This window comes from Rutidosis leptorrhynchoides, chromosome 4, assembly GCF_046630445.1.
Source record: "Rutidosis leptorrhynchoides isolate AG116_Rl617_1_P2 chromosome 4, CSIRO_AGI_Rlap_v1, whole genome shotgun sequence".
In the NCBI taxonomy this organism is placed as follows: domain Eukaryota; kingdom Viridiplantae; phylum Streptophyta; class Magnoliopsida; order Asterales; family Asteraceae; genus Rutidosis; species Rutidosis leptorrhynchoides.
This window is the reverse complement of record NC_092336.1, coordinates 583901938-583974026: the sequence shown is the minus strand read 5'-3', so window position 1 is coordinate 583974026 and position 72089 is coordinate 583901938. Positions and strand designations below refer to the sequence as shown.

At 35.3% G+C, this 72089-nt stretch overlaps 4 protein-coding genes across 4 annotated transcripts; all 4 read left to right on the top strand.

The window, feature by feature from the left end:
* Positions 1–33300: 33300 nt before the first annotated feature.
* On the top strand, positions 33301–41185 carry LOC139845523 (gibberellin 2-beta-dioxygenase 1-like). The gene is made up of 3 exons (XM_071835775.1): positions 33301–33704; positions 33824–34175; positions 40848–41185. Exons 1-3 carry the CDS (start codon positions 33301–33303, stop codon positions 41100–41102), a joined length of 1011 nt encoding a protein of 336 aa, XP_071691876.1. The 3' UTR covers positions 41103–41185.
* Positions 41186–45028: 3843 nt separating this feature from the next.
* Positions 45029–46224, top strand: LOC139842860 (uncharacterized). The gene is made up of 2 exons (XM_071832961.1): positions 45029–45845; positions 45893–46224. Exons 1-2 carry the CDS (start codon positions 45029–45031, stop codon positions 46222–46224), a joined length of 1149 nt encoding a protein of 382 aa, XP_071689062.1.
* A 9103-nt stretch (positions 46225–55327) lies between these two features.
* LOC139842859 (uncharacterized) lies at positions 55328–58584 on the top strand. The gene is made up of 2 exons (XM_071832960.1): positions 55328–55674; positions 58071–58584. The coding sequence occupies exons 1-2, from the start codon at positions 55328–55330 to the stop codon at positions 58582–58584; spliced, it is 861 nt and encodes a 286-aa protein (XP_071689061.1).
* Positions 58585–58801: 217 nt separating this feature from the next.
* On the top strand, positions 58802–65392 carry LOC139842858 (tyrosine--tRNA ligase 1, cytoplasmic-like). The gene is made up of 12 exons (XM_071832959.1): positions 58802–59238; positions 59347–59400; positions 62396–62549; positions 62673–62956; positions 63013–63054; positions 63130–63184; positions 63273–63378; positions 63507–63598; positions 64334–64479; positions 64597–64702; positions 64874–64933; positions 65261–65392. Exons 1-12 carry the CDS (start codon positions 58802–58804, stop codon positions 65390–65392), a joined length of 1668 nt encoding a protein of 555 aa, XP_071689060.1.
* The last annotated feature ends 6697 nt before the right edge of the window (positions 65393–72089 follow it).

Below are 72089 nucleotides of genomic sequence, written 5' to 3'. Positions count from 1 at the left end.
CACGATCCATTATCTCGACGGGTTCTTCAACGAATTGTAGTTTTTCGTTGATTTTAATTTCGTCTAAAGGAATAGTGAGATCTTCTTTAGCTAAGCACTTCTTCAGATTCGAGATGTGAAAGGTATTATGTACATTGGCGAGTTGTTGAGGTAATTCAAGTCGGTAAGCTACTGGTCCGACACGATCTAAAATCTTGAATGGTCCGATGTATCTTGGATTTAGTTTCCCCCGTTTACCAAATCGAACAACGCCTTTCCAAGGCGAAACCTTAAGCATGACCATCTCTCCAATTTCAAATTCTATATCTTTCCTTTTAAGGTCCGCATAGCTCTTTTGTCGACTCTGAGTGGTTTTTAACCATTGTTGAATTTGGATGATTTTCTCGGTAGTTTCTTGGATTATCTCTGGACTCGTAATCTGTCTATCCCCCAATTCATTCCAACAAATTGGAGATCTGCACTTTCTACCATAAAGTGCTTCGAACGGCGCCATTTCGATATTTGAGTGGTAACTGTTGTTGTAGGAAAATTCTGCTAATGGTAGATGTCGATCCCAACTATTTTCAAAATCAATAACACATGCTCAAAGCATGTCTTCAAGCATTTGTATCATCCTTTCACTCTGCCCATTAGTCTGTGGATGATAGGTAGTACTCATGTCTAGACGAGTTCCTAATGCTTGCTGTAATGTCTGCCAAAACCTTGAAACAAATCTGCCATCCCTATCAGAGATAATAGAGATTGGTATTTCATGTCTGGAGACAACTTCTTTCAAGTATAATCACGCCAATTTCTCCATTTTGTCATCTTCTCTCATTGGCAGAAAATGTGCTGATTTGGTGAGACGATCGACTATTACCCAAATAGTATCATAACCACTTGCAGTCCTTGGAAATTTAGTAATGAAATCCATGGTAATGTTTTCTCATTTCCATTCCGGGATTTCAAGTTGTTGAAGTAGACCTGATGGTTTCTGATGTTCAGCTTTGACCTTAGAACACGTCAAACATTCTCCTACATATCTCGCAATATCGGCTTTCATACCCGGCCACCAAATATGTTTCTTGAGGTCCTTGTACATCTTTCCCGCTCGGGATGTATTGAGTATCTGGTTTTATGTGCTTCCCCAAGTACCATTTCTCTCACATCTCCAAACTTTGGTACCCAAATTCTTTCAGCTCTATACCGGGTTCCGTCTTCTCGAATATTAAGGTGTTTCTCTGATCCTTTAGGTATTTCATTCTTCAAATTCCCTTCTTTTACAACTCCCTGTTGGGCCTCCTTTATTTGAGTAGTAAGGTTAGTACGAATAATTATATTCATAGCTTTTACTCGTATAGGTTCTCTGTCCTTTCTACTCAAGGCATCGGCTACCACATTCGTCTTTCCCAGGTGGTAACGAATCTCGAAATCGTAATCATTCAATAACTCAATCCACCTACGCTGCCTCATGTTCAGTTATTTCTGATTAAATATGCATTGGAGACTTTTGTGGTCGGTATATATAATACTTTTGACCCCATATAAGTAGTGCCTCCAAGTATTTAATGCAAAAACAACCGCGCCTAATTCCAAATCATGCGTCGTATAATTCTGCTCGTGAATCTTCAATTGTCTAGAGCATAAGCAATTACCTTCGTTCGTTGTATTAATACACAACAGCTTTGAGGCGTCACAATATATCACAAAATCATCATTCCCTTCAGGCAATGACAATATAGGTGTTGTAGTTAACTTTTTCTTCAACAATTGAAACGCTTTTTCTTGTTCATCCTTCCATTCAAATTTCCTCACTTTATGCGTTAATGCAGTCAAGGGTTTTGCTATTTTGGAAAAATCTTGGATGAATCTTCTGTAGTAACCAGCTAATCCTAAAAATTGGCGTATGTGTTTCGGAGTTTTTGGGGTTTCCCATTTTTCAACGGTTTCAATCTTTGTCGGATCCACCTGAATACCTTCTTTGTTCACTATGTGATCGAGGAATTGAACTTCTTCCAACTAAAATGCACACTTTGAAAACTTAGCGTACAGTTTTTCTTTCCTCAACAACTCTAGCACTTTTCTCAAATGTTCTTCGTGCTCTTGATCATTCTTTGAGTAGATAAGTATTTCATCGATGAAAACAATGACAAACTTGTCAACATATGATCCACACACTCGGTTCATAAGGTCCATGAACACAACTGGTGCGTTAGTCAAACCAAATGGCATAACTATAAACTCGTAATGACCGTAACTCGTCCTAAAAGCTGTTTTCGGAATATCATCCTCCTTCACCCGCATTTGATGATATCCAGAACGTAAATCGATCTTCGAATAAACTGACGAGCCTTGTAGTTGATCAAATAAGTCGTTAATTCTCGGTAGTGGATAACGGTTCTTGATGGTAAGTTTGTTCAACTCTCGGTAGTCGATACACAACCTGAATGTACCATCCTTCTTTTTGACAAACAAAACAGGAGCTCCCCATAGTGATGTGCTTGGTCGAATGAAACCACGCTCTAAAAGTTCTTGTAGTTGGCTTTGGAGTTCCTTCATTTCGCTGGGTGCGAGTCTGTATGGAGTACGAGCTATTGGTACAGCTCCTGGTACAAGATCTATTTGAAATTCAACGGATCGGTGTGGAGGTAGTCCGGGTAATTCTTTCGGAAATACATCGAGAAATTCTTTTACGACGGGAACATCATTGATGTTCTTTTCTTCAGTTTGTACTTTCTCGACATGTGCTAAAAAAGCATAGCAACCTTTTCTTATTAGCTTTTGCACCTTCAAATTATTAATAAGATTTAGCTTCGCGTTGCTCTTTTCTCCGCACACCATTAAGGGTTTTCCTTTTTTCCGTACAATGCGAATCGCATTTTTGTAACATACGATCTCTGCTCTCTCCTTTTTCAACCAGTCCATGCCAATTATCACATCAAAACTTCCTAACTCTACTGGTATCAAATCAATCTTAAATGTTTCATTAACCAGCTTAATTTCTCGATTCCGACATATATTATCTGCTGTAATTAATTTACCGTTTGCTAATTCGAGTAAAAATTTATTATCCAAAGGCGTCAGTGGATAACTTAATTTAGCACAAAAATCTCTACTCATATAGCTTCTATCCGCACCCGAATCAAATAAAACATAAGCAGATGTATTGTCAATAAGAAACGTACCCGTAACAAGCTTTGGGTCTTCCTGCGCTTCTGCCGCATTAATATTGAAAACTCTTCCGTGGCCTTGCCCATTAGTATTCCCTTGGTTTGGGCAATTTCTAATAATGTGGCCCGGTTTTTCACATTTATAACAAACTACGTCGGCATTATTTGTTCTGACATTATTTGTTTCTTTATTTTTGTTGTTCTTTGGTCCGTAAACCTCACATTTTACTGCGCCATGACCACTTCTCTTACACTTGGTGCAAAATGTTGTGCAGAACACATTCGGATGGTACTCTGCACACCTGAAGCATGGTTGTTTATGTTGTTTGTTGTTAGTGAAATGGTTGTTGTTGCGATTGCTATTATTGTTGGGACGGTGGTTGTAATGGTTATTGTTGTTGAGATGGTTGTTGTTGCGGTTGTTGTTGCAAAATTTGGTGCGATTGAAGTTGTGATTGCTGTGTTGATTGTTAAAATTATGACCCTTGTCACTGGTTTCTTCCCACTTTCTCTTGATTTGTTTCGTGTTGGTTTCTTCGGCCACCTGCTTTTTAATTCTTTCCATAATTTGATTTATGAGTTCATGAGCCATTCGAATCGCCTTTTGTATGGAGGCGGGCTCGTGTGAACTTATATCTTCTTGGATCCTTTCTGGTAACCCTTTTACAAATGCGTCAAATTTCTCCTCTTCATCTTCGAACGTTCTGGTGCACAATAAACATAACTCCGTGAATCGTCGTTCGTATGTGGTAATATTGAATCCTTGTGTTCGTAATCCCTTAAGCTCTACTTTGAGCTTATTGACCTCGTTTCTGGGATGATACTGCTCAGTCATCAGATGTTTGAATGCTGACCACGGTAGTGCGTACGCAGCATCTTGTCCCACTTGTTCTAGATAGGTATTCCACCATGTTAACAAGTACCTGTGAAGGTATGCGTAGCGTACTTTACTTTGTCTTCTTCAGTACACTTACTTATGGCAAACACCGATTCAACCTTTTCTGTCCACCGTTTCAATCCGATTGGACCCTCAGTTCCATCGAATTCCAGAGGTTTACAGGCAATGAATTCTTTGTAGGAACATCCTACACGATTTCTTGTGGCGTTATTTACATTGCTAGATTCAGAGTTATTGTTGTTGTTTTGCATTGCAGCCTGCACTGCCGCTATGTTTGCTTCAAGGAAGATACGGAAGTCTTTCTCGCTCATGTTCAAATTCTGACGAGTCTTCGGTGCCATTTCCTTCAAAAATAGCCCAAAAGAATTAAGTTAATTATATATAATATTAAGAGTAGTCAATAGTATTTCGTAGCATAGTATGAACTCATTTATAAAAGCTTTTTTTCATATTAGCGTTTTATAGTTTTAATTCGGGTAGTACCTACCTGTTAACCTGTTACGTTCATACTTAGTAGCTAATATACAATTCAACTACTACAATTCTATATGAAAAACTGATTATAATAATATTTCGCGTTCAAACTATTATACAATATTTTACAAACTTACAATACCGCTATTATACATATAGCATGAAATATAGCACACAATAACTTTGATACAAAACAGTTGTGACAACAATCCTAATTAATACGCAAGTCGTTCAGCAAAGGCAATAAAAATACGTAATTCATAAGTCCAAAAACAAGTCATGCATTCTGGTTTTACTAAGACTACTTCCCATCCTTGGTCTTGTGGAACATAACCGTTGTGGCCGCTGACAAGACAGCATGTTGTAACGTCGTCAAAGGGACGAGGGTTTCGTAATGTCCAACAGCACTGTAATAATCTAAAAACCTTGTTTCTCACCCCAACTACTGAATCCGTCACTTGTGGGAAGGTTTTATTTAAAAGTGGTAATCCGATGTTCTTTTTCTCACTTTGGTGAGAAGCGAACATCATTAACCCGTAAGCATAACATGCTTCTTTATGTTGCATGTTAGAAGCTCTTTCTAACTCACGAAGTCCTATGTTGGGATATGTTGAGTCAAAATAGGTTCTTAACCGTAGCGTAAAATTACATTTGGGTTCCCCGCATTTAACGCTTTAAAGAAAACACGGCGTAACTTACGGTGTCCCCAATGTGATATACCCCATCTTTCAAATGAAAGCCTTTTATAAACTAGCCTTTTATAAACTAAGGCATGCCTACAACGTTCATCAAATGGTCTACACACTAATTTCGCCGTAAATAATTGTGCCGATGAATTCTGACCGACTTTAGACAAGATTTCATCAATCATGTCCCCGGGTAGGTCTTCTAAAATTTTTGGTTGTCTATCCTTAACATCCATATTTGTTTTAATACTGTAAAAATAGACAAGGGTTAGATTCGTAAAAGATAATTATCAAATAATACAAGAAATTTTCACATACAACAAGAAAAGTACAAGCACACTTATTTTACATATTTTACACCTCATGATTACAACTCTTTATTCCGACTCACTAGTTTCTTCCTCTTCGGTCCTGTTTCGTTTTGCTAATTTTCTAGGGATATATGATGTTCCTCTAATACAAGCCGTTGTTTTCACAAATGGTTTAGAAAAACCTGGTGGCTTAGAGGTTCCCGGGTTATTGTTACAACTTAAGAAATACGGGTGTTGACGATACATATAAAGTTCATCGGGGTTGGAATCAGGTTTCTCTATTTTGATGCCCTTTCCCTTATTATTTTCTTTTGCCTTTTCAAATTGGGTCGAGGTAATTTCTATAACATCATCGGAATCCTCATCGGGATCTGATTCATTGGAAAATTGGTAATCTTCCCAATATTTTTCTTCCTCGGCGAAAACACCATTGACCATTTTTAACTTTGGTCCATTGTTTGAGGATTTTCTTTTATTTATCTAGTTTTCTATGGTTCCTAATATTTCCTCCTCCGGAACCTTTTCTTCCGGTTCCTCTTCTTCCGGTTCCTTCTCTTCCGGTTCCTCCTCTTCTGGTTCCTCTTCGGGAATTTGTCAATCTTCCCAAACTATATTCGACTCTTCATTATTATTAGGTGAGTCGATGGGATTTGTACTAGAGGTAGACATCTAAACACAATATCAAACACGTTAAGAGATTAACATATCACATAATATTTACATGTTAACAATATATAGTTTCCAACAAAAATGTTAAGCAATCGTTTTTCAAGTAAACACGGTCGAAGTCCAGACTCACTAATGCATTCTAACGAACTCGATAAGACACACTAATGCAAATTTCTGGTTCTCTAAGACCAACGCTCAAATACCAACTGAAATGTCCCGTTCATATTGATTATAAACGTTTCATATTAATTGATTTCGTTGTGAGGTTTTGACCTCTATATGAGACGTTTTTCAAAGACTGCATTCGATTTTAAAACAAACCATAACTTTTAAAATATTACGACGATTATCAAATAATGATAATCTAAAATATAGCGTTTTCACACGACCATTACATAATGGTTTACAATAATATTACACATCAATATATGCCTTCGAATGCAGTTTTTAAACAATATTATACAAGCATGGACTCCAAATCTTGTCCTTAATTTAGTATACAACAGCGGAAGCTCTTAACAATCACCTGAGAATAAACATGTTTAAAATGTCAACAAAAAATGTTGGTGAGTTATAGGTTTAACCTATATATTTATCAAATTGTAATAATAGACCACAAGATTTCATTTCTCATAAATACACATCTCGTATCAGGCATTTCGCAAACTGCATAAAGATAAAAATCATTCATATGGTGAACACCTGGTAACCGACCTTAACAAGATGCATATAGAATATCCCCTATCATTCCGGGACTCCCTTCGGACATGATAAATTCAAAGTACTAAAGCATCCGGTACTTTGGATGGGGCTTGTTGGGCCCAATAGAACTATCTTTAGGATTCGCGTCAATTAGGGTGTCTGTTCCCTAATTCTTAGATTACCAGACTAAAAAGGGGCATATTCGGTTTAATAATTTAACCATAGAATGTAGTTTCACGTACTTGTGTCTATTTTGTAAAATATTTATAAAACTGCATGTATTCTCATCCCAAAAATATTAGATTTAAAAAAAAAATGGGACTATAACTCACTTTCACAGATTTTTACTTCGTCGGGAAGTAAGACTTGGCCACTGGTCGATTCACGAACCTATAACAAATATGTACATATATATCAATTTATGATCGGAATATATTCACAACATTTTTTATTACGTTTTTATGATTTAAGTTTGTTAAGTTAGCAGTCCTCGTTAGTAACCTACAACTAGTTGTCCACAGTTAGATGTACAAATATAAATCAATATATATATATATATATATATATATATATATATATATATATATATATATATATATATATATATATATATATCTTGAATCAATCCATGACCCAGTGTATACACGTTTCAGGCTAGATCACAACTCAAAGTATATATATTTTTGGAATCAACCTCAACCCTGTATAGCTAACTCAAACATTACTGCATATAGAGTGTCTATGGTTGTTTCAAATAATATATATAGATGGGTCGATATGATATGTCAAAACATTGTATACGTGTCTACGGTATTCCAAGATTACATAATATGTATAATACAATATAAATTAGTTAGGATATGTTTAGTCTAGATTTGTTACAAAATTTTCGTAGCTAAAACTAGCAAGTTTATCAATTTTGTTTTACCCGTCATTTCTTCGTTTCAAATCCGTTTTGAGTGATTCAAGTTGCTACGGTTTCATAATGAACTGAAATTTATGAAACTAAATAGAAAAAGTATAATTTTATAGTCAGAAATACAGGTTACAAGTCATTTTTTAAAGAGGTAGTCATTTCCGTCGAAAAAAAGGACATCTTGATGACCATTTTAAAAAACATACTTCCACTTTGTGTTTAACCATGATTTTTGGATATAGTATCATGTTCATATGTAATATAATTTTTCCAGGAAAAAAACTTTCAATTCAAAGATTAAGATACTTTTTATTTTTTTTAACCCAAAACAGCCCCCGATTTCACTACGACGGCGTATGTCCGGTTTTACGGTGTTCTTCGTGTTTCCAGGTTTTAAATTATTAAATTAGCATATTATATAGATATAGAACATGTGTTTAGTTGATTTTAAAAGTCAAGTTAGAAGGATTAACTTTGTTTGCGAACAAGTTTAGAATTAACTAAACTATGTTCTAGTGATTACATGTTCAAATCTTTGAATAAGATAGTTTTATATATATGAAGCGAATGATGTTATGAACATCATTACTACCTCAAGTTTAGTAGGTAAACCTACTAGAAGTGATAAAAATTGATCTAGCTTCAAAGGATTCTTGGATGGCTTGAAAGTTCTTGAAGTAGAATCATGACACGAAAACAAGTTCAAGTAAGATTTCCACTCGAAATAAGATAGTTATAGTTATAGAAATTGAATCAAAGTTTGAATATGAGTATTACCTTATATTAGAAAGATATCTTACTGTAAATAAGAAAGATTTCTTGAGCTTAGATGATTACTTGGATTGGATTAGAAAGCTTGGAAGTAATCTTGCAAACTTGATAGTATTCTTGATTTTATGAAACTAGAACTTATAGAATTTATGAAGAACACTTAGAACTTGAAGATAGAACTTGAGAGAGATCAATTAGATGAAGAAAATTGAAGAATGAAAGTGTTTGTAGGTGTTTTTGGTCGTTGGTATATGGATTAGATATAAAGGATGTGTAAGTTTGTTTTCATGTAAATAATTCATGAATGATTTATAATATTTTTTGTAATTTTGTGAGATATTTCATGATAGTTGCCAAATGATCGTTCCCACATATTTAATGACTCACATGGGCTGCTAAGGAGCTGATGATTGAGTATATATGCTGATATCGGCTAAAAAGTCACGTTTTTACCCCGATATTGAGTCCCAAAAGCATAAAGTTCAAAGCTTTGTCGGCAAAATAATCACTTTTTCAGTTAAACTTGTAGGTAAAGTAATTACAAAGACGATGCAAAAAGAATCAAGAGAAACGGAGCTAAAACGAATATTCTAGAGCGAAAACGGTGAAAGACAAGAAATCGAGTTATGATCCAGGGAATCAAGGCTGACCAGCACACCATACTGCCTGCCATACAGCCGGCCATACGGCCTGCCACTATAGATACCGCTTGCCATATACGTGCCAACAAACGGTCCACCATCCGGCCTGCTAGCCATACGGCCTGCCAAATACGCCTTGCCATACGCCCTGCCATGCGGCCTGCCAGGCGTATGCTGGCAATTTCCAAGTCTATTTAATGGGTCTTTGTCATTCATTCTAACACACACCTCTCTTCACTCTCTCACTACAATACACTTTCTCCCACTAGAGCTTTCAAGGCCTTCTCACCTCCGAGCGGGAAATTAAGTACCCGAAGGCGAACGCCGAAGATTGTAATAGGAGCGGGCTAGAGGTTGTCAGCACTTGTAATGGTCCAGATCTCGTCTGTAAACGGTGAACGCTTTCCTTAATTTAATAAAGTTATTATCTTGAGTTGCTTTCATCTTGCATGATTATCTATCTGTTACAATTGTTTATCATGTGTTGAATATTTTATCTGAAACTTGTCATATTGTTATGTTGACACCTTGACGGTTTAGAAGTTTAATTTACGGATCACCCTTTCCGCTTATTCACGTAGCTATAACCTATTATTAGGACCTGATCAACCATAGGATACAAGGTAAGTAGTTATGTGTGCTTAACGTCACCATAGGGATATAGTACCTACGTATGAATAACCATTTATGCATCATAGAAGTGCTGCCCATTTAGATTGTGATTAGAGTAAGCAATAGAGAGTTCAGTGAACACTAGCTTACTCAGAAGCATGATTCGCATCAGAAGCAATGTTCTTGAGATATTGTAAGATGATCCGGGGTTGAATAAGTGATCGCAAAGGAGAGACTTCAATCCCAATTAGCAGTACCTTAGAATATCTAAGATTGCACATCTGTTAATGTTAAGGCATAGCATAGTGATTTAGTGGTAGGATATTGCTTTAGTTAGACAACTAGGATTAAGAAAAGCTGAGACTTTCCTTTATTGGGTAAACCACTTTGTTCATGTACCTAGGATTTCATCCATAAGGTCGTTCAAACCTTTCAGGTTAAACGTTGGGAGTAGGGATACCTGTCTTAGCCAGAATCTTCAAAGCCTAAGCTCTTAGCGACAAATCAGTTAGGTTCACAGCCCAGTTGATTGAGGATTAGTGTTTATCCTAGGAAGTTAAACTCTTGCGATAATTCCCCTTCAGAATTCTATTCTTCACTCCTATCTTTACTTTTATTGTCTAATTACTATTTCATCTAGTTAACCTTAATCTATCACCTCATGTCACTAGGGTTAACTATATAGGCACTTTTGTCCCACATTACTGAGCAAACATACAAAAATACGTACCTGAGTTATATTTACCACTTACTCGTTAAAAGGAAGACAAGTAGGTGAGCTATAGCCTGGAACCCCAGCTAAATATAAATAATAAAACAACCACTAATCGCCCTCGTGGTAGTTGATTCTGACGTGCCGCGGCCTAACGACACCGCGAAAATTAAACCGTCCGTTTTGGCCATATCACGAGAGTAAGTAGAGTTTTTGGCACCACTGCCGGGGACTATTTTCTGTCTGTTAAGGTAATCATTGATTCTATCAAGATATCTGAGATTCTTGAGTGGTGTCTAAGAAAGACAATTATACACGGACTTGGTTATTGGATTTTCCGAACAGTCTCCAATTATATTGGAACCAAAAGGATCCTGCCTCTCCGTTGTCTGCCTGGCCACTTGTTTCGAAGATAAATTGACAAGAATCACACATGCTTAACAAGCAGGGAGTTTGTCGGTATAGGATTTAAAGTCGCCATTATAGTAAACTCTTTTCAAAATTATAAAAACAAAATATTAATTATGGTTTTAATTTCTGTAGTTTTCAGTTCAAACTTAACCGACTACGAAGAAATTGCGAATGGCAGTTGCTCTCCCACAACTTCAGAACCGGCGAAGTTTTTCTTTATAAACCTAAAACAAATCTAAACCCTGATGAATCTCATCAAGACTTAATTATTGATTCTTGTAGTCCAAGAAGCCGGATAATTTCATCTGACTTAGAGATTTCATTGCTTTTGGATAAGTTTTACTCAAATGAACCAGGATTCGACCCTCTTCACGATCCAAAAGGGAGGCTCAGTCTTAACGAACTCCTGATTATGGAAGATGAGATACGGGAAGAATATCCAACTATTTTCAACTATCCAGACTTGTTCGAATTTAATCCTAAAGAGATACGAAACCCTGATAAAACAAAAGCTCCATTTATTGGAAATCTGTTAAATCCTAGCAGAAGGTTAGACGTCTATAGAGAATTCATTAGGCACCTCTATTCCTCAGACTTCCCATTTTCAACATTTCAAATCAATCTGTTAAAAGAGTTGCGTTCTCAGACTCGTTCTCTTCACAAACTGTTAAAAGAATGTGGGGATGACCTTTTCGTCAAGTATCGGGATGTAGAAATTAATTTCAAATTCGATTTTGAGTCATTCGTCAGTTTTCTCCCTCACTTCACTAATAAGGAAATTTCTCCAATTAACATAAACCGTTACGTCTCGGCAATGATCTCGGAATTAGAATTTTGGATTGAAAGCAAGAAACCTAACCCTATTTCAACCTATGGAAACCGAGATTTCTTTTACTTGGATCCAGCCTCATTTCTCATCAAAAGATTAATTGAAGCTTTTTCGGATTCTACCGAGGAAAGAATACATCAGAATTTCTTCACAAAAAGAAAGGAAGTATATTCGGAACTCGTGCAAATCCTCGCTATGTCAAAATTTCCATTTACAAACCCGCAAAGGAAGATCGTTCGAGAAATATCTTTAAACTTTAAATTTACTATCGGTGATCCTGACTGCGCGGAAGATCTTTTATTTCAAGACACAGTGGTAAAACATCTTTTTGAACTTAATTATAGAGATACTGGGCCAAGGGATGGAATTTCAAACACTAAGAAAGTTAAAAGGGCTTTGGTTAAACTTGTGAACGATATCGGAGATTTACAGAAGCGCGAGTGCAAGATGTTAAGAGATTTCGAAATATTTTCAATACACTCCGCTGATTTACTCTGGATGGTCAAAGAAGCTTTAAACTTGTCTTTATTTCCGCGTCATTTCTGGAATTTAGTTGTAGAACCTGTGTAATTTGTGTTTTTAATAAAAATAAAATATTTTAATTTTTAGTTGTCTTTTCTTATTTTAGTAATATATCTTAGAAAATATAAAAAACAATATAATATAAAACAACCGGATTAAAATTCGAGGTATTATTTTATTTATCTTTTCTTAAAACCCTTTAGATTTTAAAATCATAAAAACTTAAAAACTGTGCAAGTCGGGTCAGGAAAATAAACCCGCGAGTCACACGGGCCTCTTCTTTTTTCCTTCTCCTTCCCTTTTCCTTCTTCTTTCTCCTTTCTTTTTGATTTTCTTCTTCCCTTTCTGTTTCCCTTCACCGACGGCACCACCACCACCCTACAACAGTCGATTTTCAACCAAATTCGACGAATCAAAGCTCAAAACTTGTTCTCTCTAGCCTCCTAAACTCGATTCCATCATCAATTTCGCACAAAAGGTACTCTTTCTTGATGAAAATTCGAATTTTCTCCTAGGGTCAAATTTTTGACTTTTTAGAAAAACCTTGTTTTTGACTCAATTTTGGATTCCTTTATGCTTAGATAGATAATGTGATTACTTTGTGTTAGTTTTTAGGCTTGATTGAGATATTTTGACTAGTTTTTGGCTCTCGACTCACTAGTTGAGGTTTTAGGGTAGAGTTTGGTGAAATCTTTAGAAATTTGATGTTTTGCTAGCTTAGTTAGGCTTAGTGATTCATTAGGAGTGTTTAGAAACTGATTTTGGAACAAAATAGGCTTGTTTGCTTAAATTTGATATTTTGGTCAAACTACACGTAATTAGGACTTCGGTTTTTCCTATAGTTAAAACGTTTTTAAAACTTAGGATTGCCTTAAAACTAGTTCAAATGACGAAATCATTGATTTGCTCGTGAAAATGTAGCTTAATCCTTGATTTTCCTTATTTTGTACGTTTTGAACAAAATGATTATTTTTCGATCAAACGACTCTAATCTTTGACTTTAACATGTTATAGCTCAAGTTTGATGGTTAAAAATATTTAAGGTAATTAAAGATGGTTGTTAGGATCATTGTATGCTTAAAAATCATCACATTTGTTTCAAAATTACGTATTACGACTAAATGGCTATAAATATTATTTATTGCATTATTTATTGTAATCACGGGTACACTTTGAATTTTGCTCAAAAGTAAGTTTATAGTTCGTTTAAATGTTGTCTGTGGTAATTTTGGCTATATTTGACTATAACAGGAATTTGGAAAATCTCATTTTTAAAGCCCTCATTTCGAATTTTTTTCGAAAAATATAAGCATTTTTGGATTCTAAGTCTAAATTTTTGGAGCATAACCTATTTTACTTGATTTTTGCATATGGCTAATCGATTACCAAATGATTACGAGTTACCCCATTATCTTCGCGGGCAAGAAAATCCGGATGATAATGAGCTTTTTATGAGAGTTTGGATTAACCGAAATAAAGCGGGTAACAAATACATCAATTGGATGATATTGGAACAATGTGGTTAGGCTGATGAGCTCAGAAGGATCTTGACCTTTCAAGCCGAGGGTAGAACGCACCGGGCATGGAAACAGTTGTTTGAGTTAAACGAAACAACATACAACGAGCCATATGCGGAGTTTATGGCTACCTGGAGTTTTGATTCGGATGTTGATCCGGAAGATTATAATGATCAGGAGTGTATCCATTTTCGACACCAAAACCACATGTACCACCTGACTCTCGCACGGTTTGCGAGACATTTGGAGTTGTATAAATCATCGCAGCTCACCCGTCCAATATTCAGGAATGGATCTACCGCTTTGAATCACATGGATCATCAAGCTTTCTGGCAAGAGCACACCATAGATAATGGGCCATGGCAATCGGGTAAAAAGGCATCCAAATTCACCAACCCCGTACTCCGAATCCTCCACCACCTAATCACCAAAACCCTCCATCCTAAAGCCAGATTTGGCGGTGTTGTTACGATCAGAGACATGCGCCTGATGCACGCCATGATGAATAACCAGAATATGCAGGTGGCACATCTCCTAGCTCAGGCTCTCACCAGTGAGAAGAATTCGGCAAACACAGTTGTGCCGGTTTTAGGGGGCGTTGTTACTAGGTTGCTTCGGAACATGCGTGTTTTGGGAAGTGTTGAACGGTTTAACTATAGGACTGGGGCCGTGTCAGAAGAAATAGGGTATAAACTGCTGAGCAGCTGCGATTACATTCGTGTTGAGGGTGAGCAGTTAATCATTCAGGCGAACCCAGAGATACCCGGTTCTGAAGATCGGACGGTACCAGGGGTGAGAGTACAGGGATTCAGACCTGATACGAGGTCACGGGACGGTAGTAGACGACGAGGTTCTCAGGAACCTATGGATGAGGATGATCCCACAGCACATGGACGGCCCACTGACACTCGCCGTCACTCATCAGTTGGCGAGGGTGATCGTCCACGATATCCACCATACCAGTACCAGTGCCACATGGGGGATATACCAGGACAGGAGAGTTGGTTTTCCCAGCACGCGATCCTTGAGAATTTGGATCACTTTGTGCGTTATACGGGGAGGCAATTCCACATCCCACCATACCCACATGAGTACCCGGTAATGACAGCCCACCGTGATCCTAGGGAAGCAGGCCCGAGCCACCAGTTTTCAGGACCTCCACCTACACATCACTACACGCAGCGTACAGTTATCACATCTACGCCACCACCACCACCTCCACAGACCACAGGGGCTGGGGGTTTTGTTGAAGAATTGTTCATCACTGACCACGGTAACACGTCTACTGAGGCTCAGGAGTCGGTATGGGATCAGGCGTTGCACCGACAGACGACTGCAGGGATTGCACAGGGTATCGATAGTATGGACGTTAACCAGCAGTAGGGTAGAGGTAGAGATTTACAGGAGGGTATGGGTTGGCAGACAGGGCCGATGGTTTATACGAGCACGTCGTCACTAACTGGGTTAATCGCGAGATCGGATGAGATAGAGTTTAGAATATCCTCGGGCATGTACACAGAGGAGTTAGCAGACCAGTTTGCCACAGACGAGGAGATGACCAGCGAGGGTCAGTCCAGATTGAGGAACCCAGCCAGGCCCCACACCAGCGTAATCTATTCTCCTCCATATCCACCACCTCAGCCGTAACCATGTTTACTTTTGGAAACATTCGTAATATTAGTACTGATGCTACATTACATTATCTTATATTTCTGTACGCCCGGTTTCGGGCATAACTACTTTTTGTTTTAGTATGTATGGTTGCTTTTAGAATAAATAATTGCATGAATAAACGTCACAAAGCAAACGACGATCGAGACCGTACGAGATGGAAACAACTTGGAGCAAGGATGCTTTGAACGAGGATGACGCCGGCACAAGAATTGAAAAATCCATAGTTAACGCGGCATCCAACTGCACGTCTTGAAACCATAGGGGAGTACTACGTCTTCATCACCTTTTCAAATAGAATATACGCAAATTACTATACCACTTTAAAAACTAAGTGTGGGATTGGCAACCCCACCAACATAAACTTTTGATAACAAAACGCCTCTTTTAAAATCTAAAGTGTGGGATACTCCGTATCCTTAACATTGAGGACAATGTTGTTTTAAAGTGTGGGATAGCAAATGTTGCACATAGCGATTCTTGTAAAATCCTCAAGTTTTTCAAAAATTTAAAACTTTCCGAACTATAAAACACTAAGGATGATAAAATTCTATAAAAGATCAAAAAGTTTTTGTTACAAAATAGACAAAAAGAGTAAAACAAGGTTGAAAACTTTTTGCGAAAATCAAAATCAATTTTCCAATAGAGCATTGCATAACAAAAGGCGCAATTCGACCTGCTATAATTGTTGTGAGGCACCCCCAAATAAGGCTTTATAAGCACTCATTTTTAGTGTTTCACTATATTTTCGTTGAGCGCGCCGATGTTAACATCTCGGAATCAGAACTTGCTCTTGATCTACATTTCAGAATCACACATGTTGACGAGGATGACTAAGTTAGAACCTCAGCTATTCGTGAAGACAAAAATAACCTCCGCTACACACCTTCGTTTCCATTTTCGCTCCACAAATCCATTTCACCTTTTCTTATTTACTCTATCCGCTTCACAATAAATAAATCCCGACTAAATCATTCTATTTCGGGAAAACCTCCAAAGTCGCACTAGAAAAATGCGAGCATCCAAGCCAATTATCGAAAGAAGGTCGCCAAAAGGAGACCTCGAAGAGAAAAGCAAAAGATGCTTGAAGAAAAAAAAAACTAGAGCAAAGTCTCTACGAATAAAGGTTCTGAGAAAAGGAGCAGAACCAGTAAAGATTCGAGAAAAGAACTCCTGGCAGTCAAAAAGAAGGATGATCACCAAGAAATTCCTGACAAAAAGCTAAAGGGATAGCAAAAATCAATTTTTCGAATAAAGTAACTCCTGTCTATCAAAACCCTTCGCTCTCTAGAAACTTCTAAACCCCCATCTCTTCACAATTCAAGCTGAGTCAATAACCGAAAATTCTCGCAAATAAGTGATGGAGATTTGAGTCTTGATCAAGCCTATGACGAAGAATGTAAGCATGACTGGCTAAGAGTGACTTCATTTCTTAGAACTTTAGGACACCCTAAACACTTTAGTAAAATGAGTGGCCCGAGTGAGATAGCCTTAGTTATGTAACCTCCTCTCATGCTTGCGGGAAAAGATTCGAGAATAGCAAAAAGAATAAAAATTAAGTTTTTGCTCTTCCGTCTTGCGGGACAAAAACAACTTGATCTCTACGGATTAAAGTCCTCACTTTTTTAAGTTCAGAAGTTTGCTTGAGGACAAGCAAAGTCTAAGTGTGGGATATTTGATATCGGCTAAAAAGTCACGTTTTTACCCCCGATATTGAGTCCCAAAAGCATAAAGTTCAAAACTTTGTCGGCAAAATAATCGCTATTTCAGTTAAACTTGTAGGTAAAGTAATTACAAAGACGATGCAAAAAGAATCAAGAGAAACGGAGCTAAAACGAAGATTCTAGAGCGAAAACGGTGAAAGACAAGAAATCGAGTTACGATCCAGGGAATCAAGGCTGACCAGCACACCATACGGCCTGCCAGATACGTGCCAACAAATGGCCCACCATCCGGCCTGCCAGCCATACGGCCTGCCAAATACGCCTTGCCATACGCCCTGCCATGCGGCCTGCCAGGCGTATGCTGGCAATTTCCAAGTCTATTTAATGGGTCTTTGTCATTCATTCCAACATACACCTCTCTTCACTCTCTCACTACAATACACTTTCTCCCACTAGAGCTTTTAAGGCCTTCTCACCTCCGAGCGGGAAATTAAGTACCCGGAGGCGAACGCCGAAGATTGTAATAGGAGCGGGCTAGAGGTTGTCAGCACTTGTAATGGTCCAGATCTCATCTGTAAACGGTGAACGCTTTCCTTAATTTAATAAAGTTATTATCTTGAGTTGCTTTCATCTTGCATGATTATCTATCTGTTACAATTGTTTATCATGTGTTGAATATTTTATCTGAAACTTGTCATATTGTTATGCTGAAACCTTGACGGTTTAGAAGTTTAATTTACGGATCACCCTTTCAGCTTATTCACGTGGCTATAACCTAGTATTAGGACCTGATCAACCCTAGGATACAAGGTAAGTAGTTATGCGTGTTTAACGTCACCATAGGGATATAGTACCTACGTATGAATAACCATTTATTCATCATAGAAGAGCTGTCCATTTAGATTGTGATTAGAGTTAGCAATAGAGAGTTCAGTGAACACTAGCTTACTCAGAAGCATGATTCGCGTCAGAAGCAATGTTCTTGAGATATTGTAAGATGATCCGGGGTTGAATAAGTGATCGCAAAGGAGGGACTTCTATCCCAATTAGCAGTACCTTAGAATATCTAAGATTGCACATCTGTTAATATTAAGGCATAGCATAGTGATTTAGTGGTAGGATATTGCTTTAGTTAGACAACTAGGATTAAGAAAAGCTGAGACTTTCCTTTATTGGGTAAACCACTTTGTTCATGTACCTAGGATTTCATCCATAAGGTCGTTCAAACCTTTCAGGTTAAACGTTGGGAGTAGGGATACCTGTCTTAGCCAGAATCTTCAAAGCCTAAGCTCTTAGTGACAAATCAGTTAGGTTCACAGCCCAGTTGATTGAGGCTTAGTGTTTATCCTAGGAAGTTAAACTCTTGCGATAATTCCCCTTCAGAATTCTATTCTTCACTCCTATCTTTACTTTTATTGTCTAATTACTATTTCATCTAGTTAATCTTAATCTATCACCTCTTGTCACTAGGGTTAACTATATAGGCACTTTTGTCCCACATTACTGAGCAAACACACAAAAATACGTACCTGAGTTATATTTACCACTTACTCGTTAAAAGGAAGACAAGTAGGTGAGCTATAGCCTGGAACCCCAGCTAAATATAAATAATAAAACAACCACTAATCGCCCTCGTGGTAGTTGATTCTGACGTGCCGCGGCCTAACGACACCGCGAAAATTAAACCGTCCGTTTTGCCCATATCACGAGAGTAAGTAGAGTTTTTGGCACCGCTGCCGGGGACTATTTTCTGTCTGTTAAGGTAATCATTGATTCTATCAAGATATCAGAGATTCTTGAGTGGTGTCTAAGAAAGACAATTATACACGGACTTGGTTATTGGATTTTCCGAACAGTCTCCAATTATATTGGAACCAAAAGGATCATGCCTCTCCGTTGTCTGCCTGGCCACTTGTTTCGAAGATAAATTGACAAGAATCACACATGCTTAACAAGCAGGGAGTTTGTCGGTATAGGATTTAAAGTCGCCATTATAGTAAACTCTTTTCAAAATTATAAAAACAAAATATTAATTATGGTTTTAATTTCTGCGTGCATATTGACTTTTTTTTTGCAGATTGATTTTTTTCTGTGCAGATTGACTTTTTTGTGTGCATATTGAGTCAATCTGCGTGCAGATTGATTTTTTTTGCAGTTTTTTTTTTTTTTTTGCAGATTGACTTTTTTTAGTGCAGATTGATTTTTTTTTTTTTTGCAAATTGATTCAATCTGCGTGCAGATTGACTTTTTTGCATTTTTTTTTTTGCAGATTGATTTTTTTCCCGATTGGTTACTTCTCCATTGATCTGCCCATATATATATATATATATATATATATATATATATATATATATATATATATATATATATATATATATATATATATATATATATATATATATATATATATATATATATATATATATATATATATATATATATTTGTATATATATAGGCAGGATCAATGGGGAAGTAACCAATCGGGGGGAAGCGGGGGAAGCAAAAAAATATATATATTTCGTTTTTTTTTTTGAATTTTTTTTCCGGCATCAAGATCACACGAAAATATGAACATTTAGAAGAGATACTTCGTGATGAATGTTATTATTTAGGAGGGAAAACGATCGACAAAAATAACATTCAAGATAATATTGTTCGTGAAGAATATCAACGTTTTTTTTTCCATGTTTTATGAAGTAAAATTTAGCCCGATTTAGAGTTTAGGGTTTAGGGTTTAGGGTTTGGTGTTTTGGGTTTATTCCATAAACCCAAAACACCAAACCCTAAACCCTAAACCCTAAACTCTAAACCGTTCGTGTTAAAAACTCAATCTAAATCCTAAATCTAAACCCTAAATCTAAACCCTAAACCCTAAATTTCTAAACCCTAATATCTAAACCCTATAAACCCTAATATCTAAACCCCAATAGCTAAAACCTCAAAATACGCTCGAAAAACACGATAATTGTTATATATTACTTCTTCGAGCGTTTTCCCGCCAAAATAAAAACATTTATCACAAAGTGTCACTACTAAATGTTCATATTTTCATCTCATCTATAATGTTCGTGAACAAAGTTTTTTCAAAACACGAAAAAAAAAAACTTTTTGCTTCCCCCGTTTCCCCCCGAATGGTTACTTCCCTCTTGATCCTACCACTATATATATATATATATATATATATATATATATATATATATATATATATATATATATATATATATATATATATATATATATATATATATATATCACTCGTAATTATGAATCACGCCATTAAAAAAAGAAAACAATTGAAATGAAACTAAAGATTAAACTTTTACATCGGATGGATAACGAGCTTTTCGAGATTCAATTCGAAGTCGTTTTCTTTCAGGCCCATAATCACATCATGTGGGTTCTTTTTAATTTACTATATATATATATATATATATATATATATATATATATATATATATATATATATATATATCATGGAAATAATGAATAACAAGATATTTAATTTGGATTAGATTGGTAAATGATCAGTTGATACTCGTATATTATGATGGGATCTTCATCAAAACACAAGATATTACCAACAAATATTATCCCTTTAGATTTCATGATTTGAGTGATGATGAACATGTGATGGACTGATGGTAAGTAATCAAATTCTTAAGTATTACGGAGTACATGCTTTAGAATTAAACATTGAATTGTAGTTAAACTGGTAGTGACATATCTCTCTTAGTGAAAGATTGGGAGTTTAACTCCGCTGAACAGCAACATTGCACTTAATATTATATCTGACCTGAAGTATCTACCAAGGTCGTCTTTCGCTTAGTGCGGGGGCATCGGGGAGGGGGGTTTTACTGGCCATGCCCTCGGATTGGTCCGAGTTTCCTCCAGGGCAGTAGTTAGGGGCGGGTTATCCAACTACGAGAGATGAAAGCGTGGGTGGTTTAGTACCCCCTGGGTGATCCCAAACTGATGTCAATATATATATATATATATATATATATATATATATATATATATATATATATATATATATATATATATATATGACGACCCGGAAATTTTCGACCAAATTTAAACTTAATCTTTATATGATTTCGACAAGATAAGCAAAGTCTGTAATATTTATTCTCAAAATTTTTTAACTAATGTTATATATTCAGTTAACCTTTGACTACTGACCGACGATTCACGAACATCTATTTGTAAATAGATGTATGTATATATATATATAAATATATATATATATATACAATAAGTTGGAATATTAATTATTAAACTTAATTATAAATAACTTTCAATGTGTATTTATAAACGGATTTATGTATATTAAATAAAGATATATATACATATATATAATTTCAAGTTATTTAGTAAACGATAGTAACATTCGTTTATTGATTCGATTGATATTTAGATAAGTTAACTAAAACGTTTAAGATGAACAAGTAAAACACTAATTTGCTACAGTATTTTCGAATTGCTACAGTACCCGAAAAGCTACAGTATTTTCAAAAACCACTATTTACTACAGTAAAAATCATTTTGCTACAGTAAAACACTATTTAATGTATGTATATTTTACAAATGTTATAAAATATAATATTAACTTAGATATAAAACGTTTTGATTTAAAATAATAATATTATATATTAAGACGTTAATTTATAGACGCAAATGACCAAAACACTCGAACGTACAAGATACACTTCGGGTAATATAGTTATTGGTAATGTAAGTCTATATTTTGATAAAGGTATACGTCGCGAAACGTAAAGTAAAAGTTATTAAAGCATACGAAGTAACGTTCGAAAATCCGGAACCGGGACATAAGTCAAGTGACAACGTACAAGTAATCGGAACTAAAATTACAAGTCAACTATGCACATGAATATAATATAATATATATAATTAATATAAATTATATATATATTATATATATATAATAATATGTCGACAAACAAGAAAACAAAACATATATGAGCTGTCAGAGGCGGCCATGCGATCGCATGGCAAATAGCTTTCCATCCCATGCGATCACATGGGAGGTGGCTGGCCAAAACATTATAAAGCTCGATCGATTTTGCACTCTGGTCTCACTCATTTCTCTCTTACTCCCTTTGCATTATATTATTATTATTATTATTATTATTATTATTATTATTATTATTATTATTATTATTATTATTATTATTATTATTATTATTATTATTATTAGTATTATACATAAAATACTACGACGAAGTACTGCTCAAATGATTTCAAACCGAGTTTTCAAATGAGTCAAAGCTAAGGAAACTATGAGTTATAGCTATGGAGGTTATGAGTAATGTTCATGGGTATTATTCGTAAGTCAAACCTAGTGTTTATCATCTCCGTTGCGTCTACATACTTTCCTACAATATTGAATCACAATATTGATACGTGATCATTCATATCTTATCTTTTATATATTAATAGTGTATCAATGTCTAGTGCTCGAGTATATATGTTTATGCATGCTTATACGCTAAATTTCATCGTTAGATAGTTTTATGAAGAATCACGAATTTAATACATATACTACTGATATAAAGTATATAATATGCATGTTATTGGAAAGCTTGCGAAATATTAATAACTTTTCATTTAGAAATCGCGTGATTTCGATGAACGGATTAAAAGATATGGTCAACTGAATTATGGTTAACGTTAATTGAAATTGTGTTTGAAACTGTAAATTAATATTTAAACAACTTATTTATGAGATTGATAAATTGGATTTTTAGATATTACTAATCGAGTAAATGAATTTCTATATAAGACACGTTTTGTTTTGTTGATCAATTGTCAAAATTGACTGTCTTATCATGTTTTAAAGCTTTATAGACACTATAATCTGATTTTACAAGTATTGGAAAACTATGTGAAATAATAAAATATGTTCGATTGCCATGATAATTCAAATATAATATAGCTCCTGAAATAAATAATATTTTGAGTTTGATAAACTATAAATTCGTTCAATTATCAAGACTTATATTATGTTAATAAACATGTATAGATTTAAAAATCATATTGGGTCAGGTTGACTTTTGAGATGACTTTTGTTAACTTTTGCATGTAGGTCTCGAGCATTAGGATTGTGATACACTATGACCCGACCTAGCTTATTAGACATGTATTGACCAACATATGTTCTCTAGGTTGAGTCTACGGTTATTTTGCATTCCGAGTGTTGGTCACATTTCGGTGAATGACCTTATGTGCTGCTAAGGTGAGTTTATAGATCCCTTTTTAATTGCTTTTGCAATCTATATCTTTGGGCTGAGAATACAAGCACTTTATTTTAAACGCAATGGACACAAGTACATACTAAATTCTACAGTGAGTTTGAACCGAAAATCCCTTAGCTTTGGTAACTAGTAACTGCCGGTTATAAGAACTGGTGGGCGCGAGTAGTTGTATATGGATTCATAGGGCTTGACATCCCCGTCTGTTCCAGGTATAGAAACCCTAGCCTAACTATAAAACAGACGTATGCTATTTGAGTTTAGTACACGTTGGTTTGCGTGTATTGTACATGTTGGTTGCATGTATGTTAAAACAGGGGTAGTTATTATAACATTAAAGTTTAGTTACCAGAGTGCTCAATTTCGTAGAATATTTTGATAAACGTTTCTGGATGAAACAACTGAAATCTTGTGATCCACCTTTATATACAGATTATGCGCAACATTAAAACTATGAACTCACCAACCTTTGTGTTGACACTTTTAAGCGTGTTTATTCTCAGGTTCCTAGAAGTCTTCCGCTGTTTGCTTATACGTTATACAAGCTATGTGCATGGAGTCATACATGCTTTATTCGAGAAAACTTTGCATTCACAAAATCATCACCATGTATCTTATTTGACTGTATTGTCAACGAATGTATTGTTAAAAACTATTATATACGGTGATTGTCTATACGTAGAAATCACCAGATGTCGAAAACCTTGGATTTATATATTCATTTATGGTGTGCCTTTTCAAAAGAATGCAATGTTTACAAAACGTATCATATAGAGGTCAAAACCTCACTATGAAATCAATGAATGATGTATTCTTCCAAATGGATTTGGACGGGTCATCACAATATATATATATAAAGCACGTGAAATATGCTAACGTGTTCTTTTTTTAGTAACAGTGGCCAAATGTCACTGTATTAAATTAATCCACATTTATTGTTATTAACTAATATATATTGATTTAGAAAATCATTATAAATATTATTTTATAAAATATTTGATATATTACAATTTAATTAGGTAACTATATATTTATTATATTAAATTGTAAACTGTAATGTAATCGTAATCTCTGATTGTCCATTTACTACATATGTCCGACTCTTACATGTTCTTGTAAACAATACTCTCTTCGTCCCAAAAAAAAATTGTCCTTCTTACAAATGGTATCATTATAAATTAATTTTTTCATTATAATTGTATTATACATATTATTAGTATAGTATCAATATTATGCATTAGTGGCGGATAATCTCATAATCTATGCGTTAGTATTTAATATTATTGGTTTTTTAATACAAATGTAATCATGAATAAAAATGTTTTTTATTATAATAATATTATATATTTGATTAATATCAATATCAGCATTATAGAATACTAATTTATACAACGGTCGTACAATGCACGAGTTTATAAAATTAGTACATATATATATATATATATATATATATATATATATATATATATATATATATATATATATGGGCAGGATCAATGGGGAAGTAATCAATCGGGGGGAAGCAAATTTTTTTTTTTCGTTTTTTTTCGTTTTTTTTTCCGGCATCAAGATCACACGAAAATATGAACATTTAGAAGAGACATTTCGTGATGAATGTTATTATTTAGACGGAAAAACGATCGACAAAAATAACATTCAAGATAATATTGTTCGTGAAGAATATGAACATTTTTTTCATGTTTTGTGAAGTAAAATTTAGCCCAATTTAGAGTTTAGGGTTTAGGGTTTGGTGTTTTGGGTTTATTCCATAAACCCAAAACACCAAACCCTAAACCCTAAACCCTAAACTCTAAACCGTTCGTGTTAAAAACTCAATCTAAATCCTAAATCTAAACCCTAAATCTAAACCCTATACCCTAAATTTCTAAAGCCTAATATTTAAACCCTATAAACCCTAATATCTAAACCCTAATATCTAAACCCCAATAGCTAAAACCTCAAAATACGCTCGAAAAATACGATAATTGTTATATATTACTTCTTCGAGCATTTTCCCGCCAAAATAAAAATATTTATCACAAAGTGTCTCTACTAAATGTTCATATTTTCATCTCATCTATAATGTTCGTGAACAAAGTTTTTTCAAAAAACGAAAAAAAAAACTTTTTGCTTCCCCCGCTTGGTTACTTCCCTCTTGATCATACCTATATATATATATACCTATATATATATATATATATATATATATATATATATATATATATATATATATATATATATATATATATATGGTCATCATCAATAGGGAAACAGTTTTTTGAGGGGAATGGGATGTAAATTTTTTTATTATTATTTTTTCGTTTAATTTTTTTTTCAAACATTAAGATCACATGAAAATATGAACATTTAAAAAAGACACTTTGTGATGAATGCTATTATTTTGACAAGAAAATGCTCGAAAAAATAAATGATAACATGCATTATGAGTATTGTTTTAATTAAAGTTTTTTTTCTTGATCATATGTGAAATTTTTTTTTTTTAAATATTTAGCCCGATTCAGAATTTAAGGTTTAGGATTTAGCGTTTAGGGTTTAGTGTTTTAGGTTTGGTCCATAAACCCAAAACTCTAAATCTTAAACCCTAAATTCTAAACTCTAAATCGTTCGTGTTAAAAGTTCAATCTAAACCCTAATTTCCAAACCCTAAACCTTATTTTCTGAACACTAATTTCTAAACTCTAATTAAAACATTACTAATGATGCATGTTATCATTTATTTTTTTAAGCATTTTTTTGTCAAAAAAATAATATTCACAAGTGTCTCTATTAAATGTTCATATTTTCATTGATCTTATTGTTTGAAAAATAAAATTTAAAAAAAAAAACCAAAAAAAATTACTTCCTCCTCAAAAAGTGTTTTCTTATATATATATATATATATATATATATATATATATATATATATATATATATATATATATATATATATATATATATATATATAGTCAAAAGTTCAAACGAGAACCAGAAAAATGGTGAGAACTGCGAGAACTTTTAATTTACATAGTTTCTCACACGTGAGTAGATTGAATCACTTATAAATATTGATGGGGAGTAATAATGAACATAAAATTGTTTGAAAAAAACTTATATTTTACCTATATAATCAAATATATAGTTTCTCGTTCACATGTGCAAATTTGTTTTTTTTAAACATGTGAACATTTCATATAATTAACAATTTAACGTGTAATTTGTGGTAATGAACATATGTTTGTTAATGATATGAGCACTAATTAACATTTTCAGGTAATTTGTTGCATATAAATGCATAAAAACTAAGAAATTAAAGAGTTCTCGCAGTTCTCACTTTTTTGTGGTTCTCGTTTGAACCTACCCCTATATATATATATATATATATATATATATATATATATATATATATATATATATATATATATATATATATATATATATATATATATATATATATATATCTGATCTTGATGAGTACAATTGATATATCGTTCAATCTGTTCGAACATACACAACATTTTACTGAACGAAACAAATACTAACTACTATCTGCAACGAATTATCACTGACCATTATAGCGAACAATACACAATTAATTAACAATCAATACAAACTAAACACTAGGACAAATATCATTAAATACCCAATAAAAGAAACATTGTGTTGTAGCTTATGTGGTATTGGTCTGCCTCTCTTAGCGAGAGGTCAGGAGTTCGACTCCTGTGAAGTACATCATTGCACACAAGGTTACCCTTTTACCTTGAATTCCACCAAAGGGTTCCTTTTGCACATCGCGTTGCGGGGGCAGTGAAGGAGGGGGTTTTACCGCCCATGCACTCGGATTGAGTCAGGTTTTCTCCTGGGCAGCAGTTGGGGGCGGGTTATGCAACTGCGGGAGATGAACGGGTGGATGGTAAAGTCTCATGGGTGATCTCGTATTGCTATTAAAAATAATATATAAAAAACGCATCTTAAACTGTTCCGACTCTTGGAATGCGACCCCCCCCCAAACACTCTCGATGTCGAACACACTTCCTGCCCAGTTGCCGAAGCTACTAGAAACGCCTGTCGGGAAGCCCAAAAACACCCTTCATAAGACCGCAACCTTAAAAACCGAAAAGAACGCCCAATAACTAGAGTTGATGATGAGTCAGAGACGATAGGAGTTCATGATCACGGAGCTATAAAGTGGTTGTGGTTGTGTCACAGAAGTAACTATTGTCATTGAAAAATGAAGATTGTTAGATGAAAAAATAGTATTCTATATTTAGCGACATGTCAATGCCACATCACCTACTTATGCCACAAAATATATATTTGACTGGTGCTACATGTTAATTACTACTCCAACATATCGTTTTAATACACTAACACATTTAAAAAATTATTTACCCTATAACATATATATATATATATATATATATATATATATATATATATATATATATATATATATATATATATATATATATATATATATATATAATTTTTTTTTTTGAAAGGATCCTGGAAGAACTCTGTATAGCAGAGAACCCAGCGAACATTCACCTGCCGATTTTACCAATTTTATCAGACATCAAAATCAACAAAATTGAAAGTTAAAATCGATGAAACAAGATCCTAAAGCTGCGATTATCAACTTCCTTGAAGGATTATACTCCAAATCATCATCGAATTCCTCAATTTCATGATGAACAGTGAACGAATGGATGAAGATGAACTGCAACTTTGATTTTTATGATTCAGTTGTTTTCAGACCTTGAATCCTTCACAAAATCTTCTAGTCGCTGCTATTGGAATAAGGTAACATCAATTTCAAACATTAATTCGATTGATTTAAGAATCTGCAAATTCTATTGAATAGGTGAATTTTGTAGATGAACTCACGAATTCGAGCTCAAATCTAGGTGTTAGAATATGAAACTTTGCACATAGATTCACGAGATGAAACCTAATAAATCTACGTTTTTAATTTTTGCTATAGGTTTGATTTTGAGAGATTCAATTTCTTACGAAGAACAGAGTGTGCCTGCACCCAAAAACAAGCTCAAACTGCACCCAGCTTGACTCCATCTGCACCCAGCTTGACTTGAGCTGCACTCAGATTGACTCGATCTGCACGCAGATTGACTCGAGCTGCACGCAGATTGAAGGTCGAGCTGCACATAGATGAAGGTCGAGCTGTTAGTTCTCTCGGTTCTCTACCACCTCTGGTTCTCTCTGGATCCTCACCATATATATATATATATATATATATATATATATATATATATATATATATATATATATATATATATATATATATATATATATCCATAAATTGCTTGTTAAGTACTCGTAGTAAGTTTATAAACTATAGTCAAAGTTAACTTTTAAACTTTTAAGCTTTAACTATACCAATGCCAGTATATTAGAGTCGTGAGAAATTCTATTATGATAGGATCTCAAAATATGTCATCAAAACTTCAAAGATATCAGTGATCTCATTAGTAGAAAAAAAATGTTCCAACACGGATTAATGTAGTTGTGTGAGAGGATAAACAATACGCAAAGACTAAAAATAAAGTAGGAGAATGTAAGCGAAATTGAAAATTGAAAATATCTATAATATGTAAGTTGATAAATATTGCACTGCTTGAGTTCTTTTTCTTTATTGGACATAGAATATAGAAACATATTTTGGGGTATCTAGGATATTTTATTCTTTTTTAAAGCAAAATAAAAAACATTTGATTACCCGAATAATTATGGTATCTAGTATACTACTCGTATGTAACGTTATGATTTCTTTATTTCTGTAAGTTATTTTACATACTGGGTGCCTTTTAAAATTAATGATCCAACTTATTTTCATAAATGAGGACTTTGAGATGCAAAATGTCAATGTTTTAACTTTGTAAGGATTTTTTATAAAAATACATTTACCAGAATTAACATCAACATCAACATCAACATAAACATTATATTATTCCACTAATTAGAAAAATATTATAGAGTAGAAGATAGGGTGCGGAAATCTAAAGCAGACATTTTTAAGAAAAACTTCAGGAAAAAAGAAGAAAGAAAAATAATCCATAGTTCTGACGTCTAACGAGACGTATATAGCTAAACTCATTTTACTTTTTCTTTCATGTACGTGCTACCATTTTTTATAAAGACATCCTTACACACTCATAACACAAATATTTACAATAATATACGAATATGTCTTAAGCAGAACTTAAACTATTAACCTTATAGTTGAAAATGTCACTACCATACCGCTAGACCAATGACCATTTGATTTTTTTGTTCAACATTTAATGTTGAGCTTGGTAGTTTTATCCGATTGTGTGTTTTTGGGCCTTCATTTTTTGACGAAGGTTCCCATATAGTTTTCCATTTTTATTTTGAAAAAGAAAACAAGATTGGATATTATACAAGGTAAAACGTTCGTGAATATTTAAGAATGGGGTCCACATAGGACGCGATGTGGTTATGATTGATAAATATGATGTGGGCATCGGCGAACCATGGCTTCCAATGTCTATGCAGCAGTGCTACTTTACTTATTTATGGATGATGTCAACTTGGCAAAAAACTCTCCACATCACTCTCAAAGTTTTTTCCTACTAGAATTTTGTTTTCCTTTTTTTGGTATTGATGATTGATGATGATGATGATGATGATTGATATTGATATATGGGTATTGGTAATTGGGAGTGGTAAATTCTTAATGGTAATTGGTAAATCCTTCAAAAAAAGGTTTACAACAATTGGGTTTAAGTATGTGCTACTTTGCTTAATCAAGTTTAATATTGATAAAGTATTGGTTACATAAGGTTGAGGTCCTATTTTCGATGAGATGTCTTGGGTTTAATTTTAACTTGCAAGATATTTCGGTTGACTAGAAAAATGTTCTGATGTATAAAAAGGGTCGGAAACAGCTATAAAATAACCAAGTAAAAATACTTAAATATTGAGTAAAAGTATACGCACTTCCTACATAGCATGATACGGAAAGTTTTATCCATTTACCATATCCATTTGGATAACACTGGTTACCTCTTATAACTTGTGATAATGTTGTCTAGGCGTTCATCATGGCTGTCAAATTTATATCCATTTAGGATATTTGATGCTAAAAGTAGTGAATTCTGAAAAGCAAAGTTTCGCGATGTTTGCATTTGAAGATTATAAATGGAACTGTTCGAGTTTAAGTTGTTCACGTTCTTTTGTGTTTTAAAACATAGAATATACGCAATCTCACATTCATAGATAAACACTTGAGGTAATTCAAATTCTTATAAGCGAAAAAATTTGCCAATGGCTAAACATAATGTTTATCTTTTATGGATTCACATTCATCCTGTTAAAAATGTTCATCTTTATAGTTTTCGTATATCATTTATCGTACTCATATACAATATACAACATCTTTGGTTTCAAAAACATTCTCTATTTTTTGACGAAACAAATGTCATGTAATCTATTTCTTAGTATATCGTGTAAATTACGTACAGTATCAATACAGGGAGGGAGTTTACCTATAAAGAGAAAAAACCAGTGAAAAATAACATGACTAACAAAATAATTGAGTAACTGATTAAAAAAATAGCTGAATAAAAAAAATAAGTGACTAATGGATTCAATATGTCATGTCAAGCATATGGTGCGTTTGTTTATCTCTTAATAGAATGATTCAGCACTGAATGCTGAACCATTCAGCATTCAGGTTCAGCATTCAGTGCGTTTGTTTCTGACATCTGAATGACATATTGTGCTAAATGGTTCAGAAATTTAGCTCTGAATCATTCAGAGCATAAACACTCTCTTAACCATTAAGAGCCTAAATTTTCTGTAATATTGTCCTGAAATCATATCCTGATCACTTAACTAACAAGCATATTAAATTTTTTATTAATGTAACACGTTAATAAGGTAGTTTTACTCAGTCCATATCGTTCATTCTAAATGATTATCAAACAGCTTATTTTCATTCAGAGGAAACTTTATTCAGAGGCTATGCACCATTTAGATTCTGAACCATTCAGTACTAAATCATTCAGTTTTATCAAACGCACCCTTAGTATGTTAGAGAGTATAATTTTTTTCTTGGCGAAAATACAAAAACATATATAACCAAGGATCTTTCATAAACAGGTAAAAGGACCTATCAAATGATAGAAAAAACACCAATAGGTTTCGCAACTAAAATGCACGACCTAACACCAAGCCAAACAAGATGGCTATCGAGTATTTGTTAGTCCGTTAGTTCTAACAAATTAGTGCCACGATGAAGAGAGTTTACGCTATATTGGTGTTTATCATCTTTTTTCTTTTCCAGTGTCAGTGGTATTAAATAAATACGCAATCAACTCAAACATAGAGTCTACATTACTATTTATATATCTCCCAAAATAAATGTTTGTTACTCAATATAACTAATATATATATACACACACACACACACACACATATATATATATATATATATATATATATATATATATATATATATATATATATATATATATATATATATATATATATATAACATTAAACTTTCTAATTTACCCTTATTTATTATTCTCAATCATTTATTTATTAAATTAATTTAGTCAAACTTACCTTTACTATAAAGGCAAGATTGACATTTAATAAATTTATCTTTAATCCAACAAAAAGTCAAATGGAGTCTTTTTTGAAACGGACTGAGTAATTTTAGTTGAAAGAATGCACCAGATTTTTAAGTTTCAAGTTGTAGGTGGATTACCACCGCGCTTCTAGCCGAGTGATATCCTCATTCCCCGTGTTTGATGTTGAGGTTGAGGTCGTCAGTTCGAGTCTCGCTCAGTTAACCCTCTTAATTAACCTGCTTTGATTAATGGAGCTCTAAATTGACCTCGAGGGAGTTTTCTCCTCGATCAATTCAGGATTCAAACCCGGTCCACCTGCCCTCGAGATGGTTTAAGGATCAGGTTCAAGCAATATGATTCGAGTTTCCTCCTGAAAGCGCGTGCGTACATTGTAAATGATCGCGAATGTAGTTAATATCTCCGGGTGATATACCGACAACTTGCCTTTTAAAAGAATCGGTTGTAGTTGGATTTTTTTTATGTTTTTTTTTTTTTTTTTTTTGGTATTCAATTAATGAAGCTTATTATACTTATATATACTAAAACACACCCGGATTTTTGTCGCTTCAGTACATATACATACACTTATAATAAACAACCCAAACTACCTACATCATATCGATGGTGATGTTTCCATTTTTTACACAATCTTCCTGACATTAAAAATGCATATGCCATTAGGTATACTAGGTACTAATGACGTGTATCCAAAAATACCCGTAGCAAAGCGTTTTTATTTCCGTAAATACATAACACTACGTTAACTATAATTATGTAATCCGAAAGGCACCGCAGTGCCACTTTTCTAGTTATTATTAAAGGCACAAGGAACCAATCCTAATATAGTAACCAATCCTAAATTCCTAATATATACTCTGACTAATGCAGGTGAACAGTGTGACCACCGAATGTTAATAAAATTTATTAAAAAAGTTAATACTGGACACTTCTTAAGCCCACATAAACCCGCCACTTATAGATAACACTATCATCCGATAAACGTATAAAGTGCTAAAAGTCTAATTAACATCATAATCCTAAAAATAAAAAATTATATTTATAACAAGATAAAATATAAATATACAAAAGTCAAATAATTGACTTAAAACTTCCTACATTTCTCTTCCAATCTATTTCCCCACTCGAACCCCTCTCCTACAAATAGGCAAGCGTCAGCCCAATGCAATGTGTTCTTATATCTTCCTCTTCCTCAATTCTTTCATACATACATATTTCTTTTAAATAAGTTTTACAACAATGGTGGCACTTTCAAAACCAACAATAGAACAATTCTTTGTTAAAACATGCAAACCAGTCAACCCTTTGACTTTACCTGAAATACCCATTATTGACCTTTCTAAAACTGATTCAAAACACCTAATTGTTAATGCATGTCAAGATTTTGGATTCTTTAAAGTTGTTAACCATGGGATTCCAAAAACACTTATCGATAAACTTGAAGCAGAAGCCACTAAATTCTTCTCATTTCCTCAATCAGTCAAAGATTCAGCTGGTCCACCTAACCCTTTTGGTTACGGTAATAAGAACATTGGTCAAAATGGCGATATCGGTTGGGTCGAATATCTTCTACTTAATACCAAACCCGAATCCGACTACAACAAATTGGTTCCCATATTTAAAGAACACTCAGAAAACTTCCAGTATGAATCTTGAATAAATTTCAGAACATTTTAACATTTTATGCTGGTCATCTGTTTGTACTCTGTTTTCGTGTTTTGCATTTAGTTTCTTCTAAATTTGAATTTTTTTGGTCATGTAGGTATATTGTGGATGAATATTTGAAATTATTGAAGAGAATGGCATGTGAGATTCTTGAATTAATGGCAGAAGGTTTGAAATTGGAGTCAAAAAATGCGTTTAGTAAGATGTTAGCAGATGAACAGAGTGACTCTGTTTTCAGAGTAAATTATTATCCACCATGTCCAGAGCTTCAAGAACATGAAAAAACAGGGAATTTGATTGGATTTGGGGAACACACAGACCCACAAATCATTTCAGTATTAAGATCGAATAATACTTCTGGGCTCGAAATCTTATTAAAAGATGGTAATTGGGCATTAGTGCCTCCTGATTCTGAATCATTCTACATCAATGTTGGTGACTCTTTGCAGGTACATATATACATATAATAAATAAAGTTAGTTTACAAAAGACATTTCAATATTAAACTCTTGCAAATAATAAACCTGAATTCAAACAGTACAATCTGTTTGTTTAAATGTAAATTAAATACGATCTTTATTTATACTACAGATTTTATTTTTACCTTTTTCAAGTGCAATAATGCAGAGAGAGATTTATCGGTATCAAAATCTATTTAGTTAGTAATAATTCAAATCATAATTGAGACAGGAATGAAGAGTATGTGATTTAGAGTTCACTTATTATTTATTACTCCGCATTAGTTACAATATATTTAATTTAATATTTAATATAAATATTCAAAGATAATGTCGAATTTGGTAAAGCTTATATAATATAATATATAATTATAATTTATAATTAATAATAATAATAATAATAATAATAATGTTATAATAATAATAATAATATAGATATGGATAGTCAATTTTGGTGTATACATATAGTCAATTTTGGTACACAAAGTATGTATTTTTATATTGAGATTTTAGGCTATAAATACTCATGAATGCAAGCATTAAACTTGCACCATTTCTCACACTTACAAAGTGTTTCTTTCTTTCTCTCCATTATCATCTTTGTTCTTACACTTCATTATTAGTATTCTAAATCAAGAATCAAACCACTAAAGGTAGTTATAAGCCTACTGAATTATAACATCAAGAATCAAACCACTAAAGGTAGTTATAAGCCTACTGAATTATAACACGTTATCAGCACGATAATCTTAATACTAAATATGGTTGGCTCTGCCACCAAAATGATATATGGTCGGTTATACCACCAAAATGATATATGGTCGGTTATACCACCAAAATGATATATGGTCGGTTATACCACCAGAATGATATAGGTCGGTTATACCACCTGGAAAAATATATGGTCGACACTGTCGCCAAATTTTCATTTATGTTTACTAATATTTATATTTTTGTTATATAACATTTATTTATGATTGCTTACACATGGTCGACACTGTCACCTACTTATCATTTATGTTATATTAAATTTATGTTTAATGTTTATATACTTATGAATATAAATTGACTCTAATTTATCATGATGTTTGTTTTAATTTTTGATAATAGAAAATGTCGAATCTGGAAAAGCTTAAATTTACTCCTTTAAAATCAACTGGAAACAACTACATGCCATGGGTTATAAAAGTAAAAATGCATCTTAAATCAATGGGCATTCTTGAAACCATAAATGAAAACAACACTTGTTCTGAAAAAGAACAAGCTACGGCATGTTGCTTTATTCATCAACATATTGATGAATGCTTACAAAATAATTATGTGACTGTAGAAGATCCCCATGTTTTATGGGAAGGTCTCAAAAGCAGATTCAATAATCAAAGAGAAATTTTACTTCCAGCTGCAATGGAACAATGGAGAACATTAAGGTTCCAAGACTTTAAGAAAGTAAATGAATACAGCTCAGCTCTGTATAATACATGTTCACAACTTAAATTCTGTGGACATGAAATTAGTGATGCAGACATGATGGAGAAAACTTTCTCCACAATGAATGCTGCAAACATCACAGTGCAAAGAAATTTGAGAATGCTAAAGTTCAAAACATATCCTGAACTTAATTCATATCTCTTAGTTGCAGAGCAAAATGATGAGCTATTAATGAAAAATCAGCAATCCCGTCCTACTGGTACACTTGCAATCCCTGAAGCAAATACTGCAAATAATTATAAACAGGGACAAGGACGCGGGCAAGGTCGTGGTTATAATAACCATCACCATCATCATGCCAAAAGCCATAACTATGGTAGAAACCATCCTTATGGTAATGGTAATGGGCGAGGACGTGGTCGTGGTCGTTGCCGTGGTGGTCAAAGAAATAATAATCCACGAAAATATAAATATCAACCACAAAACAAGCCCACTAAACAAGATGTTGAAGAAAATTCTTCTAAAAATTCTGAAGAATCTTGCTACAGATGTGGTAGAATGGGCCACTGGGCTAATACTTGCCGAACATCTAAACATCTTGTTAAGATGTATCAGGATTCGCTGAAAGTTCAATATGAATTTTGCTGGAATACAACATCAATCAAGTGGTGGAGATCTCTGTATAGCAGACAGTGGAACTACACACACTATACTTAAATCCGAGAAATATTTTATTGATCTAAAACCAACGGAAGGAACTATACATACAATATCAGGACCTGCTAACTTGATAAAAGGGATAGGAAAGGCAAATTTCATACTACCAAATGGTACAAAATTTTTAATAAATGATGCCTTATTTTCTCCCAAGTCAAGCAGAAATTTATTGAGTTTCTCCGACATATACCTTAACGGGTATGATTATCAGTCAGTGACAACAGAAAATGAGAAATATTTAAGTATCACTGACAAGAGTCATGTGGTTGAAAAACTGCCAAGACTTAGTTCTGGATTACATTATACACATATAAATGTACCAGAAATACATATGGTAGTTAACGAAAAATATATTGATCCTGGTGTATTCAGTTTATGGCATAACAGATTAGGCCATCCAGGATCAACAATGATGAAAAGGATTATTGAATGTACTCATGGACATCCACTAAAGGATAGAAAAATCCATCATGATACAATGGTTCCATGTACATCTTGCTCTCTTGGAAAATTGATAACTAGACCCTCACCACTTAAGGTTGAGAAAGAATCACCAATGTTTCTTGAAAGAATTCAAGGTGATATATGTGGACCAATTCATCCACCATGTGGACCATTTAGATATTTCATGGTTCTAATAGACGCATCTAGCAGATGGTCTCATGTTTGTCTGTTATCAAGCCGTAATGTGGCATTTGCAAAATTTCTTGCCCAAATTATTAAATTGAGAGCTCATTTTCCTGATTACACCATTAAAAGGGTGAGACTTGATAATGCTGGTGAATTTACATCTCAAGCATTTAATGACTATTGCATGTCTATAGGAATTGTTGTTGAACATTCTGTTGCTCATGTGCATACACAAAATGGTTTAGCCGAGTCATTGATTAAACGTTTACAGTTAATCGCTAGACCATTGATAATGAGAACAAAACTCCCTGTATCTATATGGGGTCATGCAATTTTACATGCTGCTGCATTGATTCGCATCAGACCAAGTGCAAGTCATAAATATTCCCCCCTACAACTTGCTTTTGGTCAAGAGCCAAATATTTCCCATCTTAGAACATTTGGTTGTGCAGTGTATGTTCCAATTGCGACACCACAACGTACAAAAATGGGTCCTCAAAGGAGGTTGGGAATATATGTTGGATATGAAACATCTTCAATATTAAGGTATATTGAACCTATGACAGGTGACGTTTTTACAGCACGTTTTGCTGATTGTCATTTTAATGAAACATTGTTCCCTAGATTAGGGGGAGAAATGAAAAATAAAGAAAATGATGTTTCATGGTGTGAACCTCAATTAAAGTATCTTGATCCTCGCACAAAAGAATGCGAGACAGAAGTTCAAAAGATAATGCATATACAAGAACTTGCAAATCAATTGCCTGATGCATTTACAGATACAAAAACGGTGACAAAATCATATATACCAGCAGTAAATACTCCAGCTCGAATTGAAATTCCAAAAGCTGGCAATAACGTCACTCATGAATCTTTGCCACGTCAGAAACGTGGAAGACCAATCGGTTCAAAGGATAAAAATCCTCGAAAAAGAAAATCAGCTGATAATGAAGTAAAAGAAAGTGTTCAAGAAGAACCACAAATCAGTACTCCTACTGCAGAGGAGATTGATGATGTCAATACAGAAATTGCAATCAATTATGCATATTCAAAAATATTATGGAACCGAAATGAAATGAAAAATCTTGATGAGAAATTTTCATTTAATGTTGCATATGACATCATGAATAATGATGATGATCCAGAACCAACATCTATGGTTGAATGTCAAAATAGACATGATTGGGCTCAATGGAAAGAAGCAATACGAGCTGAATTAGAATCACTCAATAAAAGAAAAGTTTTCGGATCCATCATTCTCACTCCTAAAGATGTGAAACCTGTAGGATACAGATGGATTTTTGTCCGAAAAAGAAATGAGAAAAATGAAGTTACAAGGTATAAAGCTAGACTTGTAGCTCAAGGTTTTTCTCAAAGACCGGGAATTGATTATGAAGAAACTTATTCTCCTGTTATGGATGCAATTACTTTTAGGTACTTAATCAGTCTGGCAGTTTCTAAAAATTTAGAAATGCATCTCATGGATGTTGTGACTGCTTATCTATATGGATCACTTGATAGTGATATATATATGAAGATACCTGAAGGATTTAAGGTACCAGAAGCATCAAATGTAAAACCCAAAGAAATGTATTCGATTAAATTACAAAGATCTTTATATGGGTTAAAACAATCGGGACGTATGTGGTATAACCGATTAAGTGATTACTTGATAAGCAAAGGATATACAAATAATCTTACTTGCCCTTGTGTTTTCATTAAGAAAACAACATCCGGATATGTGATCATAGCTGTTTATGTTGATGATCTTAACATCATAGGTACAAATAAAGAGATCCATGAAGCCATTCAACTTCTAAAGAAAGAATTTGAAATGAAAGATCTCGGAAAAACCAAGTATTGCCTTGGTTTACAAATTGAGCATATGCCTAATGGTTTACTTGTACATCAAACAACATATACTGAAAAGATTTTGAAACGTTTCAATATGGACAAGGCAAAACCATTAAGTACTCCTATGGTTGTTAGATCACTCAATGTTGAAGCTGATCCATTTCGTCCATGTGAAGATCAAGAAGACATTCTTGGACCAGAAGTACCATATCTTAGTGCAATTGGAGCTCTTATGTATCTTACAAATTGTACAATACCTGACATTTCTTTTGCAGTTAATTTGTTGGCAAGGTTCAGCTCTGCTCCTACCAAAAGACACTGGAATGGGATCAAACACATATTTCGATACCTTCGAGGAACTACTGATTTAGGATTATTTTATTCTAACGAATCAAAACAAGATTTGGTTGGTTATGCAGATGCAGGTTATTTATCTGATCCACATAAAGCTAAATCTCAAACTGGATATGTATTCCTAAATGGAGGTACTGCAATATCATGGCGTTCTCAAAAACAAACACTTGTTGCTACATCGTCAAATCATGCCGAAGTGATTGCATTACATGAAGCTACTCGAGAATGTTTTTGGTTGAGATCAATGACATAACTCATTACTGATTCTTGTGGACTAGAACGCGATAAAAGTCCAACAACTATCTATGAAGATAATGCAGCTTGCATAGCACAGATGAAAGAAGGGTATATCAAAAGTGACCGAACAAAACACATACCACCTAGATTCTTCTCATACACTCAAAATCTCATTAAGGACAACCAGATTGAAATGAGATATGTGCAATCTAGCAAAAACTCTGCTGATCTTTTCACGAAAGCACTTCCAACTGCTATTTTCAGAACACACGTTCATAACATTGGCATGAGACATGTTCAAAAGATGTAACAGCTGAAGCGATGTCTACTTGAGGGGGAGTCAACTCCATGCTGCACTCTTTTTCCCTTAGCTAAAGTTTTTTCCCACTGGGTTTTCTTTAGCAAGGTTTTTAACGAGGCAGTAATTTATAGTTGATCTTCAACAAAATAAAATTGCTATCCAAGGGGGAGTGTTATAATAATAATAATAATATAGATATGGATAGTCAATTTTGGTGTATACATATAGTCAATTTTGGTACACAAAGTATGTATTTTTATATTGAGATTTTAGGCTATAAATACTCATGAATGCAAGCATTAAACTTGCACCATTTCTCACACTTACAAAGTGTTTCTTTCTTTCTCTCCATTATCATCTTTGTTCTTACACTTCATTATTAGTATTCTAAATCAAGAATCAAACCACTAAAGGTAGTTATAAGCCTACTGAATTATAACATCAAGAATCAAACCACTAAAGGTAGTTATAAGCCTACTGAATTATAACAAATAATAATAATAATAATAATAATAATAATAATAATAATATAATGTATAGTAGTATAAAAATATATATTAATTAATATTAATAATTTAATAATAATCACTTAAACTATAATAGAAATAGTCAAATGATGTATATATAATAGATTCCCCATCAATAGAGCATATTTGCGTTCCAAGTCCTAATCAATCTTTTTCCCAACTCCTACAAGTCACTTTCTACCTACATTTTTAGACAAAATAAAATAATAATTATTAAACTATTAATGCTCAAAAGGTGTCCATAAGTAAAAAAAATGTATATGTAATTATTTATTATGTTTTGTCAATCATTTAAACGTCTCATCTCAACTTGAGTATGATAATATATATATATATATATATATATATATATATATCAGAAATTTACATTATTAGTTATACTTTGTGTATGAATATGGATGTGTATATTTTACCTCACATTAACTTTGTGTATGAATATGGATATGATGTCTATATTTTACCTACATATACTCTGCTATTAGTGGGTTTCACCATCGTTGTTGTTGTATATGGATATAGAATTATTCTAAATATGTGTTCAACTACAATGTGAAACAATTATTATTAATTTTTGAAGATCAATGGATTGTGTTGAATGTTATTAATTGGTAATAGGTAATGACAAATGGGCGATTTAAGAGCATAAAACACAGGGTGGTGACAAACAGTATGAACAGCAGAATGTCAATGATATATTTTGGAGGGCCACCATTGAATCAGAAGATTGCTCCACTGCCGTCCCTACTTGAAAAGGATGAAGAAAGCTTGTATAATGAGTTTACTTGGTTCGAGTACAAAAAGTATGCTTACAACGTTGCACTGTCCCATAATAGATTGACACACTTTGAAAAATTCTCATCTAAAATTTAACTGTGAACTATCTAACAGTTTGGGTTCTCTTTGTTATGCCTTTTTTATTTATTTATTTACATTGTATTTATTATCCTAGTTCTAGTATTATATAACTAATCATGTATTATATATATAGAACAAAGTGACTTCATGATGTACATATATTATGCTCCGTATATTGTTATTTTTAAATTGATATTGATACATATCATACTTTGTCATTTGAAACATTCTAGTGTAATCTATCAATTTTTACCAAGTCACATAATAAAACACCATAAAGACATGGAATTAACAAGTCAGCATTTAAATAAAATAAAATTTTCACATGTCAATTTATACTTCAATTGAAACTATTTTCAAATTAGACACCCTTTTAATCATAATTTAAAATCAAAACCCTTTATGAACAAATAAAAACGATATTCTCTTTATTAGGATATTGTGGGTTTTATGTTACATTTATGAGCAATTTGCCCATTTTATAACTATTAGGCGAATAAGTTTTTTTTGCAATCAAATATTTGATTTTGATATAGGTTTGATTTTAGGTGTTGGTCTTGATTTGTGTTTGAATTTTTCATTTTAAGTTTAGAATAAAGTCACATATATATGATGTTGTCGGGGAAGAAGATAAGAAAGAAAAGGGAAAATAAATAACTGAAATGACAAAAATATCCTCATGTGCAAAGCATGTGCTGTTACTTAACAGAGGCTTTTAATTAAGGATGTGCATCATTTGGTTTCAAACCAAATCAACCGAATATCGAATCGAATACAAAAAAAAAAAAACAAAAAAACAAAACAAATTTTTTAGCGGTTTTCGGATCGATTGAAACCGAAACCGAATTCGTAATTACGTTTTCGGTTTTGAAAATTTTAAATTCGGTTAACCTAACACCGAATTAAAAACCTGATTCAAATTAATATCATATTAAAACATATTTATAATTATAATGTTTATAATATTTATATTTATACTATATTTGATGTATTATTTTATATTTATTAAACAATAAACATGTTATATACTCTTTATACTTGGATTAATTCCACAACCGTTATTCCTAATTTATATGTAAGTAATTAAGCTGGTTAGGATTTTTATTTTTAGTGATTTTCAGTTTTAACCGAAACCAAACAGAAATCAAATTTGGTTTTCGGTTCGGTTTTGGTTTTAATATTTAAATTTGGTTTCGGTTTAGTTTCCGGTTTTCAATTTATAAGTTTCAAAACCGAAAAAATGAACCGAAAAACTAAAAACCGAACCGATGAACACTCCTACTTTTAATGGAAATTGGTCTTAGGAACTCTGCGCGCAATAATTGCGTACCATGCGGACTAACTACGCAAGAAAAAAAGTGGTGGTTGTATTATGTAACGTTAACCAGTTTGACCCATTTGATTCACTTTCACTATCATTTTAACAAAGCTTATTGATTTGAATATCTGACACAGGAAGTTTTAAATTTTACATGGAACTAACTATTAAATAGAGGGTTGGTTCCATAACATGTCAAAGTATATATGGGTAAGTTTTTACATGGGTGTGGTTGAGTTCATCTATTTATTTATTTATTTATTATTCAAAAAGTAGCACAAAAGTTATTATCATGTTCTTTTTAAAACGGTCTTCCCCAACCTTATAAGTTTGTTACATTGTTATCTCATTTTCATGGTTTGCAAATAAAAAACAAACGAAGCCTTATATGGTTAGCGCGTGAGAGAGAAAATGGCAGGAGAGTGTAGAGAGAGAGAGAATGCAAGAAACACAAATTCGGGCACGGTTAGGGACTCGACAGGGTACAACGTTCGACTCCAAAATCGATTAAGAAGACTTTTCGGAATCCATTTGGTATCTTTCATGTTTTTCAACTTCTTCGATGATTGGGATGTTGCAAAGCTGTGGAGAATCTTCAAAAAGGCGGGTGATGTTAGGGATGTCTATATGGCAGGAAAACGCCTAAGGAATGGCCAACGCTTCGCCTTTGTTAGGTTCGCAAATGTTAGTGATGAAGATCGACTTCTTAACTCTTGCAGCAACATCTATTTCGACGACAAATAAATCAAAATCTTTAAGGCTTTTGAAAGGGCAAACCTAAACTCCAAGTTTCCTAGCGGCGGTCGTATAAACAACAACAGAAACTTCAATGGGAACTCTAACTGTGCCTTTCGTGATGATAGAATGTACAAAGATGTGGTCGGGCATGGTGGCGAAGATTTAAGATAAACTGCTCAGAAGACGTGATACTGAAAGGCATTATGGGGGAGATCTTAGACACAAAATTCCTAGACGTGATGCAAGAGATGAAAAGATTGGTAAGGATGAAGTAGGGGGAGTGGTGTAAACAAAGTGGTGGAAATAAAATTTGAAGATAGCATCAAGCATTTGGATAAACGCTCGTTGTTGGGAGTTGTGTATGATTGGAAGAACATTGCACAATTAGGGTCATTGTGTAGGGCAGATGGGATCAACAATTGTGAAGTTAAGTATTTGGGGGGTCTAAAGTTTCTTCTTATCTTTGGCTCCACTGTGGAGGCTAAGCAGGTTCTAAATAACAAAGATCTTACAATACACAAATGGAGTAAATGTGAATACTTAGGTAATGGTTATATTGCAAACAACCGTAGATTGGTCTAGTTGGATATTCAGGGAGTACCGGTCTGGGGATGGAATACTATATCGTTTAAAAGGATTGCAAGCTTATGGGGTGATGTGCTAGAACTAGTGAATTGTGATATCAATTATGAAAACCAAAACCTGGTGGTGGGTAATGTTCTTATCCATACTAGGGAGGCTCATAAGATCAATGAAGAGGTCAAATATAAGCTTGGGGATAGAATTTATCGTGTTCTTGTTTGTGAAAGTAATGTTGTTCCAACCCAGATAGAGGTGGTAGATAGCTGTATTGCAGACTGCTCGGTTGATCAGGATAACAATGACGATGACGAGTACATCGAAGACACTTTTATAGAAGATGAAAAGGATGATATTGGGTCGACGGGTTTTGGATCAGATGAGGAAATTGTTGATTTAAATCAAATCAATGTGCAGGATGATAAAGCTAATTCTCCGGTGGCCGGAGAGTGCTCAGGTAACCGGAATACGTGGGTCAGAGAAGATGAAGAGTTAGAAGGCTTGGGAATTAGGGAACTCTTTGATCGTAACAGTAATGATGATGCATTGGGGGATTCACCTAGAGCCGCAAGTAATAATTACGTGAAGTCTCCTATTTCCAAGGAAGGTTGGGTAAATTCGGGGAATCTAGATAGGGTGGATGTGCCTTTAGATACTAGCCCATGCAGTAAAACCCACCACTCGTCTGATGGGCCACCTGGGCCATCCACTGATAGAAAAAGCCCAACAAAGGTAAACAATCATGGGTTGAAAAATCATAAGCCCAAGTATGTGAATAATCAAAAGCATCAATTGGCTCTCCTTAAAACAAATATAATGGAGGTTAAGCGTGGTGCTTGTTGCTGGGCTAAGCTAAGAAGATGGAAAACATCGACCATCATGTTAAACGCAAACTTAAAAGGTAGAGGATCGATGCATAAATCCAGCATGCAACCTATTTGATCTACCTGTTCTGTATGTAAATCGATAGATGGTGGGTTGTTTCCATCACCAAATCAGGAAGGTAGCGAAGGTATGTCAAATTCACTAAAGACGTCGGAAGTTAAGGATTATGGTCAAAAATTGGGGCTCAAATGGAAGCGTAAAGCTTCTGCTCAGTAAGAAATTTACGTTCCCTTTCTTTCGTTTTATCACTGTTAATCATGAAGATAATTGCTTTCAATATTTGTGGGTTTTGTTTGGGTACAAAAGAGGATAAGTCGGGTTATATCAAAAATATTATTAGAAAAGAGAAACCTTCGGTCATTGCATTAATTGGGTGCGCAAGATTTGGGGTTCGGATGAGTGTGAGTTCATTCAAGTAGAAATGGTAGGCAAATCAGGTGGGCAGTTGTTAGTTTGGGACACCACTATTTTTGAGGCTATTTCGGTTATCCGGGGTGACTATTTCATCGGGGTTTCTAGGAAGTGGATAGGTTCGGGTTCGAATTGTAACATTGTAAGCGTGTATGGACCACATGACGATAGTGGAAAACAAAAATTCTGGGATGAATTATCGAAAGCAATTGTATCGGATGTGAATAATGCGTGGGTGCTGTGTGGAGATTTTAACGAAGTTAGGAATGAGGCTGAGAGATTTAACTGTGATTTCATTGAATACATGGCAAAAAGATTCAACGATTTCGTAAGCGATAATTGTTTGATTGAAATTCCAATGTCGGGTCGTATCTACACTCGGGTTAGCGGAGACGGGTTAAAGTTTAGTAAGTTAGATAGATTCCTTGTGACAGAGAATTTTCTACACACTTGGAAGGACCTGACGGCGTGTATCATGGATAGACACCTATCGGACCATTGTGCCATTATTTTAATGGATGAAGAGAGAGATTTTGGTCCTAAACCGTTTAAAATTTTTGATGCTTGGTTGGATGATGAGGAAGTTAGTAAAGTTATAGAAGATGCTTGGGATAAGGAGGTTGCGGTGATAAATAGGAAAGACTGTGTGTTTAGAAATAGACTTAAAAATGTGAAAAATGCGATTAAGGATTGGAGCAGAAATAGGCTTGATAAACTTGACGTTGAAATAGAGATGCATAAGTCGATTGCTAAGGATCTTGAGCTGAGGGCGGAAGTGTTAAATCTGAATGAAACGGAATTGGAAAATTGGAAAAATTCGAGAAAATGTTGGTTTGAAAAAGAGAATATTAAATCAAACATGCTTAAACAAAAGGCGAGAATCAAATGGGCATTGGAGGGGATGAAAATAGTAAGTTCTTTCATTCGGTCATGCGTATGAGGAATAATAGAAACACTATTCGTGGTCTTCTTATTGATGGTGTTTGGAATAATTCACCGGATGATATTAAAGCTGAGGTAGCTTTACACTTTGCTAATCGGTTCAAAGAATGCGAACATGAGAGACCGAGTCTGGATGAGATGGAATACTACATGCTCAATGCATCTGAGGCTGCAAGTTTGGAGGTAAAGTTTGATGAAAAAGAAATTCGTGAGGCAATTTTCGATTGTGATGGCAACAAAGCACCCGGGTCCCGACCGGTTTAATCTGAGATTCTTTAAAAAATATTGGGAGGTTATTAAAATCGAATTAATGGGGGCAATTAATTGGTTTTGGGAGAAAGGGGAGATTTCTAAGGGTTGTAATGCCTCGTTTGTTGCTCTTGTGCCGAAAGTAAACGACCCGCAAGTTTTAAATGACTTTCGACCCATTAGTCTCATTAGTAGTTATTATAAAATAATTGCCAAATTGCTCTCTAATCGGCTACGTAAAGTCGTTCCATCTCTCGTCGGCCCGAAACAAAGTGCGTTTTTGAGGGGGGGATTTATTCTCGATGGTGCGTTAATTGTAAATGAAAGCATTGATTTTCTTAGATCGAAAAAGAAAAAGGGTCTCATATTTAAAATTGATTTTGAGAAGGCTTTTGATTGTATTAATGTAACACCGGACATTTTTTTTTTAAAACACACAGCGGAAGACTTTATTTACAAACACTATATATGTCACGTCATTACATTAATCTGAGTAATTAAGTTTAAGTTTACACTACGGTGTTACGTTATCACAAAACATTATTTAAACAAAAGTCCACATCAGAGTCGGGTTGTCAAACATATCTTCTGCATCAGCACCCATTCCGACTAGCAGTACCTAAACCTGCAAGGGGAGAATATGTGGGGGATTAGCGCACCGCTAAGTGAGTGGAATCTATCTAACAGATATAGCTTAAGCCACACATAAGCTATATACGAACAACAATACGTGCTAACTACCAACTAGCATACAATAAGACAATACGAGGATCGACGGCTTGTACGAGCACACGACTCCCAGCTGATTGGGCCTGAGTCTACCGATAGTCCCTGTTACTCAATTCACAGTATAGTTATCCAGATGCAGGGGGTGCATCATTCACACTATACTCCACAATCAATAGCCTATGGACCCAACCTCCCCTAGGCACGGTTGACCTCATACGGACTCTAACCTCTTCTAGGCACGGTCTCGAGTCCCCAGTCTCTCTAGGCCCGACTGGTGCCATTCACACAGTGTACACATAATTCACATACAACATCAGGCAAACGATATTATTCTATCATAGCAATTCCTACACTATGCATGGTAAAAGAGTCAACCACAGTAGCATGATACGCTACTTAAACTCTATCTGTAGATAGACCCACTCACCAATTACCAGCAACTGCTCAGTTATTATTTCTGAGCTTCCTCCTTGTCCTTATCTCCTGAGAACAGCAAAAACCAAGTTAGAATAGAGTTCTCATCAAGATTAGACACACTGACAGCGAATTATAGCAAATTAGTCAAAAAATGCGTCCGCTAAAAAATTTTCATGCTTAACACTTATGCACTTTCAAAATTTACATCCTGAACACCAAAATACAAACGGGCAGCATAACGGCTAGAAAAAGGCACTTTGGTAAAACATTCTACCCTGGACACACAGTCGGTCGACTGAAACTGACAGTCGGTCGACTGAAACTGACAGTCGGTCGACTGTCTACACAACCGGTCGACTGACTTTCTCAGTCGGTCGATTCACTTGGTATAACATCAATCGGCCGAAGGTAAATCTCAGTCGATCGGTTCACTCAACAATCGGTCGGTTCAACCCTCAGTCGGTCGACTGTCGACCGACAGTCGGCCGACTGTGTTCATCTTCCTCAGAAACTGAACAAAGGCTACGGACTTCACGATGAAATCCTCAAATCTCGATCTAGAGCTCGTTTTAAACACCAAAATCGACCACAACTTGTTCACTACTTGTTATAGACTCAAAACCCACAACAATTTGACCATAACAACACTTAAATCACTTGTTTTGACACAAATTCAAGCTTTTTACAAAACTCACACAAAACCATGAATTTCACAACGAATTGAACACAAAAACACATGTTACATACTTTAAAAGAATCAGTAGAGTGTAAAGAACGTGATTTCAAGACCAATTCGAGCTCAAGATCAACAATGGAGAATTAGGGTTTGGTAGATGGGAGGGATGAAGGTACGAGTGTGTTTGGGAAAATTCTAGAAATGGGAAGAAGAAGGCAGTACACTAGTCACTTAAGGCTGCTATTTTTCCCCACCTCACAACACACGGGTATTTACCAGTTATCTAACAACTTAACACAACTGATAAAGTACCCTAACGAGGTCCAAATTAAATAAACAAACCTGTTCTGTGACCCTTGTCACAAACTGGTCTTAACCAAATAATAAAATAACACTTTTCACATAATTAAAATAAAAGTACTTAAGACTAAGCACAAACCCTAAGGACAAAATTGTCCACTTACAACTAGCCCGTGTTTCAGTCTGTTACAAATCCACCCCCTTAAGGAGATTTCGTCCTCGGAATCTGGTCTCGGTCAAACAAACGAGGGTAGCGGTTTCTCATCAACTCTTCCATTTCCCATGTAAGATTAGAACCCAAACTGTGTTTCCACTCGATCAACACCATCGATATCTCTTTATTTCTCAACTTAGTCACCTTTCGGTCAACTACACGGACCGGCTCTTCCACTAATTTCTTATTCAAATCGACCCTTAAATCTTCTAAAGGAAGAAGTTGCATTTCATCGTCGCCTTTACACTTACGAAGATAACACACGTTAAATGTATTATGAATACCGGCTAACTCTGGCGGAAGATCTAACACCACAGTCTGATCGTTCAACACTTCACTGATCGAAAACGGACCAATAAATCTTGGTGCTAACTTACCACGTTTACCGAATCTAATAACCCCTTTCCACGGCGAAACTTTTAAATACACTCGTTCACCCACATTAAAGGTTACCGGACGTCTACGCGGATCGACATACATATTCTGCCTATCTCTAGCGGCTTTCAACTTTTCTCTCGCAATTGCAACTTTTTCAGCTGTCATTTGAACAATTTTGGGACCTGCAAACTGTTTCTCCCCGGCTTCTAACCAACAAGTCGGAGTTCTGCAACGACGACCGTATAACATTTTATAGGGCGGCATCCCTATACTCGAATGATATGAATTATTATACGCGAATTCGACCAAAGGCAAATGTGTATCCCACGAAGCACCGTATTCTAACAAGCAAGCCCTTAACATATCCTCCAAAGTCTGTATCGTTCTTTCACTCTGACCGTCTGTCTGAGGATGATAAGCTATACTTAAATTCACACGTGTACCCAGATTCTGTTGAAGACTATTCCAAAAGTTTGACACAAATCTGGAATCTCTGTCTGAAACGATAGATAACGGCACACCATGTCGACTAACTATTTCTTTCACATACAAATCGGCTAACTCACTTAATGAAGCTGTCTCACGAGTAGCAAGAAAATGAGCACTTTTAGTTAGACGATCCACTATTACCCAAATCATATCGTGTCGTTTCTGAGTTCTTGGTAGTTTGGTCACAAAATCCATCGTTATATGTTCCCATTTTCACTCTGGAATCTGTAACTGACGTAACGAACCATAAGGTTTCTGATGTTCTGCCTTCACTTGAGCACAAATATGACACTTTTCGACATATCGAGCGATATCTGTTTTCATTGTCGGCCACCAATACACTGTTTTCAAATCATGATACATCTTGTTACTACCCGGATGCACTGTCAATCTGGATTTGTAAGCTTCTGTCATAATTAAATCCCTCAAATATCCAAGCTTAGGCACCCAAACGCGATTGTTTAAAGTCTTTAGTCCACGTGAGTCATCAATTAAGTCCACTTTCCGTTTGATCATTTGTTCAGATTTAATATGTTTGTCCTCCAAAGCACAGGCCTGAACGGTTCTTAAGCTGTTAATCAAATCTGAAGTTATATTCAATCGAAGGAATTTCACATTTTCACTTGACTATTTACGACTTAGCGCATCTGCAACCACATTTGCCTTACCCGGATGGTATTTAATTTCACAATCATAATCTTTGATCAACTCTTGCCACCGTCTCTGTCTCATATTCATTTCTTTCTGTGAGAAGATATACTGCAAACTCTTGTGATCTGTACAAATAACACAATGGGTTCCATACAAATAGTGTCTCCACAGCTTCAAAGCAAACACTACTGCAACCATTTCAAGATCGTGCATTGGATAATTCATCTCATGAACTTTCAACTGTCGCGGGGCGTAAGCGATTACTTTATCTCTTTGCATTAATACACAACCCAGCCCAGCATATGATGCATCACAGTATACCACGAAGTCGTCTGAACCTTCTGGTAAAGCTAACACTGGTGCCTGACACAATAGCTACTTCAAAATCTGAAAAGCCTTTTCCTGTTCATCAGTCCATCGAAAGGCTACATCTTTACGAGTCAACTTAGTCAATGGACCTGCTATTTTATAAAAATCTTTGATAAACCTGCGATAATAACCAGCCAATCCCAGAAAACTCTTAATCTCAGTCGGAGTCTTCAGAGAATTCCAATTCATTAACGCTTCTATCTTTATCGAATCAACCTTTATACCTTCAGCACAAATCACATGACCCAAAAACTGCAGTTCACGTAACCAAAATTCACATTTTAAAAATTTTGCAAATAGCTGCTCACGTTTCAGCAAATTCAAAACCTATCTCAGGTGTTCAGCATGCTCACTCTCTGTCTTTGAATATACTAGTATATCGTCTATGAACACAATCACAAACTTATCTAAGAATGGATGACACACCCTATTCATTAAATCCATGAAGACTGTTGGCGCATTCGTCAACCCAAACGGCATGACAAGAAATTCATAATGACCATACCTAGTTCTGAACGCTATTTTCGGTATATCTGATTCAGCAACACGAATTTGATGATACCCGGATCGTAAATCTATATTGGAAAAGAATGAAGCACCCTGTAACTGATCGAAAAAATCGTCTATTCGAGGTAACGGATACTTATTCTTCACCGTTCTTTTGTTTAATTCACGATAATCAATACACATACGCATTGACCAATCTTTCTTTTTAACAAACAATACCGGAGCACCCCACGGTAAAGAACTCGATCGGATAAACCCACTATCTAATAGCTCTTGAATCTGTGACATCATTTCATGGATTTCAGACGGCGCTAATGGGTATGGAGCTTTTGCAACTGGTGTTGTTCCAGGAACCAACTCAATCTTATATTCGACTTCCCTTACCGGCGGCAGACCTGGTAACTCATCTGGGAACACTTCGGGAAATTCTGATACTACCGGAATATCAGCCACACTTTTCTTTTCTTTCTTCGCATCAATAACATATGCAAGAAATGATTCACAGCCCTTTGCCATCGACTTTTTCGCTTTCATCATAGTTATCAACGGAAAATTATACCCACCCCGCTCCCCTCGGGCCACAACACGGGTTCCATCGGTTGAACGAAAGGTAATCATTTTCCTATCACACTTAATATTAGCCCTAAGCGAGCTCAACCAATCCATTCCTAATACTACATCAAAGCTAGGAATAGGTAACACTAAACAAGTCACCGGGAAAGACTTCCCTTCAATCTCTATACAAACCCCAGACACATATGTTGTGACGGGTGTGATCTTACCATCGGCTACTTCTACACTAACCGGCTTGGGTAACACAGTAACTGGTAATTTCAACTTAGCACAGAAATCTAGGGACATAAAACATCTATTGGCACCACAATCAAACAATACGCGAGCAGGTATTGAGTTGATTAGAAACATACCGGTGATCACTTCTTCAGTTGCCATGGCATTCTCAACCGACATTTGAAAAGCTCTAGCCTCTACTGTTAGAGGGTTCTTCCTCTTCTACCCACTCGAGGCAGTTGACCCTCCGGCTGATGCTGAACGCGCCCTGACCCTACCCCGGAACCACCACTCTTCGACGGACAACTAACTGCACGATGCCCTGGTTTGTGACAACTCCAACACACACTATTCGGATACATACATGCTAAAGACTCATGCCCAACAACACCACACTTTAAACATCTTCTTTTAGCCTCAGAACACTGACCACTATGAGAAGATCGACACGTGTGACACCAATTCCCTTTACCTGATCCAGACCCAGAACTACTCTGACCACTTTTACCCTTCGATTTAAATCCACTAAACTTCTTGGATTTAGATCCTGATTGACCAGATACTTGCCCACCTTGTTGTAGCACATTACCAAACATTCTGTTTCTGGTGGACTGAACATCACTTTCTACCATCTTAGCCATCATAACAGCTTGAGACAACGATGTAGCTGTTCTAACAAAAGTTTGGTACTCTGGCAAAATGATATTAACGAAATGCTGGATACGAGATGCTTCGTCGGGCACCCACTGCTGTACAAACCTCAGTATATCCATGTACTTCTCTACTACCTCATCGATCGTCATTTGAGGTGTCATCTTCATTTCAAGAAACTCAGTCTTGATTCGATTCATATCAAACGGATTACAATACTGTTCACACACCTTCCCATGAAACTGCTCCCATGTGATCATACTCACTTGTTCTTTCGGTATACTAGATATCAAAGAATCCCACCAAATCATAGCCCTACCTTTCAAAAAACGACTAGCATATGTCACTTTCAACTCGGGTTCACACTGACACGCTTCAAATACCCTTTCAATTTCTCGCAACCAATTGAGAGTTACAGTCGGATCACTACTTCCAGAGAACTCGGAGGGTTTGCAATCACGGAAGTTCTTATAAGTACACATTTTGGGTGGTTGCATGTAAGGTTGTTGGAACATTTGCATTTGGTACGGGTTCATCATCATGGGATTTTGGTAAGTAAAAGTATTTTGAGGTGGCATATAGTATTGGTTAGGTATTTGATTCTGAAACTGGTTCTGGTACACATTAGGTATCATTTGGGATTGCGCATTTGGGAATCCAGGTGGTGTATCATCATTTCCAGAATGCCTCGCTAATTCAAGCTCATTAATTTTGTCTTCAGCCTCTTTTAGCTTACTTTCTAACTGAAGGATGTAACTATTCTGATCATCATCAGACTCAACACCCTCTTCTGGTGCTCTGAATGTTCCGGGGTTGGATGGGCCAGTTGCGTTTCTATCAGCCATACCTGTGCTACAAAACAGCTTACACAAAAGCTTAGTGGATAACAGTTAGTTCAATCACAACTAACACACGTATATCCTATTTTCACTTAGCCCCCACTCCCACAGACATGTTTGATTTGCCTCAGGGTTTGGGAACAAAATACGCGCACGTACTTGCTGCCAAACCAGGCTCTGATACCAACTTGTAACACCGGCCATTTTTTTTTAAACGCACAGCGGAAGACTTTATTTACAAACACTATATATGTCACGTCATTACATTAATCTGAGTAATTAAGTTTAAGTTTACACCACGGTGTTACGTTATCACAAAACATTATTTAAACAAAAGTCCACATCAGAGTCGGGTCGTCAAACATATCTTCTGCATCAGCACCCATCCCGACTAGCAGTACCTAAACCTGCAAGGGGAGAATATGTGGGGGATTAGCGCACCGCTAAGTGAATGGAATCTATCTAACAGATATAGCTTAAGCCACACACAAGCTATATACGAACAACAATACATGCTAACTACCAACTAGCATACAATAAGACAATACGAGGATCGGCGGCTTGTACGAGCACACGACTCCCAGCTGATCGGGCCTGAGTCTACCGATAGTCCCTGCTACTCAATTCACAGTATAGTTATCCAGATGCAGGGGGTGCATCATTCACACTATACTCCACAATCAGTAGCCTATGAACCCAACCTCCCCTAGGTACGGTTGACCTCATACGGACTCTAACCTCTCCTAGGCACGGTCTCGAGTCCCCAGTCTCCCTAGGCCCGACTGGTGCCATTCACACAGTGTACACATAATTCACATACAACATCAGGCAAACGATATTATTCTATCATAGCAATTCCTACACTATGCATGGTAAAAGAGTCAACCACAGTAGCATGATATGCTACTTAAACTCTATCCATAGATAGACCCACTCACCAATTACCAGCAACTGCTCAGTTATTATTTCTGAGCTTCCTCCTTGTTCTTATCTCCTGAGAACAGCAAAAACCAAGTTAGAATAGTGTTCCCATCAAGATTAGACACACTGACAGCAAATTATAGCAAATTAGTAAAAAAATGCTTCCGCTAAAAAATTTTCATGCTTAACACTTATGCACTTTCAAAATTTACATCCTGAACACCAAAATACAAACGGGCAGCATAACGGCTAGAAAAAGACACTTTGATAAAACATTCTGCCCTGGACACACAGTCGGTCGACTGACACTAACAGTCGGTCGATTGTCTACACAACCGGTCGACTGACTTTCTCAGTCGGTCGATTCACTTGGTATAACATCAATCGGCCGAAGGTAAATCTCAGTCGGTCGGTTCACTCAACAATCGGTCGGTTCAACCCTCAGTCGGTCGACTGTCGATCGACAGTCGGCCGACTGTGTTCATCTTCCTCAGAAACTGAACAAAGGCTACGGACTTCATGATGAAATCCTCAAATCTCGATCTAGAGCTCGTTTTAAACACCAAAATCGACCACAACTTGTTCACTACTTGTTATAGACTCAAAACCCACAACAATTTGACCATAACAACACTTAAATCACTTGTTTTGACACAAATTCAAGCTTTTTACAAAACTCACACAAAACCATGAATTTAACAACGAATTGAACACAAAAACACATGTTACATACCTTAAAAGAATCAGTAGAGTGTAAAGAACGTGATTTCAAGACCAATTCGAGCTCAAGATCAACAATGGAGAATTAGGGTTTGGTAGATGGGAGGGATGAAGGTACGGGTGTGTTTGGAAAAATTCTAGAAATGGGAAGAAGAAGGCAGTACACTAGTCACTTAAGGCTGCTATTTTTCCCCACCTCACAACACACGGGTATTTACCAGTTATCTAACAACTTAACACAACTGATAAAGTACCCTAACGAGGTCCAAATTAAATAAACAAACATGTTCTGTGACCCTTGTCACAAACTGGTCTTAACCAAATAATAAAATAACACTATTCACATAATTAAAATAAAAGCACTTAAGACTAAGCACAACCCTAAAGACAAAATAGTTCACTTACAACTAGCCCGGGTTTCAGTCTGTTACAATTAATTGGGACTTTTTATTGGAGGTTATGTGTTGCATGGGGTTTGGTGATAGATGGCGTAAGTGGATACGGTCTTGTTTAACCACGGCTTCGGTTTCTATACTTGTTAACGGGTCTTCGACAAGAGAATTCTCACTTGAAAGGGGTATTAGGCAAGGGAATCCATTATCCCCTTTCCTATTTATCCTTGCGGCGGAAGGTCTTAACATACTTGCTAAAAGTGCCTTAAACAAGGGACTTTTTAATGGCATTGAAGTTGGGAATGATAAAGTTATGGTCTCACATTTGCAATATGCGGATGACACCATTTTTTTCGGAGAATGTAGTCGATCTAATGCGCGAAACCTTCAAAAATTGCTCAAATGTTTCGAATTGGCTTCGGGGTAAAAAGTGAACTTTCATAAAAGTTGTATATATGGTGTAACATCCCAAACCAACCCGCGAACAAACCACGTGAAAATACAAAATAAATTTTTTTTTAACTGTCCAGCAATTGGCGCGGCGCGCCAGGAAGGCCGCGCGGCGCGCCGAAGTGGTCTGTCCTAAAAGTCTTTAAATGCGAAAAAGATCGACTAGTTCCCGACATTTTTAGACGAAACACTTTTAACCACACATTCAAATATGTAAAACTAACACGATTCAAACATAAAAGTGATGTTTTACAAGCAGGGCCCACATCGGCCATTTTACGAGTTTAATACAATTTACGAGTTTCGACCACCAAAAAGTTTAAGTTCCAAACTACACAATGAGCATGGAGTTTGGGACTAAACTACCCAACTATCGGTCAAACTCCAAGAGCTACTAAAGCCAAAAGCGTCCCCTAGCATCAAGCGGGATCTCTAGTCCAAAACGATGCCCTTACCCTTGTCCAAAACCGAACCTATAAAATGGTAAACAACGAGAGGGTAAGCAAAGCTTAGTGAATGCAATAATTATACGAATACATATATAATTATACCTACTTGCATACACTTACACACCAAACCGCAAACACGCTAGCATACACATTTAGCTTATCGTCACAATAGCAAGCTATAAATCTCCAATACCACAAGCTAGCATAACAACCGCATAGGAATATAACTCGAATAATATAATATGCTTACAACACAAATAACCATGGTTAACCAATAGTACAAGGGAACGGCGCTCGCGAAAACGCCATCGGTGTTCACAACATCCGTTAGGGCACTTAACACCTCGCACCACTAACCCCTAGGGTGGCGCCTTAACACCTCGGCACATCACCCCGAGTGGCATCTTAACACCTCGATGCATCACTCATTATTTTACGGAGTGGTGTCTTAACACCTCGACACTACACTCCTAGGTGGCATCTTAACACCTCGATGCTACACCCGAGTGGCATCTTAACACCTCGATGCTACACTCTTCACGTGAAACGTGGTGTCTTAACACCTCGACACTACACCTTTCACGCTACAACAAATAGATACATTATATACATACGCATATAATTATTCCACTCACCTCAAAGTCTTGTGAAAAGATACCCGAGATTGCAAGACCTCAAAGTAACGTACCTATCATATTATACACATCATCAAACGCAAACTCAAGTCGGTCAACCAAACCCTTTCACCATTCTAAGCCATTTTGACCCAATGGTGCAATTTCAACCCATTTGCACCCTTAACCCTAAATTGGGTCAACACACACCAAAACCCTAATCATTCGTCAAGATGGGTTTAAAATACATTTAGGTCACAAGGCTAACTCGTTTTCATAATTGCTAGGCCACTTAGGTCATTAAAGACTCATTTGACCCATTTCAAGGTCAACACACCCATTTGGGTCATCCATACCCAATAACACCCATTTACATATTATTAAAGTGTTCTAGCACTAACTAACTAAATTTAAGACTCAAAAGTCCAATTAACACATTCAAATCCTAGGTTAGTCATCAATGAGCCTTCATAACCCATATTCACCCAAAATCCCCAAAATACTAACAAAATGGGTCTTTGGTTCATCACTAGCCCAAAACCTAACCCTTAAAGCAATTGAAGTAAGAAATTGGGTTTTATAACTTACCAACACAATCACCACGTAGCTATCGACTAGATGAACGACTTTAAAACTTGCACCAAGACCCGATTCAACCTCTTTCACCCTTTAATGGAGCTTTCTCTCTCAAGGATTGCACTCTCTCTCTAGTTTTTAATTGGAGAAGATGAGGTTGTTGTGGGAGTAGTAAATGAGCTCCCCAAAACTGATCTAGGGTATTAAATTCGGCCCCAAAGTGAAATTACACAATTGCCCTCAAAATATCTATTTTAAAAAGAAGAAAGGAATCTGTCGCAGACAGATGGCGCGGCGCACCACCTAGCCGCGCGGCGCGCGACCCTCCCAGTTCAGCATCTTTTGTCTTTTTAATTATGTGCAACAAAAACCCCAAACTTGAGTAACCCATATACACATATGTACACTACGAATACTCGGGTCTTACATATGGAATCGGGGTTGGTAATGAGGAATTGCGCAACATTTCAAATCAATTTGGATGCCAAGTGGGAGCTTTCTCGTTCACTTATCTTGGTCTCCCGACTGGGTGTAGAATGAAAAAAATGAAAGATTGGGAGCCGGTCATTGAAAAAATTAAGAAACGCCTTTCGAGTTGGAAAATGAGATCGATGTCATATGGAGGAAGATTGGTTCTTATCAAATAGATTCTTTCGAGTCTACCGTTTTATTTTTTCTCGCTCTTTCGTGCCCCGAATTGTGTTTTAAAATTTCTTGAGAGTGTGAGAAGAAAGTTCTTTTGGGACGGGTCGGACACGGGTTTAAAAATTTCTTGGGTTAAATGGGACACTATCCTTAATTCTTATGGGTTGGACGGGTTAAACATCGGGTCTCTTAAGGGTAAAAACTTGGCTTTACTTGCAAAGTGGTGGTGGAGGTTCAAAACCGAAACTAACTCACTTTGGGGTAAAGTGATTCGTAGCATTTATGGTTCGAGTGGTGGCTTGGAGTCGGGTGGTGACTTAGGTTACCGCCCCGCTTTGGGCACTTGGTACAATATTATTCTTGCAGGTAATTGTATTGAAGACCTTGAGATTAAGTTCAAGAATTCATTATCGAAGACTATTGGGAATGGGTCGGATACTTCTTTTTGGAACGATGTTTGGGTAGGAAACGCCAAGCTCAGTGTATTGTTTCCTAGGCTATACCGATTAGAGGCAGAGGCTAATGTCACTGTTGCAGCACGCTTTCAAGGGGGGTCTTCAACTAGACTTGGGCTCGTGAACCAATGGGCCGTGGGCTAGGTGATCTTGATACCTTGATCCAGAAATTTGGATCCGTGAGGTTAGGGGAAGGAAAAGACAGGTGGTCGTGGGCGCTAGATGGGTGCAAAGAGCTTACGGTTAAAAAACTTTCAAGAATTTGTGATGAAAAAAAATACTAACTTCGGGTAACACTCCAAATCCTACCTTGAGGAACAATTTGGTCCCAAAAAAGATAGAAATATTCGTGTGGCGTTTAATGAAGAAAAGATTGCCGGTACGCATTGAATTGGACAAAAGAGGTATCGACCTACATAGTAGTAGATGCCCTCTTTGTGATGAAGATTTAGAAACTACGGACCATACCATGATCTTTTGCTCATACACACGGGATATATGGAATCGGGTATTTCAATGGTGGGGCTTGGGATCCTTCTTGAACTATGATTTTAATGAGATCCTTGGAGGTAACTCCGGGGTATCGACGTCATCATTCGGGAAAAAGATTTGGCAAGCAGTCGAGTGGATAAGTGCTTACTACATTTGGAAGAACCGTAACAACAGAATATTTCGTGGTACTTCATGGTGTGCTCCGGTTACTCTTAGTGAAATCCAAGTCAAGTCCTTTGAATGGATTTCTCTTAGATCAAAGGGGGAAAAATTCGATTGGCTAACTTGGTTGAGTAGTCCGCACATGTATCTTTCGTGTTAGGAATTCATCATAGTTGCGTTCTTTGCAACTATTTTCGTGTATTATCATACTTCTTTGTAACTAAAAAAATTGTATAATGTTGTTTAATGTAGAAATAAAATTGCACTTGCTTTTCAAAAAAAAACAATTGATAGGAAAGGCATCAAGTAATTTCATTCAAGATGATCTGAAAATGGACAAAGTATATGACTACATGCTCCGTCTTCTAACAATACCCTAAGCTTCTTAAATACAATCCCACTATACCTCAAAAGGCAATTGAACTTTATCAATGGGTTGGTCCTCACGAGGGTTGGAAAAGCAATCCATGGAGGATTCCATGATCAAACGATTATATTATAAATGGAAAGGAGACACAACAATACAAAAGGGCTGCATGGGCTAACAGCAAGGCCCAAACCAAAACAGCTTTTGAACTACCAACTTGAACTACAATCCAAGTCTAATTTATTTAAGTGTTTCACATAGGCAAGGTTGAAAAAGATGCGAGACGGGGCCGACACGGTAGCAGCCTCAAAACGTCGCAACGGAAAAAACGGGGTCGAGACGGGGTCGAAACGGATGTTGACTAATGTTGACTTATATATATAAATATATATTTACACATATTTTAGAGCTAAAAAATCTTCGTTGACAAGTTTGTACCTATAATTGCAATTAGTGTTAATATAATACAAAATGGAATACTAAACTAAGTCAATTTTGATTGATTTGACCGACTTATGACCGATTTTAACAGAATTTCTTACTTTTGACCGGCGTTGACCCAATTTTTCTTGGGTCGAAAAGGTTTAGTCACCAAAACGCCGCAACGGGCGTCGCAACGGACGCCGTTTACAACAGTGCACCTTGCACGGGCTCAACTTTAAACCATAATTAATATAATAATATTGTTGTATACTTTGAAACTTATATACTCCCTCCGTCCCATTATAAGTGTCCACTTACTTTTTGCACACAGTTTTAGGAAATCCCACTAACTTCATTCTCCACCAATCAGAAATCTTCTATCTCCAGAATAACCTCTTCTCATTAGTTGAAAGTACAATATGGACACTTGTAATGGGACATCCCAAAATAGAAATGTGGACACTTATGGTGGGACGGATGGAGTATTATATACAGAGAAAAATATAATAAGATGAATTTTTGTGTTTTAAATAGAGTTTGATGCATATATAAATACGATGGGGGCGAAGTTATTATCGCTGCATCGACATAGTCGAAACAAGAGATAATCGCAACGGGTGGTTTAGTCCCCCTCGGGTGATCCCAATCACTGTTCAAAAAAAAAGTTACATATATTTGTTAATGTTAATGTAAGACATGTATTTATGTATAGTAGTCGAGCTTGAAAGAAATTTTTGAGTGGACAAAATTTATCTAATTGTAAACAAGTAAGGTTTATATGTTCAAGTTACCAATAATGTAATTTAATTCATGAACGTTCGATACTTAAGTGCGTTAGAATTGATTAAGCATGTTTATGAAGTTAGGGGAAAGATTAGTGATATTGCAAGATTACACACCTCTACTATTTTGGTCATATATATCATTCGTACAAACTCTCAAATCGTCGTCAAATTGAGGTGATGACACTTGTATTTCATTGAGCTACAACTTTTATTTTGTAAGGTGCGTGTGATTATGAACCAACAGCCAGCTACAAAGTAGTAATGCTGGCCGGAAATCAGAAAAAGATTGCTGTTTTAATTGGGCCGGATCATCCGGGTATGCCCATAAAACATTAAAAGTTAACACTTATATTTGGAGGCTTATTGGGCTCAACACTATGTAATCATTATTGGGCTCATCACTATGTAGTCATTAGTGGGCAGGCTCATCACGCATCAGTAATAAGAAAGGAATGTAACGGCTAGGAGTTAAAACAAAAAGGCAACCATGCATATTCCAGTTTCTTGGCCTGCAAGTTTGTGTTGCTTCATTTATTCCAATAGAGCTTACGGATCAAATAGAGCTTTTTGATGTGTAGTTTACATAAATAACCTTCTGCTCCCACGTAATTCTGTTATATCATCGTGCTATATTAAAAGCCCACACTCTGATTTTTTGATACATTCTGCTCACGCCGCTGCTAATTTTTTTTCTTTGAGGTAAACCCTAAATTCTATTTGTTGGTTTAATCATGTATTTTCTATGCTTCTAATCAATGTTTCTGGTTACTATTCATGTAATCATTATAACTTTATGTTTGTATCTTGTAATTTATATCGTTAATTGCATTCAAATTTTGATTACTTTATGATTTTGATTGTTATTACAGTCCACCACCGTATTCATATTTTGATTACATTTTGATTTTGATTGTTGTTATGTTTCACCACCGTTTGCATATGATCCACTCATATTGTTAAAAACTTCTATTATTCCTATACACCTAATGTATAGGGTTAATTTTGATCATTGTATATATGGGTCATTCTGCCTTCGGTTATAACATTTAGTTTAGTATCGTACATGTATCATAGATGTCATTATATTTATATTGTAACTTTTGAGGTGTTAAGTTTAATTGTACTGTTGTTGTATTTATATTATAATTATACTATATTAGCCTATTAGGTGGTGGTGAGTTTACTTTAATTATGATAAACGAGTTGAATCAATTTCACTCAGTTCACCTGATGAAGCATCCGTAACCTCGAATCCATCCAATTCTGCAACTGAGTAAGTTAATAAACGTCTATGTTGAAAAAAATTGATTGACTTGTAAGTTAACTAGACCTAATCAAATGCTATGAGCAGTAACTTGTAATAGTTTGTAATGATGAATGAACATAAGGATAATGTTTTTACATCCTGTATGCTAAAAATGATCTAAATAAATTTGGTTATTGTTACAAAGCTATGTTTTGATCGCAGATTTGGGTGTGCTTTTGATTTTTAGATTTATAATTGGTTACATTGAGAATGATATAAAAAAGAGATGTTAATGAATCAAAGGTCCAACTGATCACCGCGTCTGTATTGTAAATATGCAGTTACGAATAATAGCTTATACTAAATTGGACATTTTGTAGGAGAAGTAGCTTTTAACATTGTATTGCTAATTATGTTTTCGTAAATATAAGTATTTAAGTATATCTAAATGAGTGATTTTGGTATTATGTATGTGTGCAGGATGAAGAATGTTGAAGAAAAATTTAAGATTGTGAGGAGTATTGGGGAAGAATGCATTCAAGAGGAAGAACTCTTGGATCTTCTTAAGAATAACAAGCCTCAGCCGATATGCTACGATGCGCTCGAGCCTTCCGGAAGAATGCATATAGCTGAGGTATGTTGACAAAAAGTTCATTCCAATTCATCGATGATGTTTGAAATGTAAATGGTTTTGTTTCATGGTTGTATCTACTTATATGAATCCTGCTCGTGTTGTTCTGTGTTTATATCTTAACAGGGAATTATGAAGATAATTCATGTAAATAAGCTGACATCTCTTGGTATCAAAGTAAAAATTTGGATAGCAGATATATGTGCTATATTGAATAACAAATTGGGCGGAGACATGAAAATAATCGAAACTGTTGGACGCTACATGATTGAGATTTGGAAAGCGTCAGGAATGAATCTAGACAACGTGGAATTTATTTGGTCGTCAGAAGAAATTAGTTCAAGATCTGATGAGTATTGGAATTTGGTTTTGGATATCGCTAGAAGAAACACGCTTCGCAGGATCAAGATGTATGAAGCTCATTCATGTTTCTTTTAAAATTTGTGTTTACTGTGTTTGATTCTAGGTGCTGTCCAGATATGGATGATAAGAATGATGATAAGAAGGATGATAAGCAGGATGATAAGAAGGATGATAAGCAGCAGGATGATAAGCTGCAGGATAAGTTGAAGGATGCTTTGCTTGTTGCTCAGATATTCTACCGGTGCATGCAATGTGCAGATATAATTTTTCTTAAGGTTCTTGTTTTAACTCCTTATTTGTATATATATAATTTATATAGGCGGATACAGTTTGTAGTTATGTTATTTATGTTCATTTGTGTAGGCTGATATATGCCAGTTTGGCATGGATCAACTAGAAGTGAATGTTCTTGCAAGGGAGTACTGTGATGACATCGAGAGGAAAAATAAGCCTGTCATATTGTCTCATCGTAAGAGCCTACATGCTAACCTACTTTATTTATTAGTATTACTTTATTCTATGTTAGTTATTTATATTATTATTTATTATTAATTATTATTATTACTCTTATTATAATATATTGCTTTTGCTACGTAGACATGCTTCCTGATTTGCTACAAGGACAAGAGAAGAAGAAGAAGATGTCAACATCAGATTCTTCTTCTGCTATCTTTATGGAGGACGAGGAGGTTTGATTTTCTAACCACTTATCTTTGGCTTTTATAGTAGTGGTGGCTGAATGGGTGGGTTGGGTAACGGGCAAAATGGGTCTTGCTAACCTGCCAACGCTTACTTTCAACATTTGAACTTTAAGTGGTGAGGCTCATATGATTAGAATAGTATAAGTATATTACTTTAACAATATGCCATTTGTAGATAATATTGATTTTGTAGCTTTTATGCAAATAAATTCATCTAAAGGGTTTTTTTTTTTTTTTTTTTTTTTTTTTTTTTTTTTTTTTTTTTGGCATCTAAAGGGTGTTTGGCTGGGCAAAATATGCTAGCTTATTTTCTTATTGTAACATAAAAAGCTTGTGATTTAGTGTTTAGATAAGCTTACTTGAATTAGTATTTACTTTATTTTTGAGGGGAACTTTTTAAGTTCAAATTAACATTGAGCTTATTTGCTTATATGCAATAAACTCACACATAAACCCTCTAAGTCGACTTGGACCTTTTTAATACTCTTTACCTGTAAAAGTAAATTGTAACTGTTTGAAAGTAACTTAGACCAATGTATTAGAGTTAAAACATAACCTTTTTAAATGGGTAAAGAATTGCCACATTTACAGAACTACATATGATCAAGTGTATACCACATAATAAATGATATTCTATTTCTGTTTCCACTTAGCTGTTTAGTTAATTACACTTTTAGCTTCTTAGTTATATACCATTGATTGTTTGTGGTGGTAATGCCACAGGCTGAAGTGAATTTAAAAATAAAGAAAGCATACTGTCCGCCCAATATCGTTCAAGGCAATCCATGCCTGGAGTACATAAAACATATCATATTTCCTTGGTTTAATGAGTTCAAGGTTGAAAGAAAAGCGGAGAATGGAGGCGAAAAGTAAGTATTTGATTTTCGTTATTAACTTCATTTTACTTTTTAATTACTGGTTTCCGACATATGGCACTTGTGTTGATACTTGTTAACTTCTCTACCTGCCATACCCTTTTAAATCAGGGTCTTTACGAGTTTTGAAAAACTGGTTGCTGCCTATGAAAAGGGTGACTTGCATCCTGCTGATTTAAAACCCTCTTTATCTAAAGCTTTAAACACTATTCTGCAGGTATTTACTCTTCCATATTTGAAAACTTGCCATTTTGGTTTGCTATTGTTAACTTGTGCTTCACTATTTTGACTCACAATTTATGCCTGTTTTTACAAATAGTATTTGATTGTTCACTAAATATGGAGTAGTAGTCTCTTTATAACAACACGACTTGTCTTTTTATCGCAGCCCGTTCATGATCATTTTAAAAACGATGTGAGTGCCAAGGATTTATTGAAACGTGTCAAGGTATACATCTTTCCATCCTTCACAATTTTCTTTCATGTAGTTCGAATGCTTCTTATACACCCATATATCTAGAGGTGTAAATCAGACGTGTTGGGTAAGAGTTTAAAATGTTTAGTTTAAAGTTGGGTCGAGATACTTTGTTTCTGATTTCTTTCTTTTCAGAAACATATATACTTATAGTGTGTTGAAGGTATGTTGTTTTCACCTGTTAGAGAGATTAAACATAACCCAAATGACTCTTAAAAGTCAATATATCAATGTGCTTATCATGCCTATGCTATATGGGATTGTATCTGATTCACTTATATAATTATATGGTTGATGCAGGCTTTCAAGGTCAAAGAGAAAGAGAAAGAGAAAGAGAGACAAAGAGAGAATTCAATGGTAAAAAAAGGTGAATCAGTTTCGCTCACTTCATCGGGTGAATCATCAACTTCGAGTCCATCTACTACCGAGTAAGTTAACAATTTAACATACATATATCTTGAGATTGATTTATTGAAAAATAAGTTTTCTACCCCTAATCAAATGTTATGAGCAGTACATTATAAATTGTAATATGTTGGATATAATAGACGGCATCGGATGATGTGATTGTAAGGATATTAGGACCCAAAACAGATAGTAATTCTACAAGATTACTAACCCACTTAATGAACGAAAGATTATAAATGCAAGAAATGTAAATCGACACAAGAGATAACGTGGTTATATGCAATCGTTGTGATTGCTTTAGTTCACGGACCAACTAGAGAATGTATTTACTGAATATTTGTGGTGTGTTTACAATGAGTTACAAGAGAGTCTATTTATAGAATGATTTAAGGAGTAAGCTAAAAACAATTCCTTGAAGCTTCATGTGAGTTTCCTGACAGCTTCATGGAGGCTACATCTGAGTTTCCTGACAACTTCGTAGAAGCTACATGTGAGTTTCCTAACAACTTCGTGGAAGCTACATGTGAGTTTCCTAACAACTTCGTGGAAGCTTAGTGTGAGTTTCCTGGAATTCCCTCTAATTGTTTAAAGTTCTCCATATCTCCAACAATCTCCCACTTGGAGACTTTGAACAAACCCAACCTTCGTCAACCCAAAATATCAACGATCTAACCAAGAACGTTAAACCACCATTATACCGCCAAACTCCATTTGGGACACGCACACTCAACACATACTTCGGATGAGCAGACTTTCGATACAAGGTCTTCAACACTACTTGTTAGAATTGAAACATTAACTCTCTAATTCTCTAGTTGGGGTCTTCTATTATCAATTCATTAGAAGACCAATTGAGGTAATGCAAAACCTCAATTTCTCTGTCGTAACAACCTTAGTAAACATATCAGCAGGATTCTTCGTACCAAGGATTTTCTCCAATAATAAAGTACCATCATTTATATGTTGTCGAATAAAATGATACTATCTTGATGTGTTTCGTACGACTATGAAACACCGGATTCTTCCCAAGATGTATTGCACTTTGATTATCACAATACAAGACGCAATAGTCTTGTCTTTTACCCAACTCACCTAAGAAGTTCTTCAACCAAACAAGCTCTTTAGAAGCTTCTGCAATAGCCATATATTCGGCCTCGGTAGTTGACAAAGCAACACTCTTTTGTAGTCGAGACATCCAACTAACCGCCGTCTTCCCTATTGTGAAAACATAACCCGTAGTGCTTTTCCCCGAATCATCACATCCACCCAAATCAGCATCCGCATAACCCCTAAGTATGAGATTGTTTTTGGAGAAACACAATCCCATATTAGAAGTACCTTTCAAATAACGAAGCAACCATTTGACCGCTTCCCAATGATCTTTCCCCGGATTAGACATATAACGACTTACAACTCCCACTGCTTGAGCAATATCGGGTCTTGTACAAACCATGGCATACATAATACTACCCACGGCCGATGCATATGGAACCTTTTCCATATCCTTTTTGTCTTTTACCGTCTTTGGTGATTGACTTTTCGATAACTTAATCGTGCTACCCAAATGCATGGAACGAGCTTTTGAATTCTCCATATTAAACCTCTCTACTACTTTCTCAATATATTTGGATTGAGACAAGTATAGAGTACCTTTCACACGATCACGCACAATACTCATGCCAAGTATTTGCCTAGCACCACCAAGATCTTTCATCTCGAATTCACGGGAAAGTAATCCCTTCAACTTGTTAATTTCGGACATGTTGGAACCTGCAAGTAACATGTCATCAACATACAACAATAAGATTATATAAGAAGACTTGAGTTTCTTCAAGTAGCAACAGTGACCCGCTTCACATCTTAAGAAACCAATATTCTTCATAAAATCATCAAACTTCAAGTACCATTGCCGAGGTGCTTGCTTCAATCCATACAAACTTTTCTTTAGCTTACAAACCCACTTCTCTTTACCCTTTACCTCAAAGCCCTCGGGTTGCCTCATGTAGATCTCTTCAACAAGATCACCATGCAAGAATGCGGTCTTCACATCTAGTTGCTCTAGATGTAAGTCTTCGGATGCAACCATAGAAAGTACCAAACGGATAGTAGTCATTTTAACTACTGGTGAAAATATATCTTTGTAGTCAACCCCTTCCTTTTGTTGAAAGCCTTTGACTACCAAACGAGCCTTGTACCTTTTCTTGCCATCTAACTCATTCTTGATTCGATACACCCATTTACTTTGCAACGCCCTTTTATCATGAGGTAACTTCACTAGTGACCAAGTTTTATTCTTCTCAAGTGATCCCATCTCTTCTTTCATGGCAAGCTCCCATTGTATGGATTCTTTTGTCTTTCTTGCCTCAAAGTAACTTTCGGGTTCACCATTCTCGGTATAGAGCAAGTAGTTTGCTGATGGAGAATACCTAGGATTAGGTTTGGGCATTCTAGTCGAGCGTCTTAGTGTAGGAGTAACCGAAATGGTTGGACCGGTTTCATTTGTGTCCTCCTCATCAATAGAACTCGCACTATGTTCGAAATCATCACCGCTTTCCGAACCATCCCCATCATTAGCATTTTCCGACGCCTCACCGTTCATTGGCAATTCATTGTTTCCCGTACTCCCACTAGAACATGTAAGATCATCAATAGAAACATCGTCAAAAGTAACATGACCCGGTTTAGGACTCCCCGTTTCCGGTTTGCCATAGACCGAATCTTCATCAAAAGTAACATCGCGAGAAAAAATTACTTTTCTAGCCTCGTTATCCCAACAACGATAACCCATTTCATCCGACCCGTAGCCTATAAAAATACACTTCTTTGACTTAGCTTCAAGCTTGTCTCTATCCGCATCTTTGGTCTTCACATATGCATTACACCCAAAGATCTTAAGGTGACCATAACTCACCTTCTTACCTTGCCATTCTTCCTCGAGAATTCGGAAACCCAACGGTGTTGAGGGTCCCCTATTTATCAAATAAGACGCCGTATTTACCGCATCCGCCCAAAACATCTTAGGCAAACCGGCATGTAGTCTCATACTCTTAGCCCTTTCATTTAACGTACGATTCATACGTTCGGCGACCCCATTGTGTTGCGGTGTCTCCGGTACCGTTTTCAACATTCTAATACCGAGCTTTGCACAATGGTCTTTAAACTCAAGACTACCATATTCCCCTCCATTATCCGACTTCAAGCACTTGACTTTCAAATTAGTCTCATTTTCTACCATAGCTTTCCACTTCACAAAAGTATAAAATACATCGGATTTAGCTTTAAGAAAATAAACCCATACCTTTCGAGTGGAGTCGTCAATGAAGGTGACATAATAGCGAGAACCTCCATGTGATTCTACATTGGTTAGACCAAACACATCCGTATGAACAAGCTCCAATTTCTCCATCTTAGGAGCATTTCCCGATTTCCCAAAAGTCACTTTCTTTTGCTTCCCATATACACATGGTTCGCAAAATCCAAGTTCTACCTTTTTCAAATCTGGAATTCTCCCACTCGAAACAAGCATCTTCATACCCTTCTCACTCATATGCCCGAGTCTTCGGTGCCATAGAGTTGATTCGGATTCAATATTAACCGTAGCAACCACCGTGTCTTCATCAAACACTTCAACCATATAAAGAGTTCCCCTTTTATGTCCACGAGCCACAATACAACTACCCTTAACCACCTTCCATTGGCGGTTTTCAAAAGTAACCGCGTTACCTTCATCATCTAATTGACCAACCGAAATAAGTTTCCTTTTTAATTTAGGAATGTACCTTACGTTTTTCAAGGTCCAATTAGAGCCAAGAGTAGTCTTCAATACAACATCTCCAATGCCCTCTATATTGAGTTGTTTGTTGTCGGCCAATCTCACCTTGCCTTGATATGATCGAAAATTCTTCATCATGCTTTTGACATGAGTAGCATGAAACGAAGCTCCTGAATCCAAAATCCAAGACTCCATAGAATTTTCAACACTACACAAAAGTGCATCATCACTTTCATCTGCAGTCAAGTTCACACCTTTCGCCGGACCATTTTTACAATTCCTTTGAAAGTGCCCTTTTTGATTGCAACCCCAACAAACAGCTTCACTTCTATCTTTCGATGGATACCTCTTCTTAGACTTCTTTCTACCCTTCTTCTCACCGCGATCAAATTTCCTACCACGGTTGTCGGTACTTAACAAGGAACCGGATGTCGATTCCCCTGATTTTCTCCTACGAGTATCTTCACCAAGAATCAAATCTCTTATTCCTTCAAACGCTAGCTTAGTAGTTCCCGTAGAGCTACTAACTGCGGTAACCGTACCCGACCAACTTTCCGGTAATGATGAAAGCAAGATTAGTGCCTTTAGTTCATCATCAAACTTAATCTCTACCGATTCAAGCCTTGAAACGATATTATTAAATTCATTGATATGATCCGTTGCACTCGTACTGTAAAAACCCGTCCTAATCCATCCGGACGAAGTCCATATCGATTACAAAGGATTCACGACAGTTGATTACATCGCGAGGTAATTGACCTCTATATGATACATTTTACAAACATTGCATTCGTTTTTAAAAGACAAACTTTCGTTACATTGACAGTTGACAGGCATGTATAACATTTCATAATATATCCAAATATAAATGACTTAATAGTAATCTTGATGAACTCAAAGACTCGAATGCAATGTCTTTTGAAATATGTCATGAATGACTCCAAGTAATATCTCTAATATGAGCAAATGCACAGTGGAAGATTTCTTTCGTACCTTAGAATAAACATGCTTTCAAGTGTCAACCAAAAGGTTAGTGAGTTCATTAGTTTATCATAACAATCATTTCAATATTTTAATAGACCACAAGATTTCATATTTCAATACACATCCCATACATAGAGATAAAAATCATTCATATGGATTGAACACCTGGTAACCGACATTCACAATATGCATATAAGAATATCCCCATCATTCCGGGATCCTCCTTCGGACATGATATAAATTTCGAAGCACTAAAGCATCCGGTACTTTGGATGGGGCTTGTTGGGCCCGATAGATCTATCTTTAGAGTTTGCATCAATTAGGGTGTCTGTTCCCTAATTCTTAGATTACCAGACTAAAAAGGGGCATATTCGGTTTAATAATCCAACCATAGAATGTAGTTTCGATCACTTGTGTCTATTTCGTAAAGCATTTATAAAAGCAGCGCATGTATTCTCAGTCCCAAAAATATATATATTGCAAAAGCATTTAAAAAGGGAGCAAATGAAACTCACCTAATGTATTTTGTAGTAAAAATACATAGAACGACATTGAACAAGTATAGGGTTGGCCTCGGATTCACGAACCTATATCATTTGTACATTTATTAATATACATAATTGTATTCGAACAAATATATATATAAATTTATTAGTTATATTCTTTTTATATTAATAATATATATATGTTTGTTATATTCATTTTGTTATATAAAAATATTAATCTTTGTTATGTTATATGTATTAAATATATTTATATATATATATATATATATATATATATATATATATATATATATATCATTTGTATATTAACTATAATAGTAGTAATAATAATATTAATAGTAGTAAAAATGACAATAATTACGATACTTAATATTACTAATAAGGTGATAATGTTAATAATCCTATTAATGATAATAATAATAATGATATTAATAATTATAACTGTAAAAATATTAATTTTACTGCTAATGATAGCTTTAATAGAAGTACTAACTTTGAGAATTTTATAATATAATGATACTTTACCTTGATAATTTAATGATAATAATAATAACATTGTTAGAAATAATAAATTTTATCATAACGTCGTGTTAAATTTGTAACGTATATCTATAGTTCTTATAATTTAAAGTTATAACCAATTTTATAACAATTATACTAATAAACATGTTTGTAACTATATTCATCATAAAATTAGTAAATGACAATCTTTCTTTCTCTTGTTACATATATTAGTAGTAATAATAATAATATCTAAAATTAGCAATACTAGTATCAATAATAGTTAGTAATAATAATCATTCTAATAATATTAAGTGTAATTTAATAATACTAGTAATTATATTACTACTAATAATGATAATAATCAACTAAATGATAATACAATTGATAATAATTATAATACTAGTAATAACAATAATAATAATAATAATAACAATAATAATAATAATAATGATAATAATAATAATAGGAAAAATGAAACTACCTCAATTAAATAAGCTGTCTAAAAAGAAAACATCCCTGCCACGGATCGAACCCGCGACCTCCCGCTCACCCTTATATACTCCATACCATTAGGCTATTGCCCAGTTTCTGATATATTACAGAACCCAATTTAATTTAACCCGTATTCTTTTTCCTTATTATATCATCTTCTTCACATACTTCTAGTCGACCAGGTACCACCATTTGTATTAAACTATTTTTCGTATGTTTTAAATAATCATAAACGAAAGATAATCCATCTATATTAGATGTTTGAATCAATTGAAAACGAAAAAAAAAATATAAAAAGAACCCAGCACTGTTTAGCGACGGTTTAAAAAAAAACATGATTTTGAATTGAAGAGCGTTTTGGCTAAAGATGACTACATGAAAAAGATTGTAAATCGTTTATGTAAACTATATGATTCATCAATTTATCCTATAACACAAACTTGAACTCGAATTTAATGATGAA

What these genes read in the sequence shown, in the direction of transcription:
- LOC139845523 (XM_071835775.1), top strand. Translation starts at nt 33,301, where the DNA reads ATGGTGGCACTTTCAAAACCAACAATAGAACAATTCTTTGTTAAAACA. An exon ending in GAACACTCAGAAAACTTCCA is followed by an intron (nt 33,705 to 33,823) that starts GTATGAATCTTG and finishes TTGGTCATGTAG; the next exon opens with GTATATTGTGGATGAATATT. An exon ending in ATGTTGGTGACTCTTTGCAG is followed by an intron (nt 34,176 to 40,847) that starts GTACATATATAC and finishes AATTGGTAATAG; the next exon opens with GTAATGACAAATGGGCGATT.
- LOC139842860 (XM_071832961.1), top strand. Translation starts at nt 45,029, where the DNA reads ATGGTAGGCAAATCAGGTGGGCAGTTGTTAGTTTGGGACACCACTATT. An exon ending in TTGGAAAAATTCGAGAAAAT is followed by an intron (nt 45,846 to 45,892) that starts GTTGGTTTGAAA and finishes CTTAAACAAAAG; the next exon opens with GCGAGAATCAAATGGGCATT.
- LOC139842859 (XM_071832960.1), top strand. Translation starts at nt 55,328, where the DNA reads ATGGGGTTTGGTGATAGATGGCGTAAGTGGATACGGTCTTGTTTAACC. An exon ending in TGTTTCGAATTGGCTTCGGG is followed by an intron (nt 55,675 to 58,070) that starts GTAAAAAGTGAA and finishes GAGTGTGAGAAG; the next exon opens with AAAGTTCTTTTGGGACGGGT.
- LOC139842858 (XM_071832959.1), top strand. Translation starts at nt 58,802, where the DNA reads ATGAAGAAAAGATTGCCGGTACGCATTGAATTGGACAAAAGAGGTATC. An exon ending in GCGGAGAATGGAGGCGAAAA is followed by an intron (nt 64,480 to 64,596) that starts GTAAGTATTTGA and finishes CTTTTAAATCAG; the next exon opens with GGTCTTTACGAGTTTTGAAA. An exon ending in ATTTATTGAAACGTGTCAAG is followed by an intron (nt 64,934 to 65,260) that starts GTATACATCTTT and finishes TGGTTGATGCAG; the next exon opens with GCTTTCAAGGTCAAAGAGAA.